The sequence below is a fragment of the Triplophysa rosa genome, linkage group LG7, assembly GCF_024868665.1.
Source record: "Triplophysa rosa linkage group LG7, Trosa_1v2, whole genome shotgun sequence".
Lineage (NCBI taxonomy): Eukaryota > Metazoa > Chordata > Actinopteri > Cypriniformes > Nemacheilidae > Triplophysa > Triplophysa rosa.
Window position 1 is genome coordinate 8170416 of NC_079896.1, and position 72089 is coordinate 8242504.

Genomic DNA, 72089 nt, shown 5'->3' on the forward strand with positions numbered 1-72089 from the left:
ACACATAAGTGACTCGCATGACACCATCTCCAGGTGGCTCTACGGCACAGATTAAGCATTCTGTCCCAGAGACGGCAAGAGATGGAGCTGAAATCGATGCTGCTGATGCATGCAGCACGTGACCCCGTGACCTCTAGCTCGGCAGTGCCCATCTGTGTTTTACGTGTAATTGAGCGTTAAAAGCTTATTCCAATGGTATTATTTTACCTGAGGTATGTTGTGACCAGTGTTGGGTAGGTTACTCTGAAAAAGTAATTAATTACTAGTTACTAATTACATATTCAATAGTGTAATTAGATTACTGTACAAATTACTCTCTCCAAAAAGTATGTAATTACGTATTACTAATTACTTTCTATATCCTATATCAACCTTGATTAGTTAAGTGATTCAAGGATAGGCATGAAACGGCTCTTTTAATTCATTCAAAGAAATAATATTAAACTACATAAAGTACTCTCATTAACTGACCAAAGTATTACAAATGTGAGAATTATACATTAAAGCACAGATTTTAAAATTAGACTTTGAATTTTGATGTCAATTCCACTATTGCACACACATATATTACACAAAGTATTTAGTTTAATTACATCAAAAGTAACTGTAATTAAATTACAGAAAAAATAAGAGTAATCCCTTACTTTACTTTTTCAAGGGGAAAGTAATTAAATTACAGTAACTAATTACTTAGTAACTAGTTACACCCAACACTGGTTGTGACAATCTGGATTATTGGGCAATCATTATTGTAATGTCATGTAAAACAAAATGTTTTTTGACCTTTTTGTTACTGCTTAGCAGGTTAATGGGTTATATCAGTTTTTGTGTACAATTTGAGAGTTGTTAAATTATAACTTCATTAGATGTCAGCTTCTACTTACTTCCTTTCTGGTGCTTTGCATTACAGCAAAATAGCAACAGTAGGTCTGTCATTCGCTGGCAGACTTTCCTTTCTGAGCGATGGATCTGATTGGCGAATGGCTCGCACCTTCTGTGCTGAATTTACTCGAAGCATTTGGTTTGTTTTATCAGAGCCTGTCATCTACTGCGTTGCATCTACATGAACATGAAAATCGGTCAGGTGATTCTTTTAAGCCATTCACACTGACCTGCTGAGCTTTCATCAGCTTGTTACACTTCCAAAACAGACTCCCACATCCATAAACTGTTTCCCCTCTTTCTCAACTGTTAGAATATATATATATTATATATATATACTGTATATTATAATGAAAAAATATAGTAATTCATATATGATCATCATTAATCTAAATTATAGGCTTTCAAATGACTTTCTATGAACAAAAATATAAAACTATGGAAAGATGAAGGGAAATGTATTTCTTTTGGTCCATCATCACATACCGAGCTCCTCCTACATAACAAGAACCAACCAGATCTACTTGTGTTAAAGGCTAGGTGGCACTGATGTGCAGTCAAGACTTATAAAGCTGCAGACCTCTTAGACGAATTCTCACAGTCTACCATTACAGGAATAGACTTCATTGCACAAGTTACAAACCGGAATCCCACTGCATCACTTTCTGTTCCGAGCAATATGTGCTGTGGTAAGTGAAATTTCTCTGCACTTGTTTTTTTTAAAAAACAACCGCAAAATCATTCTTATACAGGTACTGTCATATTTGGTTTTTAAATTGAATACAGACTAACATGATTTAATCTATATTAAGAATATTTCATGCTGTACAATTTTTTTGTAACACAGCTTGCTACCTAAATGAAACAGAATCTGTTATCACATAATAATATATTAATAATTGTACCTTTGTAATATATTGTAAAGGCACTTTAAACTATCAAGGCCAAAAGAATCTGTAAAAAAGCTCAAATACCAAATGACTCAGCATAACGTGTAAAATGTTAAGATAGACTCAAATGAAATATGATGCAATTTACTAAAATAATTTCAAACATATTATGTGGGGCTGCTAAAATGGTAAATAAACACATACTAAACCTAATGAATATTAATCGTCTAGCAGAATAGTAATAACTTAATTTTCTCCAGAGCACTTAAGTAGGCTATAATCTACAGACTCACATTTTTAATACTTTTAATACTTATAAATGTGTTTTTTAAGATAAAGACACAGGTTTAGTCATACTAAAGCACATTCAGGCATTTTCTTCACTTATTAAGCTTTTATTGCAGTATATTGCTATTTTAAAAAAACGTGTAACTTACTCAGGCTATGTGTAACTATGTGTAACTACTTCATTTAAGAATTTATTTTAAGAGCACATTCTGCTGACGAACAAATATATATTTTTAAATCTTGCAAGATACTTGTATAATGTATTTCCACTCACGCCATGATATTCTGCTTAGACAGCTGGCAACAGGCTTCAGTCTTCAATCCTCATCACACACACGCCCCTGATTCCCTCTTGTGACACAGACAGGCATCTGCATTGCCCTCAGCTCCAAGTAGTGAAAGTGAAACAGGTAATCAGAAAATAACCTACAAAAAATAGACGTTACTCATTCCTCTTTGTTAAAGTGAAATCTTCAAAAAAGCTCATTTGAAAACTCCTCAAACAAATTCAGAACTCCAGGCTCCAGGATTTGATGATAGAAAATAGGCCATTATAACAAAACACAGCAGGGAAAACATATATTTCCTGATTATATTTATGAAAATATAATGTACTTTGAGTGCATAAAAACAATACCAATTGAACATGTCATTTGTTCAGATGAAAAATAATTTAAATTAAACATTAGAGTTTGTTGATTATAATAATTATTATCTAATCTTCGAATTTTGGACGTCACTGTGCATACTGTACGTAACAATATAAACTTACAGAAAAGTTGAACAGTTCATGACCTGAGGTCTTTAGGGTGATGACATAGTAAAATGATTTGAATATCTGCTGTCTGATAATACTAGCTACTCGTCTCCGTGCTAACTTAAAGGGTGCAAGGAAATCTTGTGAGCTTTATCTCTGGTTACATCACTTGTATGCTCTTCCTTGTCAAGGAGTGATTCTTTAGAGGTGATAAACCACATGTTTACACTTGGCTGCCTGCAACACAGTGTTACCCAGCAGTCACCCCAGCAGTTATGTAAAGTCATACTAACAGGGCAGCGCTCTCCTGACCCTGAGAGGAGTGTGAACAAACAGCAGATTGCACTTAACCTAACGGAATGTATCCAGTCAGCCTGAAAAAAAGAGTAACTGTGCTGCTTGAGTGGTGGAAGGTAGTTTAGCTTTTAGTGCTTGGCAGCATCTCATATTTTTTAACATTTACTTCGTTCAAAACGTAGTGAAATGCCTACCAAGGAATATTTTAAAAGATACAGTATAGAGTGAAATGACGCACTCAGCTCATGATTCAATATACAATATGGGTTCATTATGCAATAGTATGAAATTTATGTAAAAAAAGATTTATTCACACTATAAAAAAATCCCCATTAAAGAATGGTAATATTCCAGCAGATGTGGAACCAGAAAAATTCTATAAAATATTTTTTTCTTTTTACTCTTTTAATATACTTGTAACGTAAAATTGCATGTTTTTCATCTTACTTTACCATCAACTTATTTCTGTCTTTTTACCGCATTTCAAAAATTTATGAAAATTCTGTAAAATAAAAAAGTAAAATTGCAGTGTAGATTTATTTATAAAACATTAACAGTTTTTTTTATTTACTTTTTGTTTTACATGCAACTCATTATAGAATTGACAATTCAAGGGTCAATTAAACCTTCTATATGTAAATGAATAAAAAAAGAATAGTACTGTAATTAAAAATAAAGCTTAAAGTCCCCGTGAACCGGAGTGAAAAGGAAATTCAAAGGAGAAACTTAGTGGGCGTGGCTTGCATTTTTCACTGCGAATTGATTGGATGTGTAAAAACAGGGCTGCGTTCAGCAGAACGTTTACAGTACAGAACGTTGCAAAACGTGATGCGGTTGAACACACTGTTGTGATGAAGCAAGAGTTGCAACTATGGTAGCTGAGAAGGCCATTCTTTGTGTTTTTTTAGAAGAATTTTTGGAGCCTGATGAAATCGGTATAAATACGTGTTTAAAGGGGTCATATGGCGCGTATACGTGTTTTTCTGTGTCTTTGGTGTGTTATAAGTTGCTCATGCATTTATTAGACACGTAATATTGCTAAAATTAACGTGTCGGAACTAAAGATGCATTCTAGCTAAAAGCGAATGCTCACCCAGACCTGCCTGAAACGCCTCGTGCAACCAAACCCCCACAAATCTACGTCATTTCGTGGTATGATTTGACTGAGACCGCCCCAATCTATACGCAAGTAAGGCGGGCGTACTTGTAAATCTCATTGTATCGTCACCGCCGCAGCCATGTCGTGGAGATGCTGTGTGTTTCGTTGTGAAAAGAAAGCCTCTTTGTTTGCCCTTCCAAAAGATGAGACAACTAAAAACGAATGGTTACATTTTATTAACAATACTGTTCCAGAACAGTACAATCCGAATATTCAAGTGTGTGCAGCGCATTTCACAGATGATTGCTTCATGAAGAGAGACCAACGCCGGCTGTGCACGAAAGCTTTTGTTAAAAAGTGAGGCAATTCCAACCATTACAACTTCGCAAGGACAGTCTGGCGCTTCAGATTCACAGCCTGTAAATATATTTTCATTGTGAAAGACTTTGTTACGGACTAACGCGAGTTGAGTTTGTCGTGTGTTTGTAGCGCAACGTGAAAAAAGACAACATAAGTCCCAAAAATCTGTAATTATGTTCCAACTAGAGGCAACAAATGTCGTGTTTATAATGGGGTTTATTGTCTTTGTTGAGTCTCGCGCGCGATGAGACATGGCGTAACACTGGTTGATCACTAACGGCAAATCTTTATAACGTCGTATATAAAAGGTATAACAGTTAGCTATAGTATTTAACTATTTGACATAACATTTTTTGTAATACCTTACCAATCCTTTACATCCTGCTCAAGTCGCGCTGGCAAAGTAGATGTATCGTCTTGATCATCTTCATTTTACGGATCAGATTCGGGCTCGAATTGTTAAGGAAAGTACCAATGACATTTTATCACCTGTCAGTACAATTTCTTAGGAACATGATGTTTCGACTGTGGTAAGAGGCGTTATATTTCGGTCACACGCTTGCAGTATTCGACCAATCACTGGCCAATCATAGCACACCTCGCTTTTCAGAGCAATGAGCTTTGTTAAAAATCCACATGTTTCAGAGAGGCGGGGCAAAGAGGAGATACAAACATGCACGGTATGTGGAAAATACAGCGTTTTTGAACCTTAAATCGTGTATACACCTTGCATTACATCTAAAACAAACGATAATATTTGTTTTAGCTGTCATTTGACACCTTTAAAGGGGAGATGAATTAAGACCTTAATTTTAACCGGAGCTTTTGTTATATAAGAGGGAATTGTATTCAAGCGAACATCCTGTAAGTGTCAGAACTGAAAACGCCATTGTTACTGAAATTACAACTGTTATTGACACCAGGCTCAGCGAACACCAGGTCCTGGAATGCACCTATCTGTCATTGATAGGTTGAACATTGCCTCCACAGAAAAATATCAACAACTACTTCTCTAGCCCCGCCCACTGGTTCGCGCATGACAGTACTGAAGTAACAAAAGTTGCGCGGAACCAGATAGAGCGAGCAAGCAATAAACATGCTGTTAAAGATCGCAAAATATTGTGCAGTCAGTGCCTGGTTGTGGAAGAATACAGTTGCTGCATAACCTTCCTTCGGATTCTGACATTAGGAATGCGTGGTTGAAGTTTATTTTTAAAGAGGTTCCAGCTCACGTGGGTAAAACATTACCGCGGATTCCTTCGTGAATAAGGCAGAGGTTGACGATGGATTTGCGGAGAGACTAAAATTAAAAAGCAGTGCTGTGCCGTCAATATTGGATCCGATAGGAATGGCGCAGCAATCTTATGTAAGTACAACATATTTGTACTATGCGTCACTATTGCTTTGTTAGAGATCGCTGTGATTTGGCGGGCTCATATATCATTTTTCAAGGTTTTATCCACCGTTTGCAAATAATGGAGGCTGTTTTGAAGTGTTTCGGTATTATTTCGGGTGCTGGGTCATATCCATAAGTTACCGGGAGTCTCCCGTTTGTTTATTTATCATGGAAACTCTCGTAACATTTGAGATTCACGATCTCGGTGATCTTATTGACAGGGAAGAGTCACGGAATCAGTTGCAGGCACGAGGATTGTATTGAGAACAAACTTAAAGCACAGCACAAAAACTCAAAATCCGGTTCAACTTAAGTGCAAATCCAGCACTGGACAGCAGCCGGTAGCAATCCAGTTACATGCGAAATCCTCAGGAACAATTCTGGAGACACGGGGAAAGTCGAACTCCGAGTGAGTAATAGTCCCAAACCAAAAAGAATCATCGGGTGCAGCTCTGAAGACGCCGCTGAAAGGGAGGGAGGCAACCGGCGGAACGACCGGCAGAGAGTCTCGTGGATAATAGCGGGAAGAGTGGAGCCACGGGCAGCAGCGAGGCGGAGGGAAGGCCGGGGCAGATGACGTCGGGCAACCCACTGAAAAAAAAAAAGAGAGGCAGAACAGAAATAGCAATGGAACCTTCACAAGACGTAGGACAAAACTAGAATTATACTGGACCAAACGTCGAAATGACGACGAGACTCAACAGGCTACAAGAGCGTTACCATTAACGTATGCAACTAAACAGTCCCGCACTAAACTGAGGAAAACAAGGGGAATAAATAGCAGGCTAACGAGGGGAAAAACAAGGAACAGGTGAGAGGGATAATTACGGGATAACGAGAGGGCGGGGTGCTAAAACTAATGACAGGAGAGCGTGGCCAGCTGTCAAAACAAACACTGAATTAAAACAAAACACGCAGACACACGAACACACAGACAACAGGACCGGGCCGATCAGACCGAAGTCATGACACTTATGTCCTGTTCGCGATCACGGGGCTCAATTGTTGACAGGTACGGATATCATACAACTAACGATACAACTATAGGCTATACAAACTATACGCAAAGCCTTGCCATCACATCCGGGAAATAAGTCAGTAAATTTCAGTAAAATCACAGGATTCATTTATCCTGTGCGAATGCGCCACATGACATAAAGATTTGGGGAGGTAATTTATAAATCACACGAGGTCCCCAGATAATACAAATCCTATGCTTATAGGGCGAATGTGTAACCTAACATTACGTCTCTAACCAAATTCACAGAAGGGTCCAACTAAGTTTACTACGCAAACTGCTATCCAATCATAGCAGTAGGCGTTTACTTCCAAGTCTTCATGGCGGAACGCCCATTCAAACCGATCGTTTGTCAAGCCGGCCTCAAAACCCTATTACTTTAAGCCTATTACTTATTGATGTTTTTGAATGTAAAAACCACGCGAACATCATAAGTAGACCTCATACAACAGTATAAAACAATAAACAAGCCCAGTTCATCACACCTTTAATACTGCAAAATACATGTCTTCTAATATCTTCAATTGTTGCGTATACCGAGCTGCAGCGGACACATTTGTAAACGACTTTACTTGGACCAATTGTGCGAGCTGTCTCTTTAATACCACGTTGTTTATATACATGTTGCTGCTGATTGGCTGACATTTTTGGCACACCCACCAAACAAGAGAAACCGTATCTCATATCCTGTTGCACCCCGTTTCACTACTGTTGCATTGATTTTGAAATTAAACTGGCAGCAGACTGACAGTTGAAGGGGAGGCGTTAACGGATGCTCCGTACGTCATTTGAGATGGATAGTCCTTTCAGGCCGGAAGTGCATTTTCAGATTTTAACTGAAGATTATGAGGGTACATGAATTTTAAAAAGAAAAGGACCCACATTGATAAGCTATTTACTATAAACGCTGCAATATTTCATGAAAAAATAAGAATTGTCATTTTTAATTTCACTGGGACTTTAAAGCAATAAAAGCACAAAATAATAATAATATTAAAAAACAAGAAAACGGGTCAGGTGCAGCTTAACCAATAGGATGAAACAATATGTCATATCGTAAATATCGTCATATAGCTCCACAATGCAAACCATACATTTTTTGTATTGCAACATATCATGCCACGATATATCATCACATCCCAGTAAAAACTTACATTGACTCTTATTAGTTCATTTTGGCCAACCATATTAACAAGATGTGCCACTGTCGTTACAACGAATGGCTAGGAATGCAACGCTCAATGAGTCTCGCCTTCCAATAAAACGAGCCAATCCTCAAAAAAGACTGACGATTCGCTGTGGCGGGGCTCTCGAGAGGCACTTGGCAGCCTGTGCGCATGCGCAGTAGATGAGGCGACATCGAAAGAGGTAATTTTTTGTGCAATTTAAGCTTTTTAAACCACAGTTACAATACACTTCATGTCATGTTTAATAATTGATCGGAAATATGCTGTTTAACTGTGATTTTTGCCGGCGATTTTAGAAACATCTGCCTTTCCCCGTTCAAGTAGATTGGACTGCGGATATGACGTAAATAGCTCCCCAGAGGTGTTGCAAACATGGTCGTGGATTGACACGACTTCCGTAAATGGACTTTGACACTAGTTAATCATTGCAGATAGATCAATCCCAGAATGCACTGGGCCAAACTCAATTGGAAAAAAAATCAAGATTATAAATATTCATGTACATGATTTTAAATATGTGTCATTCAATACTGTAAGTTTTGCTAAATATAAATAGTTCAGTGTAATAAAAAACAATATTTGTCTTACATATAGAGTCATTATCTAAGCAACATACTAGTCTCAGATTATTGTTCTCAATTGCAAGCCGAGTCCCTCATGAGGAGCACAACTTGTGTTTGTCATTCCAAGATGACTAAAATGTTGCCTTAGATTGTAGCTACGTACCGTATATAACTCTCTAGCTCCAGGTTTAGAAACGGAGCTAATATCTTCCCCCACACAGTTAACCTATGATCATGCACAGCAGTGTGTATTTGCATGAAATGTCAGCTGGTTGGCTTTATCACCAATATTGAAAAAGTTGGTAGAACATAAATGTTTAAAGCACAAATGTAAAAATGTTTTACATCGTGCTTTTCAATTGTCAGCACTAATGATGGTGTATACAGCCTATGAGGATGATACTTGGGCATGTTTGTTGTTCACCGGGGGAATGATGCTGACTGTAACTGGTAACCAGTGCCAACAGCAGCATCACACTAGTGTCCATGTAGACCAGAAGACTCTCTCGGCACAAGCTGTCGTTCATCAGATGTGATCAACTGATATATTTGCATTAAAGGGCAGTAGGGTGTGCAAGTTAGAATCCAGTAATTATTTGGGTCATCACCGATCTGTGCCATGACACAAAAAACGTCTTCTCTAAATGTTACTAAACCTTTCTCTCTTTTCTCTCTCAACTCTTCTGCTTCCGTCCTTCCATCCCCATTTCTTCAGCTCTAATTTATCCTCAGTCACCTCATCAGTGCTATTATAATAGGCCTGTGAGTCTCTGCGGTGTTGGGGGTCCCACATGGCACTATGGGAGTGCTTTGGCCTGTGGATTGGATTACAACTTATCCATATCAGCATCTGTAGCTTCCTAACAAAGCCTGAGGGACCCTGGGCAACATTCAAGCTGGACAGAATCACCAAGGACACTCTTGACAGGAAAAGTAGGATGGCAGACAAATATCTAGTTTTATGACCTAATGCTCCGACACGTCAACACTTGAGGTAAGACTACTGTAGGTCTGTGCAGATGTTCTGTAGCTACACAACATGAGATTAAAGTTGATTTCCATCTGTGTTTAGCCTCACTGACGGGTTGTGACAAACTCACGCAATTACCCTAAATCACACCCAAGTGAATGAGGTCATGTTAGGTCAGTAACACCAAACACGGACGGAACACATTTTTTTCATCTCTAACTCAACACAAAACTTTGAATTACTGTTTGTGAGAAATGTTCTATTATAAGGAAAGTTCTCAATATAAACATTTCACAAAAAATGTGTAAAATGTTTGACTGAATAAGGTTTAACAGGTAAACATCGCTGTAGCCCTTACAAATGATTATGACCTCTGCATGTGATTTGAAATAAAACAATCTGTCTTTGAGTTTATCATTTGATAGAAAGTCTGCAAGCGTATCAGTCTGTGGATCTAAAGGTCATTCGTTTTAGCCCGAGGTCATCCAACGCATCCACTGTGACATCACGCACACATGATGTAAGTGCGCTAAGAGCCGGTTACAGTGGGAGGGCTGTTTGTTTGAAACAGAGAAAGGTGCTTTGTTTGCTTCGCTTCCTCTTCCCTGCTACATGACTAGAACATTGTTCCTGTTATAGTATTCGATCATTTGAAGGGAAACTGAGTTGCCCTTTGTGGATCTGACCTAACAGACACATTTTAGAGAGGAGAAAGTATATTGTTCAAGTCGAGGACCAAGGACGGACTTACATAAAAACCCTTAGAAATAAAAATGAATAAACATCGTGACACTTCTTAAAAGATCTTAAAGGTGTAGTTCACCCTAAAAATGAAAATTCTGTCATCATTTACTCACCCTCTTGTCATTTCAAACATGTACGTCTTCCGCAGAACACAAAAGAAGATATTAAAAAAAATAGCACAAACAGCACCGGCACTCGTTCACTTCTATTGTATGGACACAAAACCCAATGCAAGGGAATGGGTGCCGGTTAACAACAATAATATTTTTACTATGTCAACATTCCCTGCTATTTTAACAGTGGAAATGCTCAACGTGTGCCAAATTATGTACTAAATTTGGCTTTCAAAAATAAACCAAACCTGAATAATATCCACAAGAGTAAAATGTGTAAATAACCGTCCCATATCTCATATATCACTACCGCTGTGTGATGTAGCTAAGTGGTTCTCAAACTGGGGGCCCCAAGATGGTTTCAGGGGAACCACAGATTTTGTGGTATTTTATGACATATAGAAATTTATTGCGCAATCTAACATCAGAATAATAAGACCATCAACCAAAAGAATTGATGTTCCAGCATTGTATAACTGAATATGTTTTTGGTTGAATTAAAAATGTAAGTTTAAGATTATAAGTCTTTATTTGGGGGGGGCACAAAGCAATGCACTCTACACAAAGGGGGCCTTAATACAACAACAACAAGTTTGAAAACCACTGAGCTAGAGGGTTCTCAAGTATCACCTATGGAATATTTTCTATAACTAATGAATGAACATAAAGTTTGATTACAAAGGGAGAGGGGCGGGTAATAAATACATGTATTGTTAATAAAATACTAATCATTTAAATGAAATTAGCTACATATTTGTGTGAAGTGTTAAAAAACATTTTTTCTTTCCCTTGCTTCTCTAGAAAGTTCTTTGGCATCACAGGTTTAAATAAAATGCAAAATACTGGTCCAAATTGTGTTTTAGCTGGACCAGTTACTTCTGTAAATCAAGTTCTTCAACATCGTATCAATTAACCAAATCCATCAATATAGTTTAAAGACTGCCAGTGAACACCACAAACTGCTTTCTGAACTGATTTTTGTGATAGAGTTACTTTGGGACTTAAGGACGTACCATCCTTTATGAGAATATGTAGGTACATTGGCTTTTATTTAGATATTATGATATCTTCCAAAAAACAGTGCATCCGGAAAGTATTCACAGCGCTTCACTTTTTCCACATTTTGTTATGTTGCTTATTCGAAAATGGATTTAATTAATTATTTTCCTCAAAGTTCTACAAACAAACAATACCCCATAATGACATAATGACAGATTGTGTTCTGAAATGTTTTGAGGCAGAAATAATCTCTGATTCACAACCTCCAGGAGATGGCGGTAATGCTCAATTTAGAATGCAAGCCGCCAGAAAATAGAAGTGCATGTCAGAGCACAAACCAAGCCCAAGGAATTGTCTGACATCCGAGACAGGATTGTATTGAGGCACCTGAAGGACTCTCCGACCATGGGAAACCATACAGATCTCACCCCATATTTCCTGCCATAGTAGGGAAAACAAATAGCCTACACTGTAAAACTTTGCTGTAGTTTTGCAGCAGGTTTGTCAGTAACTTACTGTAGATTTAATTACTACTTAAAACGACTTTCCGGTTGTTTTCAGTTTGATTATACTTTACTTTAATCAAAATTAAAACACTAAGCATTTTTGTCTTGTTTTCTATAAAAAATATTTTAAACTTCTTATATTATGATACCTTTACATAACAAGAAAAGTGACTTGTTTTATGAAAGAAAATATAAGAAATAGGTAAGTATATGTTTAAAACAAAATTGTAAATTAAATCTACAGTAACTTACTGGCAAACCCGCTGCAAAACTACAGCAGTGTTTTACAGTGTACTATGGGAGTCGATTGGGGATGAGATCTGTTTGGTTACTGACATTCTTCCAAATATCTTCCTTTGTGTTTAGCAGAACAAAGAAATGTATACAGGTTAGGAACAATGTGAAAATGAGTAAATGATGACAGAATTTCGCTTATATATCGCTTTAAACAGTCTTCTGCTGATCACAACCTCCAAAGGTCCCAGTGAGGATTTATCAAAACAACTCATTTCCCCAAAGACAAATAAACAGTGAAGCAGAAGTCTGCTGGCCCAGCAGCATAAGTATAACACTGCTTTAACTACTAAATCCCAGTTACATAGGTTTAGACTGCGCACACCGGATCATACAGAAGCAGTGCCAGTGAAATGATGCTTTTTGTGTATTTATTTATCATTGCCGGGGGCCAAACATGCTGTTACTGTATGTAGAACTCCCTTACATGATTTAAGTATTTTTAACATACAGGCTACAGGAATGCTGCAAACTCGGGCTCTGTCCTAACATGCATCTCTCTTCACAGGAGTTAACACATGTCAACATACAAGAGGTCTACAGTGACTAAGTCGATGGTGCATTTTGCGTAGATGTCACTTAAGGAGTAAGACTTTCTTATTCAAGCTTAAAACAACAAATCATAGACAGATTGCAGCCATTTTCCACATTTTATGGTTCTTGTTCTCTTATTCTTGTTATTGGAGAATAAAGTCATTGGATTTCTACAGTGATCAGACTCTGACTGCCACACTTGCCCAATGACTATATTTTTAATCTACATGGCTAACATGATCTAAGACGAACTAGATCCACAAAAACCGGCACTGACCAGTATAGAACAATAAAAAGCCAGACTATCAGCTCTGTCAAGGTTTTGCACAGGAATAAGGCAGGGTGATCTGTCTGTTGGGATAAAACTCATACAGCAAAAGTAAGGGGAGGGGGTAACTTTGGATAGAGGTACAAAGTGGCCACAGCAGCTAGCCTACCTTTTCTAAGGGTTTGACATCACCTAGTGGCAAGACCAATAATGTAGTTTCACAATTTATTCTGATCAACTGCCGACCCTAAGTTTTCCTACTCGGTTGATGAGGTTAACAAAAGAGTTCAGTCGAGATGCTGACCAGAGAGCATGTATCTCACTAACTGTCTTGCTTATAGGTACATTACCTTTGTAATGTGAATCCCTCCAACCCCATAAGCAAATCTCAAAGAAAGAAAGAAAGAAAGATGCAGAAACCAGGCATGTCATTCTCTGAATCAATTTCATCCTTTCAATAAAACATTAAATGTGTATCTGTGTAAATGCAGGAAACATCAAAACACTATTAATAATTCATAGACCACATGGTGTCCACAGCTGTGCTACATTCACAGTCTTTTTAAAAACGGAATGGTGTACTTAACAATATATTCAGTCCTATAAAATATCATGTACAATTTCAGTTCAGTGCAACTGGAATTTGTGATAGCCTACATTGTATTTACAGCAGAACTCTTTCATACAGAACAGGCAGCTAATTCACAGAAACAAAATATTCAATGACACTTAGTTTGAACTAATCAATAAAATGTAATGGATTGTACCAATGCCAAAACTCCATCAGCAAATTTGGATTAATAAAGACTAGACACATTTCATTTGTCTATATACAGTTCCTGCTGAAATAGCAAAGCTGTTTCAAAAAATGTTCATGTTATTACACATAGAGTAGTATAGATTACAATGCAGTATGCGTTTCAGAGTCATGTTTATATAAAAATCTTTATAACAGCAAAACAGCAAAACAGTAACCTTTACTGTAGGAGGTCTATCCTGTCTGGGTCAGAAGACTTTGAAGAAACTTAAGCTATTTGCTGCCATCTTGTGGACACTTTTGAAAACTTCATTCTGTATTCTTTGACATTAAATCTTCAGGCTGAAAGGTCTTTTTTCAATTTTTGTTCATGTGCCATTTGTTTACATGTTTACTGTAACATGTCAAAGTGCACGTCAGATATTTCCTACATGGATAAATCACTGCAAATTCCAATAAAACTTTTCGTCATTTGATTATTTTTTTATTTAACCTCAAAATTATATTTATAATTTATTTCAATAATTAATTATTTCAATTAATTCAGTTGCACATATCTATATTACTATGATGTGTCTATGTTTACAGGGAAATAGTACAGAAGAATTTTAAACTGCATAATATGTGGATGTAATAAAAATGTCTGCAGGTTCCTTTCAAGACCACTAGAGGGACTAAAGACGGCCTCTGTTTATTCTAACAGCTGTTATGTTACTGTCCTTTTGTAAATAAAAATATATCAGACTAATCAAACGAGTCAATTCTAATTAAAAAGAAACATTGCTTGCCCCGATAAAACTTAAAATAGCATTCAATAGGCCTACGTACAAGTTTAATAAAATAAGTATTAACACATTTAGCCAACCATTATATAGGCATACTAACCCAGATATTAACAGAATGAAGCATTTGCTTTAATGCTTTAATTGTTACCTTGGAAGAAGGTACAGATTCCAATGTGTAGGTATAATAATTTTAAGAAGTCTTTTATGCCTATTTCAATTAAAATGTTAAATGATGAATGAGTGTTGTTATTCATTTTATTATACTTCTTGTATTGTTTAATTTGTTGCTTATGTTTTTTAGTTTTTGTCAATGTAAACACCTTGAGTCCAATACAAATTTCCCCATTGGGGAACAATAAAGTGTATTTCAATTTCAATTCAATGCAAACAATATTGAATCGTTAGTAGATAGGCCGAAAGTAATTTCTAAAAGGTTTTGCTGCTATAATCGTGGAACATGCCTTAAAATATGGCACAAAAATGCATGGAATTGTTTAGAATTATTTTCATTAAACAAGTTATAGTCTATTTTATCAGCACAAAATAAACATGGATTAGGAACGATCACAAAGTAGGCCTATTTCATGCGAAATGCTCATTTCAAGACCATTTGCAACTTTATGAAAGGTAGAAAGCTTGTTTAAGTTTTGTAGTGTTAAGAAATAGTTAATATTTGATTAAAATTGTAATGTACTGAAATGAATGTATTTAGAGTTTATTTAGAATCTTTTCACAAATGTTTCTTGTAGGATTTCTTGTTTTTTTTTTAGCAACGTAATGGTAAGGAAGATAAAAAAGCGGGATTTCGTCTGAAAAGAGGCAATATAAAATGTAAGATAGTTGTTTTATCACTTTGCTTATATGCTAAAATAAAACACTTTTTTAAAACCATCAGGTTGGAATCTATTCCGAAAGCAGAGCAAAGGGGTGCTTAGAACACCGCCACAAAATTACACGGTTTTTAGTACATGTATTGTCATTATTTCAGCGGGACTCTGTTCCACCATGACACGGTAACGTCAAGTTAAAGTATAATGAGTCTCGATCATGTGAAATGGCGGCAGGAGGAGAGGACGGACGACGGTAACATGATACAGTACTGCGCCACTGCATCGAGCCAATGGGTGAGATAGAAATCGCGGAGCGGATTCACACACAGATCGGATACGTGTGTGCTGCACGCGCGTCACGCGACAAAATTAAAACGCTTCCATTAAAATCAACCAAGCAGTCTACAGTGCAAACACACTGCAAGCGGACAGAGTGCTTCACAAAGAGTCTTGTGAAAGCGAGCATAGGTGCCAGTCACGTCGCTCTGCTGCAGTGTTGACAGCTGTGTTGATGTTAATAAGAGCTTTCTGGTTTGTCACGTCGCTGTCGATGAGGATGAAGTCATGTAAAGATGCCATGGATGGAGTATTCTTGGTTCTTATATGCAGACTATCTAGGGTGCACAACGATAATATGCATATTAATAGCTAGGTGCTGATGGAAACAAGGCCAACAAAACGAATCGTAATCTTAATAACATAACTAAACGTGCCCCTTCAATATTCTGTTGAAAAGATTACCCCTTCTGAGCATCTTGGTATCAGAGAACATGTTATTAAACACATTCATAAATCATATCGATAACTACAAAGCTTAATAGCGAAAGAAATGACAGTACTTTGTAAAGAAATGTGTTATGCATTTTCCATAAACCAAGTCACCATTTTCGGTCTCTCTTCCTGATGAAGTAACTATTACAGAAATACAGTCTGATGTCTTTAAAACCCCTGACCCACTTGTTGATTGTGGAAGTCTATGGCTGCTTAAATATTACCCCGTCCACACTGTTTTTCATTCCTGTTCAGCAATGATTATGCCGGTCCTCAAAATAAACACTTATTCTCCAGTTAATTTTACCACTGGGGCCATGACTGTTCCCAGTTGTCCCTCCCATCCACTCTCGACTAGTCCCTGACCATACATGGTCTTGGTTGAGGAATGAGAGCTGTAGGAAGAAGTCATCTGCCACCCAAACAAAAGGGAGGGCCCTGAAACAGACTCTTGTAAGCATTGGCTGTGTAGCTGTTTCACCACAAATATGCACACTGTAATACAGTGTAGAGCTAAATATGGGCCATATATGACTAAGGGACTACCTCGCTGGAAAACAGAAACTTCAACCATACCGTAGCTAGCCTATGTGTCACTTGGGCTCCCAACTAGTAATGACTTGATTTAAATTTCATTTTAAAAAGCCACAAATAGGTGTTTCTGGGTGTGGATGTGATATATTTTTCTGTTGCTGATGACTCATTTACTACGAGATCAATGAACAAACCACCTTGTTTCTCTCTTTCAAAGTACACTGAAAATATTCTTGTCAGATAATCTGTAGTCATAAACTATTACTCAGTGTGACTAAATCGTCCAATTGTTTATGGGTCAGATCAAGTGGTGAAAGTGCCTTAAGGAAATAAATGCCTAATTTCGCCTTTTATAGTGTACTTCAAAGAGCTGTAGCTGAAGCTACGACATTTGCATGATTTAACATGCATTCGTTTGACGGCTATGTGAAGATAACTGGAGAGAAATGCAATAGAGTAGCTGTTTACTTATCTAATATTTTTCTAGCTGACTATATTGACATGAGCAATGTCACTCGAGCAAGTGTGTGACTCACTTATATTTATGGTCACACAAAGAAATGACCATAAAACGATGTGAAATCAAATGGGTTTTAACTTTGCTAGCTTTGTCAAATATATAATATGTTCCACTGTGATATATTTTCTCACTACTGTTGACCTGTGATTGAGATAGACAGCGTTACAGATGAGGCACATCGACTGCATCCCAATTTAAAAGCTGTGACGCATAGCCTACTGGCTCAATTCGAAGGCTCCTTCCAAATGATGCCTCCAAATGCGTGACTTGTTGTGGGTATAAAACTCTAAACCCATTAATTGTAAAAAAAAAGTATTTAATCGCAAGTGAAACTTTGGATACAAACCTCTACTATCCTGTTTTATTCTTGTGTGTTGAATGTCAGCGTCAAACAGAAACGATGGCTGCAATCGGGAGTATGATTGACAGGCGTCCTGACCAATCATAACGCTAACATAGCTCCCCCGTTGCTTTTCGCCATTTTGCAGCGACAGCGCTTTGGCTGATGTCGGGTTTAGCAAAAGGGGGCGGGCGTTGCAAGAACTGACAAGCAGACGCAGATGACAACGAAGTACCGCGAGAGCGATTGCTTTTGCGGTACTTTGAGGTCATCCGCCCGTTGGTTCTTGCGGCGCTGTCTTCCGAAGGATGCGGACTTCGGAGGCCAAGCCAGATGGCCACAAGGGCCGCTCAGTGTTATTCCTTAAGGGACAGTCTAGCCTTCGGAGGATTGCGTCACCAGGTTTTTCCGCCTACCGGCCCTGTCGCCTAGCAACAGTCAGCTGGTGCGCAGTGAATCTTGGGATAGCAGAGGCCGTGAAGGATTCATCGGAAGGAGCCATTTCACGGAAACAAAGGACGCGTTTGGAGGTCGCATTTGAAGGAACCTTCGAACCGGGATAGCCTTCGCCACGGTGAGGTAATTGGCCTTCGAATGTGGCCTTCGGAGGACACAGCCTTTATATTGGGATCCTGCAAGTAATTAATAACAATGCCGGGTTATTGTACGAAGAGTGAAGAACAATATCAGGTGAAATGTAAGTTCGTGTTGAAATGTCCTCATTTTTCATTTGTTTAGTCCACTGCACTGCTCATTTCTTTGTTCTTGTGAGGCAAATGTTGTGCTCACATTTGTTTTGATTTTAGGGTGCTAAGCCAACTGTTTGTTTTAACTTATTTGTTTGTTAACTGCACTCATTGTTGCTTCTGTTCAGTGTTGTGATGCAAAGTTGCGCTAACATTTCGCCTTGTTTTAGGGAGCACCCCGCAAACTGCCCAGTTCATTAAACTGAGGCAAGATCATGCCTGTATGTTCACTGGGGCCAAATATTCTGCGGCCGTGGCTTGGGGGTGAGGCAACAACCCATTTGTAATTTCCTCATTTGACCCTCACTCTATGCAAATCCAACAATTATACACAAGGCACTTTAACTTTTGTATGCAAGTTATTTTGTTGCATGTCTATATTGAAATGTTTGTTCATTGTTCCCCTTTTCTCTTGGTTTAGGACCATTTTGGAGCAAATGGGCCTGCACAGGAAGATTACTCCCATGCAGGCCAAAAAAAAGTGGGACAATTTAAAACGAAAATACAAAGTATGCACATGAAAAAGTTTTAGCTGAGATGTGGTGGTGTTGTTTTTCTTGTTGCTAACTGGCATGGTTTATTTCCTCTGCTTTAGGATTGCAAGAGTTCAGAGTCCAGCGAGGGAGTGAGTGGAAAGTCCACTGCTACAACATGGCCTTATTTTGCACTCATGGATGAGGTGTTAGGACAGATGCATTCCACCAAACCCTCTGCTGTACTCGTCTCTATCACTGAGGACACACCTGGCCCGAGTTCAGCAGTGGGTGAGGAGAAAGAGAAGGAACCCACAACACCAGAAAAAAAGAGGAAGCGGGACAGAGAGGAATTGTTAATGGAGTTCGTAAAGGAAGAAATTAGATACCAAAGAGAGGCAGATGAGAGAAGAGCACAAGAGAGCAGGGAGAGGATGAATAGACTCTTTGGTCTACTCGAAAAATTAGCAGAGAAATAATATGGATTTACTTTTTTTGTGAAATGTCATTTGATGAAGGAATAAAAGATTTAAGTTCATTGCATTGATGTTGTATTTACAGTCTGTCCTAGTACTTACAACATAAAACATAAACAAGAAGATTAAGAACAAACAAAAAGTAAATTTTACTATACTTGTTATTTTTTGGTTTGCTTGTTTGTTGTGGTGCTGCTGGAGGTGGATGGACTGCCCCAATGAAGACCGGAATTCTCTCTCACTGGGACATCATCTGGGGTGGTCTCTAGAGTGTTTGGTTTGATATTTCCACTGCCCACCTCATCGTCTGTCGACTGGTTTACATTTAGTCATTTAGCAGACGCTTTTATCCAAAGCGACTCACAGAGAGTTCAGTGAGCAATAAGCGATATGTCATACAGGAGCAATAATACAATAGGTGCTAATACAAAGTTACTAGTTTCAACAAAAGCCAGAACAATACCTGTTGAGAGAAAGAGAAAGGGTTAGTGTATTTATTTTTTTGGTTTGGAGGGCTGACTCAATGGCTGCCATGCCTGTAATAATATTGATATTAAAAATAATTCACCTCCTTTTTTTAATCTACATCACAGCATAAATTACAACATGCAAATTGTTCTACAGATTTTTTTAACTCGCTTGTTACAAGTAGTCATGGTCAGTGGGTCCCTCCTTCAGGGCAGACACCTCTGCAGACAGCTGGTCTTGTCATGGAGAGCCACTGGCTTTCTCCAAACCCCCCTCATCATCTGCCACATCCTCCTCAGGCTCATCCTCCCGGTTAATGATGTCACCAACCCAAAGGCAGATGATGTGGAGGAGGGCACAGGCTGTTATCACCTGAAATGGTCAAGTGGAAAGATAATGAAATGATACATTCTGGCAAAAAAGTTAGATTTTAATCGATTGCAGTATTTTAACGATGTCTTTGGAATTCTCTTACTTGAGGTGCAAAGGAGTGGTGCACCTCCAGCGCTTGTTGAAAGATGGTGTTACATTCCACCACTGGTTGTTTTAAAAATAAAAGCCAATATTACAGAATTATTGCTAACTACATATCAGTAACTTCACACAGTTACTACTTCTTATTAAAAATGGCCATGCTCTTAGATAAGCCTGAGATACATAACCCTGTGGCACCGAGGGTGAAGCGTCTCTGCCATCTTGTGGAGCAAAGTATAAATTGAAAAAGGCTGGATCCATATTTTACTTTCCCTTAAAAAGGAACATGTCAGGATGCCAGCTCTCCTCTCACACTGTTGCTAGGCAACAGGACCTTTAGGCAGAAACACCTGGTGACGCAATTTGGCAATTGTCCGGAGGATAGACTGTCCCATTTAGGAATTCCATTCAGTGGCCTTCAAAGGCTTGGTCTCTGAAGGCCACGTCCTTCGAATGATGCAGCCTTTGAAATGGCATGCAGCTATCTTTTCTGTTTCACATTCATACAACCCACAAGTACAAAATAGGAAATTAAAGGTCTGTATCCAAAGTTTCTCTTCTGTCCTTTATGTTTTGTAATTTATTATGTCATTAAGTATTTTTTTCAATGAACGCTATCTAGATTTGTTATACCAATAACACTAAACTAAAAGCTGTATATAAAATATTGTCTATGCCCCCATAGAATATAGTTGTTGTGTAGTTATTAGTGGTGTAATACTAATACAGTAGGGACAGGACAGGAGGATGTTACAATGTTAAATTGTTTGTTTAATACTGACAAATAGAGAAGCTCTCGTAAAGTAATTATGAATGTGATCAGCATAAACATCTTTAGTCGTGACTCGTGTCATGTAACACTACATACTTATTTGCAAAGAAATACAAAATGGGATCTGGTTGTGCAGCTAATGCATTTTGAAGTTAAAATGTACTTATTTTCCAATGCATTCTTGCCTTTTGTCACATCATGGCTTTAAAGTGTCTCACTTTCAAGTTTCTATAAGCTTTTGAAGTAAATGTACCACATGCATAACAGTGCATTAGTCTGAATTTTTTATTTTTTTGCAGTGAATAAAATGAACACGGGATGATGTTGGCCCTGCATTTACTAGTGGACCAGTTTAACTGTATAATTGACACATCACACATTCATGGCTCAGAAATAATGGAAACTAATGGATGATCAGGCAATAAACAACCACAAAAAACACAAACAATAACACTAAAATGATTCTTATCAATCCACTTCCCGCTTTGCTGTCTCTTGTTGCACTTTCTCATTATCATAAACTCAATGTCCAATAAGTCTGAAGATTTAACAGGACTCATATCACAGATTCCCAACCATATCTGTTTTCCTGACTATTATTACCAAAAGACTGACAGTTAAAAGAATAAAGAGAGTTTGGTATCATTCGAACGCACAGATTTTAGTATACAGTTGCATATACAATTAAAACAGCCTTGAGTCAGAAGGCCAACTCATATTGACACACTCATACTCACTCATAAATGCATTTTACTTCAGCCTGCACAAGCAGAGATGAGCAGAGACATAAGTACCAGTTAAACAAGAGGAACTGGATAGTTCAACAAAGTCAAACTGTGACAGTAACAACTTGGACACAATAGCTTCTCTCACTATAACAGATCTGACTGGCACCAACAATGCAAATGATATTTTCTCATGTTCAAATGACATTCTTAAGAAAACAGTAACTGTGTCACATATTTACACACACATTCTTTAAATAACCTTAGATTAGCCTAATCACTAACATTGCTTTTGTGTGTCATGCACGCCTGGCTAAGCAGTGTTGCCTACTGTATTGTAATTTAAATCAGTGGTTCCTAAATGCGTTTTCACCTTTAAGATTGTCATTGGACATGTAAGCCAAACATTCCAAAGGTTTAATCATACAATTTGTTTTTCGACAAACAAAAACGAGTTTAACTGGACATGTGGTCTTTGATATTACCAATAAAAAGATGTGGTAAACATTTGTCTCTCATTCTTAAGGTGATGAGACCTATTTATATTGTTAAACCATCTATGGCCAATTTTACATTTAGTACTGGTTTGGTTGTATTATTTTGTATTATTGCTTTTTCTCTCCTTGTTTAAAATGCATGTACGATTAAACACCTGTCTAGACTAAAGTCTATACCTGTGTTGGTTAATAAAGAATGTGAGGCTGTGTTTATGGACTAGCAAATTCTCAATTCTCTTTAAATATATTGGACGTATTTCTAAAGGATGTAATGATTTAAATGTTGTTTAAATGTGTAGCCACCCCATCTGAAAAACGTTCACCTGGAGATTTATTTAAGCAAATTACAGTCAGGGTTTTATATTAACATAATAAATATGGATAAATATAACATTTACATTCCTTGGACACATTACGACCAGATGGACATACAAAGTGCATATTTTATGATGACAGTAGCGAATAGCAAAAAATGTTCCATTACTAAGACAAAGTGCTAGTGGGAACATGGTATTTATACAAGGAAGAGTTGAGTTTGGTTAGAAGGTGTGGTTAGATTTACAGATTAGTTTCTTGGTTTTATAAACGGTTGAATCAATTAATAATTTGAAAAGGTGTGTCTTGAGACTTCAGTTTGAACTGTTTGGAAAGTTACCACATAATGCCCTTTCTGGTTTCGAGAGGGGAATGCTTTTTAGGCATATTGGTTGGATCGTGTCTTGTAACGTGGGTCCAGGCTGTCGTTGTTGTGAACTGAAAACAATGTCCTCAACCTGATTTTGGAAGCTATTTGAGAAGTCAATGAAGCAAAATCGGGCCACTGTTTCGGATGCACTAAGGGATAATGACAGCAGACCTATGTGGAATGAGTCGCAATAATCTAGTCAAGAGATTCATTTAAAAGCCGAATGTTGGGGGGCATTGAATGCAGAAAGCTACATACAGCTGGTACAAAGAGAGAGTGAACGCTGCAGGGCAAAAAGAGAGCATTAGTAATAAAAGAGGCTTTCTAGAGCAGAAATATGATCAATAATGTTTATTTATATCCAAAAAATATAAAAAATTTTTACCATAGTAATTACATCTACAGAGTCATGATTTGAAATTCCAAAAACAAAAGAATAGTATTAAAGGGGTCATATGGCGCGAATACGTGTTTTTCTGTATCTTTGGTGTGTTATAAGTTGCCCATGCATGTATTAGAAAGTTAAAATTGCAAAAATGAAAGTGTCGGAACAAAAGATGCATTCTATCTAAAAGCGAATGCTCACCCAGACCTGCCTGAAACGCCTCGTGTAACCACACCCCCACAAATCCACTTCAGTTCGTGGTATGAGTTGACTAAGACCGCCCAAATGTATACGCAAGTAAAGTGGGCGTACTGTCAGTACAATTGCTTTGGAACCTGATGTTCCGAATATGGTAAGAGGCGTTACATTTCCGTCACACGCTTGCATTCGACCAATCACTACGCACTGGTTAACTAGCCAATTATAGCCCCACTTCGCTTTTCAGAGCAATGAGCTTTGTAAAAATTCAGTGCGTTTCAGAGAGGCGGGGCAAAGAGGAGATACAGAGGAGATACAAACTTGCACGGTATGTGGAAAATACAGCGTTTTTAACCTTAAATCGTGTATACATTGCAAATTTGTAACAAACGATAATATTCGTTTTAGTCGTGTCATATGACCACTTTAAAACCCCTACCACTGAAAACCAGATGCTCCATTCATTACAACAGCAATTCATCAACACAAGCTACACAAGCTTTATTTTAGGCATACTGTTTGCCTGGAGGCACGGCTGCAGTCTTTATGAGTGACTGTACGGTTCTAAAAAACGATCAGGTTTCCTTTTCGCACAATGGATAGTGATAAGCAGATCCCTAAAAACTTGGGCTTGCAGTGCACTTTTCCCTCCACCGAAGAGCATTTTTTCCAATATATCATAGAGCCTGTCCAACCTCACATTACCCCATTAAAATTCTTTTGTTCTGACTATAACTTTGTTATGGCCACAGATATCTGTCTGCGCTGCCACACTTTCTCGAGCACAGAGCATGTGGAAATTCCCCAACAGAATTCCATTACCGGGTATAGATCATATTGAACATGGAAAAATAGCCCCTTTAAAAAAAGTGTGCAAGACTTGAGGTGTCCCAAATGATATTAAAGTTTAACCAGGACTTTAGAACCTGTATGTGGATGACTCACTGAAAGCCCGTGTAGACAAATAAACCTGAACTTGAAAAATTCACTGCAGCGAGTTGTCAGATTACTTTCTCTCAGCCAATGAAAACACTTGCATTTCATTTTCCAGAGCGTGACTAAAATAAACTTAACTGAACTAAAATTTCCTAAAAACAACATAAGTACTTTAAAAGAAAATTAGCCTTCATATGTCAAAATTTAAAATAATTATATATACTAACTAAAGGATTTATGTTTTGCACAGACACTCAAATATTGTTAATATGAACTCAGACGATGTAAAAGGTAAAGCAGAGAAGTTTTAAAAGAGAAACAGCAGAAAACGGGACGTTTGACAGACAGAGGGAGAGCGAGCGAGGGAGGAGGCGGAGAGAGCAAATGCAAACAACAAATAAATATTCATGTTCACCGACAGAAAGGTTGCAGTGTGCAAAATGTCTAGCCTTTGCAACGTGAGTGGGAAAAAGGGGGGAAGAATCAGAATATTTACAAGCCCAAAGAATGATTTCACTGATAGCTGAAGAACCAGAAACAATAAATGCCACTTGTAAAATTTAAACAGTCTGTTTGTTCAAAGTGTCACAACTATGCGACTCTTGAATAGCCAGTGTCTGCCTGCATTTTTCATTTCTGTTAGATACAAAGAGTTTTTAGTGCTGACATATTTCTACATTTTAGGGTTTTAGAAGAAACAGAAGACTGCAGATTGCATTCATGAATCCCTTATTCAGCTGAAGAATGTGTTATTAATTTCGCTTTAATGCGGAAAATGCAGCACTTTGGAGACACATCTGACAGGAATAATATGATAACTGAAAACTAAGAAAGCAATGACAATTGTGCTTTATTAAAGGAATAGTTCATCCAAAAATGAAAAGTATTCATCATCATTAAACCTGTATGACTTACTTTCTTCTGCATAATACAACAGAAGATATTTTGAGAAATGTCTTAGGGGTTTTGTGCCCATGCAGTGTAAACCAATGAGGGCAAATGTGCTTTCGCTACCAACGTTTTTTAAATGTTCTCCAGAAGAAAGAATTTTCATTTTTGGGTAAACTATACATTTAAAAGATACAGTAAGTCAGCAGATCCACGGAACATACAATACAGAGAAGGATAAATATTTTGAGACACATCTGCTGCTGTTGTATATGAGGGGACTGGCAGAAGACCTTGCACTTTTTTCTCATTGACTGAGAGATATTAGAACACCTAAACTAAAACCCTTACAAGGCCATTATAATAAACACCCAGTGTTCTTTGTTCTGGACTGATAAAGCTGTCAGATGAGATTTAGGTCTCAGACTTCTAGAGCAATGTGAGATTTATAAACATCCACAAAACTTCCCACAAATACAGAGGAATATCAAAACCAAAACCACATCTTATTAGAACAGAGTGAACACAAAATTGTGTCATATTTAAAGCTATATTTGCTATTTATTTAATAGGAAAACTAATGAAGCTAATCAACTTCTTTAAAAAGACTGAAAGCAATGAATGGTCTGTATAATGGAACATTACATAGACAGCACAGTAGCATTGTTCTTGTTTTCAGTCATATAGAGGCATTTTTCCTCCATTAGTGTGATCAAATTTACAATAAGGAACAAAAGTGTGAAGGAGAAATGCCAGTGGATAAGACTGAGTGTAAGAATGAAATTTCTTCCCTCTGAAATTTACACACAGACCGGCACACAGCACAACATACGTGTCCTGACAGCCACCTTCAATTAATTTCCTTTCATTTGTAAATATTTATATTGAACAATGAAAAACACTGCACCCAAGTCACATGTACATGTAATCTATATAAAGAATGCTCAGAGTGGATTATTTGTATAATTTGAGTGTCATTATGTCTAAAAATGGTGATTCAAAGCCTTTGTGCACCATACCGTACGCAACAGTAATGAAATGACAAGGAATTATGTAACATTTAAAAACAAAACAGGTTCTATAGATCAGTGGGATGTGAACTGGTGGTCTGTGTGGGGTTAAAAGTAGCAGTCCATTTTTTATGAAAGGGATATTTCATCCAAAAATAAAAACCGTGGCATCATTTATTCACCCCATACAGTATGTCAATCAAAACTTGCATATCACACTTTTATCACACAAAAGAAGATACTTTGAGAAATGTCTCAGTGGTTTTGTATCCATACATTGTTGTTTGGTACCAACAATCTTCAAAATATCTTTTTTTGTGTTTTGCAGAGGAAAGAAAGTCATACAGGTTTGGAACGAGATGAGGATGAGTAAATGATGAATTCATTTTCATTTTTGTGTGAACTGTTCCTTTAAGAACAAAACACCATTTCAAGACATGCTATATGTAGCATACAGTAAAAGAAAAATGTAAACTACTTAGGACAAAATAATAGTTTTAAGAATATTGTTGGCCTAGAATTTTTGTTTTAATGATAAAGTGGCCTGCCACCTGAAACAGTTTATGAACGACAGTATCAGAGAAATCATTTTAAGCAAGGACTGAAATAAAGATTAAGTTGTTCATTTAAAGTGGTGGTCCAAGTAACTTAGAAATCCTCCCTTGGGGACAATAAAGGAGGCCGTCAGAGTGAAAGGGTTGGAAATGAAGCGACTGGGTGAAAATATACCGGCTATGGTGCGGTTCACCTGAGGCACACTTCGTCACTCTCACCACAGGAAGACAGACCAAATGAAAACAGGAAACTCTCCAAGCTAAAGAATTACTGCACATAAGTGAAACTTAAAATGGCGATGTCAACTCTTGAGGCAGGTGGAGGACTTTTGTGTATTAGGGGTATTACATTTGGAGCCACATTAAATGAGAAACACATTTAATAAATGCACAAATTTGTTTTTGTAAAACATTATTGCTTTACAATTGTTGTGTTACATGTGTAATATTTAGCTGCCTGCATTCATTTCTCACTTGCTAGAATGAACCACTTACTTCAAAACAGAACTGACCAAAAAAATAATAATACAAACGGAAAATGTTGTCTTGATATGGTTTACTAATTTCTCCCACAACATTAGTTAGAGAGCGGACTGTTAGTAATATACATGGTGTAAGCAAACAACTTCTCACATAGCAAACTGTGAAAGCCTTGTTTCACGCTTTCCTTCCAGCTCTTGACCGATTTGTGTTCATTATCAGCTTCATCATTAAACAGAAGTGCTCAATTTCAGATGAAGTATGCAAGTCCTGTCTTCCACATGACGTATGTCAAACTAGGACACAATCCCCCAAAGTCACTTAGCTGTTTAATGGCTACAGAGAAGGAGAAAATGGTTAATTCATTTGCCAGGTTAAATTTATTGTTGTGTGGCATTTCCGAATGAGGCTTAAAATGACCGGGGGCCATGAAAGGTCAGTGGATTCGTGTGTAACTCTATAAATACAAATACATTGCAAGTGTATCAGAGAATGGGGCTTGCTGGCGAGCGCACACAATAATCGAAGGCGGGAGGAACAAAGTGATAGTGAAGGGGGGAGAGCTTGAAAGAGAGAAGAGATAGAAGGGGAGGAAGGGGCCCTTGTTCACATTTATCACCCGTAATGAAGATGGGTGATGGGCCTTTGCAGTACCCAACCTCTCTGTCATGAGGGACCTTCACACACCTTTAATGAGCCACAAGATACCAAACAAACATGGGCGGCACCTAAGATCTGTTCTAAAAATGGAAGCACACACACTTCAGTCAGGCGAGTGTGCCATCAAATTTCAATTCTTGTCTACAAATGTACAAGCTTCACGTAATTCAATTTGCGATATGATGCAACTGCAATTATTAGTGCAAAAGCACAATCATAGACACATTTAAAGTATTTTGTTTAGAATGAAAATTGATTTGTCTTCATTCAGATAAACAGCACTAGAGGGGGATTAGTTGACGAAGAGCGCCATCTTTAGATTAAATATGTATAGTTCATAATTTGTCATTTGTCCTTGAAAGATGTGCTTAATTCAATGACGTTAACCTCGTTTAACACAATCACTTATCAGAAGGATTTTTGGTAACACTTTACATGAAGGTACCCTTTATAAAGCATTTATTAATGTGTTCATTAATGATCAATAAGTCATTTACAAATGCATTATGAAGCAGTTATAACTGCATGAATAAAAAGAGGGATTCTAACGAAATACTTGCCAAATAGTGAGCCATTTTTAACTCATTATAATAATGTTATAAATGCTTAATAAATGTATTTATTCATTATTTATTTGACTCAAACGCAGATTCATTATTATCTTCATGTTGTTTGCAATATAGGCTGTCAGACTGGACACTGTAGGGTGTCATGCTGTTTTTCTTATACCTGTTCACTATTTGGCAGGTATTTCTTTAGAATATTCCTTTTTATTCATGCAGTTATAACTGCTTTATAATGCATTTGTAAATGACTTATTAATCATTAATGAACACATTTATAAATGCTTCATAAAAGGTACCTTAATGTAAAGTGTTACCGGATTTTTAAAGAGATTTTTGTCTCTCTGTAACAAATGAATACATTTTAAGTTCACGAGCTTATAGGTTTTGACAATTCAAAGATTGCATCATTAGACAGCAGTTGAATTAAAAAATGTTATTTGTGAATAAAAATCAGCTTTTACAAACACAGCACTAGAACAGAGAAATTTACGCAGAGCATATGAAAATGGGACATTGTAACTCCGCTGCCTGTTGGCTCTAGACATCACACAGAAATAGCTGCTGAGCCAGTAGGTGTGGTGCCATGGCAACTGGAGCTCAGGTTTGATGTCAGCAAATCGCTATAGCAACCTGTCCAGATTGCCTGTCACAGCATGAGGTCAGCGTTACCATGGAGACACACCAACTGAGCAATGGGCTTGTCTTCTTTTTTTGCAGCGTGGGTATATGGAAGGGAGGGTACCAACACGTAGTGTTAAAAATGCACAGCCGCAGCCAGCACATTCCCCGAATTAACATTCAGGCCGTTTCTCAATATGCGTTCTTCATCTGTCTTGTGTCCTCGTGTTCTCGCTCTACGTCATCAATAACCGTCAAAGTCCGGTTCCAATACTCAAGAACACAAGAACAGAGAATGCATGAAAGTACCCAGATGTGTTCTTGTCTCTTGATATCAACGGTGCATTCCAAATGGGATATATCGCCCTCTGAAGGGCCCTTCGGAGTGAAAACAATCATGGCCACCATATTGAAGGGTGGTTCCAAACCGAAGTGCTTATAACTGGCCACTTCAAAGGGCCTTTCGGAATGAAGGATTTCGAAGGGTACAACTGATGGACATTTCTCGCCATGATTATTTGCGCAGATTCTTTGCGTGGCGACGGCGCTTCATTATGGGCACGGAATGATGACGCAGAAGGGCACTTCAAGGAACAGTTGTTTGGTCCCCTACACCCTTCAACCCTTTGAAGCTCTCACTCCAGAGGGTAATCCCTTTGAAGAGCTTTGGGCATAGGGATGAGCCCTTCGAAATGGAACGCTGGGCAAGGATGCATCGAATGCAGCCTTGCGTGCGTACGGAACCCGCTTGAAGTCCCAGAAGCCACTGCGGCACGTCCATCCAAGTTGTTCTTCAGAGGCTGCCTCGCAAGACCAGTCTCCACTAGAACTCAAGTCCGTTCTTTGCTTTCTTTGAATTCTTGGAGAAACGGCCCTTAGTTTATCTGGGCAGGTGTTTCACTATTCTTGCTCAAGAGTGTGTGTCGTTTCTCTGAAAGAATAAACAAATAAAATGTTGCCATTCTAAAAAAAAACTGCATTTTCAAACTCAGACTTTCCAGACACCACTTATTCCCACCAAAAAACTTCTTCACACAGAATGCTGTGCTGCCTATGAATTATTTTTTATGTAAACAAACCTTGTATTTTTAGCGTCATGCATGTTCAAGATGCTAAGTTGAGTTTAAAAAGTTCAACTTTTAAAAACGCATTCAATTAAAAAAAAAAAACACAATGAATGAAAGGCCCCAATACACAGGATGCTTGTAAGGCCATCTACTGTATGAATAGAGCTTCGAGGGTTATGTATTTTTCTTTCGTATGAACACGCCGACATTCAGCCCACTTTTATGAATAAGCAGAAACCCCTTTAAACAGAGCTTTTCATTATTTAGAGACATTGTACAGGGGGCCATTGAGGATGAATGAATGCTTTAAATCTGAGGCAACACGTGTGTGCCGCCACCCAGCTGTATGCCACCACTTTTGTGCAGTCTTGACATAAGCCCATGCTCATTTGTAGTTTTATGAGGCACATGCTCTACACAGCTCGATTAAATAGCTTTGTAAGGCAGTATTGAGCCACGAATGCCACCTATTTTGCAAGGACCAAATAATAGTGCATTTTGTAAACATACCTTCCGATTAAAAAAATACAGTAAAAAATACAGTAAAAGAGGAAATCATTCCCCAACAATTGTAGGAAAACGGCACGCGCGTACGCGATAATTCTGTTATCAACTTTTCTACTAGCTTTAAAGTCTTCATTACACTGAAGTAAATGAGAGTTTCTGGAGAAAAATGTAGGGCGTGACTTGATTTCGTCCTTCTGGAATGGAGTGGCTCAGAGATGACGTATTTTTGTAGGCTAACTCAGAAGTAAGTGCCGTGCTGGTTCCCTCGACCGAAAGCCTATGCATTTTTCCCACAGACTTTAGGAAGATCGCAAAAAATTTGATCTGTGATGAACAAATGTTCATGTTGTTTACACGTTTTGTCTATCAAGATAATCTTAACAAATTAAGCCTAAATACAATCGGCAGAAGTAAAAAGTTAACACGAGGCTAAACAGACTACACTATGGTCGCTTGAAATCAACGTCACCTCCACCAATCCTCGACCTCCGACAACTTTCTAAAATTTGATTAAAAACATGTTCCCTGGCAAGTAATTAGAATAAATCCCCAACAATGATTTTAGACATCTGTGCCTATGTTGCATTATTTGTGAGATTTATATGCGCAATGATGTCTAACGTCCGAAGGAAGTAGTAGCTTTTAGCAATTTGTTAGCAACCGCTATTTAAAAGACACAATAAAGGTTTAAAAAATTATAACTGGTGTGATTTATGTCATAGATTATGACTTATTTCATATTTCCATAGATTGGATTGTTGTAAATTGGAAGCCTGGCTATTGGACAGTTAATATAGTCCCGCCCTGAGGCCGATACATATGTAATTCAAAGAAGAGATGTCGTTGGAGAAAGGAAGTTTCTTGTTCGGGCAGACAAATTAATAAAAGACCTGCAAAAATAAATCACTTATAATAAGCACTGCAATATTCCATAAAAACAGGAATGGCTATTTATGATTTTGTGGTAACTTTAAACATTAGAGAACGGACCCATCCCACATGTACACAAAGGGTTTATCTATATACTGAGACAGCAGAGTCATAAGAGCTTTAATTCATCCTGTGATGATCCACTGAAATATGCACAGCACACAGTCTGAGACTTTTCCATCTTATGTTTGCTTGCCAAAATCTTATAATGATGACGGTCATGCTTTGTTTAAAAAAATAAATGACCGTAATCAGTCATCACTATAGAAGTGCTAGATTTGCAAGTGCAACGTCCTTGCATTCCTTATAGTTAAAACAACAAACAAGTGTTTGGGTAGGCAGTCTGGCAACAGGTTCAACTGTGCATCTGATCTGCTCATTGAGCCTTTTCAAGAAAAGCAAATAGAAGTAGGAGGGCTAAACATGCCTGTGCACCTCACCGAGTTTTGGGGGAGGGAAGCAAGAGTTCAAAGGGTAAAGAGTTAGACTAATCTGGATTATGAGACTAGCGTAAACAGAACCAGGTGGCGGGTAATGCTTTTAAGAGTATGTCAGGCTAAAATCATACAGACCAACATGTGGTATAAAAGGAATTTAAAGAGTTTAATATATTCCAATTCAATTGTTTTAATTGTTAATCTAACACATATTAGCTATATCTTTAATAAACTTAGTAAAATTCAATGATTTCAATGAAATTCAATGATTTCACATAGTAAAGTTGGTTTTATTACACTGCAATTTTGTGTCACGCACACAATTGGACATGCCATTACATTTCAGGAAAGACATCCTGAAAGATTACTCCTAAAAGAATGGGTGGATAAAATTTAAGAGTCAAATTTGAGCATATCTGATGTTTCACTTATAGACACATCACATGTCTCCTGTTACAGCAATAATAACAATCAACAACGAAATGCAAAGCATTCAGTACATGGTTTCCTTCATCAATTATGCAGAAAATTAACAAAACTGCAGAGTTTTGACCCTTGATTAAAATTTGACCAAAGAACCAGGACTAAACCATTAGATGTTTAATAAGTCTTCTCTGGATGACATGGCCTTTCGTAACCCAATCAGGAAATGCCATCTGGTAATATATCACTTGGAATGAAATTGCATTCTGAAGGGTTACTGCTTTCCGAGTGACAATCTGCAATGCAAAAAGAGGATTTTGTGCCATTATCAGCATCGTCTCCACTGTTTTAATGTTATTCAAAATAAAAGCAAAATAAATGTGTTATAAGAAAGAAACGGAAATACAAAAATGACTTATAAATCCATTTCTTGCATTTCATACAGGAAGACCAAATGATATAAATTAAACAACAGTCAAACAAAATCTGAGCTCTTACTTGTTAAAAGAATCATCCTGTAGATTCAGAACCAAACTATCTGCACTCAGGTATACCTTGTTCTGTGAAGCTGCCACCTGGAAAACAACCTTCATCTGGTCAGGGCTTCCAGAAAGGACATCAAAAACATTTATGTTTTTCCAAAAGGACACATTTCAAGCCAAAACAAGCCATGCAAGACCAGTCCAAGCTTGGCCGGACTCCTAGTACACATCAAATATGTACATGGGCAAGGTACACATCTTTTTTTCAGACGGATGCTGTTTACAACAAGAACACCCGCTCGTTTCAAACCATGAATAAATTGCCCTAAAAAAGCAAAGAATTCATTGGAAAAACGTGTGAATAACAACGTCATACCGTTTTGGCAATATTCTGCGCTGCTCTGATTCTTCTCAGTTTAAGATATCCAGGGTTCTTTGTGATGGCTTCTCCTAACTGCGAATTAGATCAGATCACACATCAATATGTATCGTTCACCTAAACTGAGAGATACAGGCTCATGTGTGTTTAATATGCGTGTAATTGTGGGCACATAAACTGTAAAATCTACATGATGCTTTGGCCAATAAACATATTTAGGAGAAGCTCATCATACCATTTTGGCAGCCTCAGCCTCTCCCTCAGCTTGGATGATCTTATGTCTCTGTTCTTGTTTTGCTTTCTCGACATAGAACTGGGCTCTTTGCGCCTCCTGCTGGGCTGGAAGACCGCGCAAGTTTCATTACAGCAACCCTGTGCATATATCGTTCCACAGCACATTAGAAATTCATTTTACCTACCAACTTGTTTGGCCTCCACAGCTGCTGTGTACTCTTTGCTGAAGCTCAACTCTGTGATGGCCACATCATCGAGAATAATGTTAAAATCCTTAGCGCGTTCAAACAGCTCCCGTCTGATCAGCAGAGACACCTACATTCAATCACAGCAGACAGATTGAACACAAATTAGCACCAACCTTGAAAATGTGTAATTCACAAGTCACGCCTGGGGTGGAGAAAACTAACCTGGGCTCGTTGTGTGATGAGTTGGGAAGCATTGAACTTGGCTACCACACTCTTTAGAACCTCATTTACAATGGACGGGAGCACACGCTCATCGTAGTCCTTACCCAGATGCTGGTACAAAATGGGAAGGTTAGAGGCCACAGGTCGCGACAGCACACGCAACGCGATGTTCACCATCTGCAGGTCTGATCAGAAAAAATCTTTAGTCACGGTTTGGTTGGTTATATTTAAATACACTATAAACAACACAGTAAATAATGACATATTCAAATTAAAAGGCAATTTATCACCTAAATACTCTACCTTTACTTCCTGTTAAAGATGATATTTTTCTTGGTCTGGCTCTGATATCATATATGATTGGATACTGAAACCATGGTATCCTGTAAGACAAATATAGTTCACTGTTAATAATTCTTTCTCTGTTTAGTTATTGTGAGACTGGTTTAAAAAATGTTTTTCAGTGAGTCACAAAAAACCTAACCTAAAATGGAGACCTTCAGAGAGGACCGTATCCATCTGCATCCCTCCAATTCTGTTAAAGATGATCGCCCGCTGACCACCTTCCACTAAAACACACAACCATTAGTCTGCATGCTGACATCACCAATTCCCTTCAATCTTAATTTTACAAAAGACAAGCCTAAATGACAATGGACATGTTGAAAATTATACACAGATATATATTTTGAAAAGAGGGTTCCATCACTTTTCGGCACAGTTATTGACTAGACAATGTTACTGTTAGGGTGAGGAGATATTTTTGCGACCAATTGTACCCGTGTATGTGGCCTCTTTGACGCCATAAGCGAGTGCACCTGCTCCAATTAAAAATTTCAGCCCAAGTCCAGCACCCTTTGAGCCAGAGGACATGCGTCCGGCCAGATCTCTCAGATGCTGCAGCAACTTCTGCAGGGATACAGAATATCTTTTGTCATTTCAAACCCGTATTACTTTTTTTCCCGCAGAACACAACAGAAGATATTTTGAAGAAAGTTGGTAACCGAACAGCGTTGGCACCCATTCACTTCTATTGTATGGACACAAAAGCAATGCAAGTAAATGGGTGCTGCCAGTTAATAACATTTTTCAAAATATATTCTTTGGTGTTCGGAAGAAAGAAAGTCATACAGGTTTGAAATGACAAGAGGGCGAGTAAAGATGACAGCATTTTCATGTTTGGGTGAACTATCACTTTAAAAACGTAAGTGGCTTCTTTGTTTCTGTAGCTCAATAGGTAGATCATTGTGTTAGTAGCACAAAAGTCATATGCTGCGTCCGAAATCGCCTACTTCTATACTATATAGTAGGTGAAAATGAGTGTGAGTCATGAAACCTCAGTATGCAAAAAACAGTAGGCGAGAAATACCCGGATGGTCTACTACTTCCGCCGAGATTTGCGAGTGTGGATGGGATGGACACTTTTCTATCCCATGATGCCACGGGAGCTGAGCAACGGTCAAATCTCAAAAGTAAATCAAATAAATATAGCGGAAAACTTTAAGGATGACGTCCGTTTTTAATGTACGTGCCAATAAATTAATTTCTCGTGACTAAATTATGTTTTTATTAACGCTCACATATAGGTTGTTGTTAAAAAGTCATAGGTCAAAGAGCATACGGGTCACATGACCATAAATCATGGCGGACGCAGTATGTCCGTAATGTATTCATACTACACCCACTCATTTTAACGGCCGATAGGAAAGTACTTATTTAAATTCATTACGTACTGTCACAGTATTCGATTTCGGACGCAGCGATAGGTTCTGACATACCGAAACATAGCTTGAATCCAATGCAAGTGACTTTTGATAAAAGCATTCGTCAAATATATAAATGTAACGTTAGATGTAAATATAAATCTCTAGTTCTTTCAAAAGGTTAAATGAGATGACAGCGCCTCCTTTTGACAACTGTTGGGTAACGTTGTAAGTAATCATGTCTAGAATTTTCCTGACTTGTGTTACATTCTAAAGTGTTCATAATAATAACACTTAAGTATTTCTACGAAATTAAGTTTTGCTATTCATATACAAGACCATATGTAGAATTGAAAAAAAGTTTAAAAATGGACAAAAGGCCGCATAAAAGAACTAAAATGTATTATCAAACGAGGCTACATTAAGAAGCATGCATTTTGATCATTTCACGTTATACACTAAACTATTATAGGTAATATCAAATGACCTAATCGTTTATCAGATTACCCGGCATCAGGAGTTCAAGACAGGCATTGAAATAAATATATCACGTTTTATATTCTAAGTTGGTACCTTGAGGTGTAACTGTCTGGTTTTAGTGCAGATTTTTTAAATATCCAAACAGCAAATGTAATCTTAAAAACGTGTGTTACAGTATGTCCGAACCGGCTGACAGTATAACACAAAATGTACATATAATAGGCTACAGCAGCTACCAAGAATAAAATGACAATGTTTTCACAGATGCCATTTAAACTATTACGCATTTACAAAAACATTTAATTTTGTGATTTAAAAAAAAAAAAGCAAAAAGTATACTCACGTTAGGCTCTTTATTCGCCATGCTTGTGCAACCCAAGGTCGTCACGAACAACTTCCGTTTAGACGGGAAGGAATTCTGGGTAATGTAGTCTTCATGGCTAGTCGCGCTGTGTAATTGTATTCTTACGGTGTTGTGCACACTACGACATAGTTTAGACAAACGATTCTTTTTTATGTTAAAACAAACTTACTAATATGTTTGTAATCATTTAGACCACCCGTTAAAAAACTCAGTAAATCCAGGTGTAATAATTCTGTCAATAATTTTAACAAACGTTAATATTTTGTCAAATGTTTAATATTCCAATCACGCACCACGTTTAACGTCAAATGATTTTTATTCTATATAAAACATATAACTGAAAATGTATACAATATATACACGTTGGTTGTATAATGTATTACATCATCATGGTATATGTTTTTAAAATATTAACCTTTACAGACTGCTCTTGTAAAATCCTGGCACTGGAACTTTTAATGCACGGAAATACATAATGGTTATATGGTTCTACTGTATCCATAATACTTAAAGGGGCAATGCGGAGAATTTAGCCGCATTTAGCGGTGAGGTTGAGAAATTGCAACCAACAGCTCACTCCAACCCTCCCTTTCGAAGCATTACGGTGGCTGCACAGAACTAAGATGTAGTCGCGTTTTCACTTCTTTGCCTAAGTAGATAACGTGTTTACGAAACACGCTCTAGCAGTTTGTCCGTTTACGGCTACTGTAGAAACAACATGGCGAATTCCATGAAAATAGAAAATGGCTCATTCTAAGGTAATAAAAACATAACGCTTCATTATGTAAGGTCTTTATACACATCTGAAGACATAGTAGACATTATAGGCCTATTGCATTTCTGTCAATAGATCCTCCAAAAAACTACACACCTAACAAGCTAATAATGTAAAGAGCTAAATTGTTTCTAAGAATTTGTGATCTGATCTTATTTTATGTGTCATATTCCCTTAAAAGCAGAATTTGGTAAACATATTTGTTGTAAATAGTACAGCTTTAAGTTTTCAACATTATGGCCTGGTTTCACAGACAAGGCTTAGCTTAAGCGACTCTGCCTTAGTTAAATTAGGATATTTAAGTCACTTTTATTGAATATCTTAGAAAAAAATATTACTTTGTGCATCTTGAGACAAAATAATGGCACAGATTTATTTTGAGATATGTCAGGGAAAGTTATTTTCAGTTACAGTTTTTTACAATTGCTATGACAATTTTTCCAATTCTCCTAACAATTTTTTTTTTTCGCACACAAAGTTTAAGTTATTACAGTACAAATACATACTGAAAATGTCTCTTCAGGGTTATATACCTCTAATAATATTTGTAAGTTTGGAAACAATATGTTGTCTTTATACTAATATCACATTCACTATTTATCTTATACAATTGTAATGTTTCTTTACACATAAAAAATGATAGATGGATATGTATTTTAGGAAGGGGGTCCCTTACAAAAGGTTCATCTCACGGTAATGTTCTGTCGCTCACTTTACATGTGACAGAAGGCATAAATATAGACTACGACCATTTGCTTTTTATCATTAGCATTGGAATAAAATGCAGGTTTTATATTTGTGTTGTAATTCACAATATGAACAGCTGTTCACTTTGACTTTAGCCTATAAGTTAGGTTTAGAACGTGATGTTATCTGTTCTGACATACAGCGTGAAAGCATTTGTAAATTTGCCAGTAAAAATACTTTGTTTTGGTTGAGCTTGTGTGTTAAAGCATTTTGAATTTGTGTTAAATGTATGGATTTTGTGTCAAAGCAACAATAAACGTGTTAATTGTATAGCCTTCACAGCCAGATGTTGTGATAACTGTGTTAAGAGTTTAGGAAAGTTGTTAAAAGTACTGAGAAAATTGTCATAGCAATTATAAAAAACTGTAAGACAGCGCAAACATTAATTTTAGGTCTGTGAAACCGGGCAACAATCTAACATATCAGTTTCATTCTATTGAAGCATGAAAAAATAAACAATCCAGAGTTTCATCAATTTCAATATTTTAATCCATAATTACATAATGTATTTAAAACACAGCCTATCTTACAGTTATAGCTAAAAAAAGACCTTGAATACCCACACAAACCCGAAGAAAACCTTTCAAAAACAGCCAATAATGAAGCAGTGTACATTGCAGGATTACATTATAGTAGAAAAATATACAAACAGAAATTTACACAACCAGGTTGTCATGAGCATCATAGCTCTTATGTACAAGTCTTTATCTGCCATAACCGATGTGATCATTTGTCTTGAAATTGTGTTTAAATAAAATACATTCCTTCCACTGCTGTTGTTGCTGTGCCTCAGAAATACCCAGCATGTGTAGAGTGTCTCCTCTAGTTTTTAAAACTTGTTGGGTGCATCCTCCAGAGTGAGGGTTAAAAAAGGACTCCGTTCCTCAGACGTAAAAGAGTCGTACCCGGGATGTGCTGACATGAAGGTCATCATCATAAAACTTGGTCTCTATAACAACATTACCACTGCAAGAGAGGAAATGGAATGAAATCGCAAGCAAATACTATGCAAGAAATACAGTCAGCTGGTCATTATCATATAAATAAACCCTGATAGGGTGACTGAGCGATACTAATACAAAGAGGGATTATATCATCCTTAATGGGCACATGTTACCATACTGACTTGCTAATTGTAATTCTTGATAATTATGATTATTACATGGCTTAACAAATAATTAAATACAAAGACATTAAATATTGATCTGAGCTGAAATAATTTCACTAGCTTACTTGCAAAGACATGGCATCATGGCAGTTGTTATCATCTTGGGTAACATTAATAAAACGTAAAAGGAAATTGCTTAACATTTTACCTTAAAACATTTGCAGGCATCATCTGTGACTCTGGTGCAGCTTCTATCAAAGACTGCCATGTATTCGTAGAATTAGGAATTACAAAGCCAAACTCAAAGAACCACTCTGAAAAAGACAAAGGTACTGTACATATGAGCATTTCTTTGTGTTAATACAACAGCTTCATGTAGCTTCACAGTTTAATTCCACGAAACCATGATGAGGATACGCACTGTTGCATCATAAATCAGTGGTGAATTCATCATAAATTAGTTGAAAATCTACCCATTAGAACACATGGATGTTGGATGTTTTGAAGACTACCAGTACGATACGGACCGGCCTAAACTATGACAACTCACTCAGGTTTTCATGTCTAAAACCCTAGGGAAGGGTAATATTTAATATTTACGCCATCCACATTTAATCAAGGAAATAAAGGTGTCATAATAAGCCATTTCCATCTTAACATATCTATGTCAATGGAGTCAATCTTATGGAGCTCCTCGCTCGTATTTCAAAAGGATTTCTTCTTATTTTCATAATAGCTATTTCTTATCATAATATTAAAATGAAAAAGAATAGAAGAACAACCTTCTAGGCACTGTCCTTTAAAGAAAACCTTTTGCTCCAGTCTGAATTTTTCCAGTTTTTCTACTGAAGAGAAATTCAGTTCTCTGGAAACTGCTTTACATTTCAGAATCTTCTTAGGAACCCGAGCTGAAGATTAACAACAAAACATTTGTTAGTTATAAGACAAGGCACTTTCAGTGTCAAATTTGAATAAAAACGTGAAATCTTGACTGCACTGTTCTCACCACAAAAAAAAAGTTAACGGTAGCGTCAATTGAATTAGGGGTGTCACAATATACCGGTATTGTCCGTAACTGTGATATTAAAACCATGATAATTGATATACTGTTCATTTACACAGATCATATCATAAATTATTGAGCACCCATTTGAATTTTTGCCTTAATAGTCACAATAGTTACAAATTCTCTCTCTGCCTCCCTACATTTGTATTTTTACGGTGATTAATTGACTAAATAAATGACAAAACACAAAATGAAAAAAGATTAATTTGACTGAAAGCATAATTCATTTCTCTAACAGATATTGTGATAATATTTTTATCGTGAATACGTTTGGCCACAACCGTGAAGTGAAAATCTGATATCGTGACAGCCCTAGTTTGAATCTTTAAAGGGATAGTTCACCCAAACATGAACATTTTGTCACGGATTACTCAACCTCAAATTGTTCCAAACCCTGTATACATTTCTTTGTTCTGATCAACACAAAGAAAGATATTTAGAAAAGTGTTAGCAACTTAGATTTCTCAGGCACCATTGACTACCATAGAAGAAAAAAAAGGCAGTCAAAGGTGCCCCAAATCAGTTTTTTTTTCTTCAAAATATCTAATTTTGTGTTCAACAGAACAAAATATACATACAATATTTTTTCTACTATGGTAGTAAATGGTGCCTTAGAAATCTCTTCCAAATCTCTTTCTTTGTGTTGAACCAAACAAAAAAAGTATATATACAGGTTTGGAACAACTTGTGGGTGAGTAATGATGCAGAGTAATGTTAAGAACCACAAACCTTCATGTTCCACCCCAGGAAGGGAAAGATCTTCAGTTCCCTGCCAGAGAACCTTTCCTGTCTCTGCATCTCTAAGATTCATCCAGTTTCTGAAGACAAGTTAAGGCATCAACCTACAAGACAAGGGGACAACAGAAATGCCCTCCAATATCAGGGCTAACATTGTAGCTATATCTGACAGGAAACAATACATTCGAAGCATGCACATAATGCATTCAAATTGTCCAAATCAATGATATGTAGAATTTAAACATTCATGCGCACGTGTTTAAAACTCACAATTCAATACTCCAACCAACACATCCTTAAGCTCACGATCCTCTTTGGTCAGTGCTAACTAAAACAGACCACACTTAAAGTCTAAGAAAAGCCTGGTCTGTCAGCTTAACAATGGCTTGTGACAATGCATTGTACTCTGTGCCAATAACATCTGACTTCAGACCACCTGTATGAGCATTTCAGACACAGAGCACACTCACATTAGGCTGCATGTGTCATTACACGAGTACAGCACAGGCCCTAGTTACCAACCCCTTGAGATGTCAGCCAGGATTGCAACTGTGGTATATGTATCACTAATCCTAATATATCTTTAAAGCATTATTAGCATCACATAAATGCTCTTTATCGCTTGTAGATGCCTAAATTATTCATGATGGAATAAAAAGAGATTATCATAAATGTCTAAATATGGAAATGGAAACAAATTCAAATAGAGTAATACTCCTTTACCATTATTACATTTTGTAACATTTTAATTGCACAGTTTACATGTCATATGTTTAGTTGATAGACTTTATATGAAACTTTATTTAATTTAAAATAATTACAATCCTAAAATGTAAACCGAGACATATAACCAGATGCACCAGCCTGTGCACACTACACCACACACTACAAAAATACATTTTCTCAAGATTGAGTTGTTTCCTAGTCATACTAATCTTCTTATAAATTATGTAGACGGCACACAGCAGATTTATGAAAGTTCCTGGTCCCAATGCATACACCAAATAATAAGATCATAAAGTAGGACTTTCTCACATTTCAATAATTCACAACAAACTTTCTACCCTGACATCTAAATGTAAACAACTTGAGGATGCTAAAAAGGAGTAAATATTCACTTAAGTCCAAAGCTCTGTAACGGATCGACCAGGCAACTGCATCTGAGATTAGCAGTGACAGGTGTCTGTGGGATCACACCTGCTGAGCACACCAGTGACAAACCAAGAGAGTCACAGGGGAGAGACCCTTTAACTCACAAACACTGTCACAGTCGAGGTAATTAGTCCCCCCGGCGCCACTGCTTTCATGGAAGCCACATTCATGTTTCATAAGTCGTCCATTGTTGCAGAATGTTGCCATTCACAAGTTGTTGTTATTGGTGCAAAAGAGCCAGGACAAACGCGTGCAAAACATTACGGATATGAAAAATCTCATGTTTACTTTGTGAAGTGATGGTTGTGGATTTCTATCAAAGCTGTTTCACTTTTGCTGTTGTGATTTTTAAAAAATAAAGCAGGACATGAGACTGTGTCCCTGGTTCAGGGATATAAAAGCACTCTTGGATAACATGGAAAACAACATGGAAAAAATACAAAATCCATGCTGTCAAAACTCTAGGTGCACTGCTTGTAACCGTTTAAAACGTGCTTTTACTGCTTTTTCATGTAATACATTGAACACATGGAACTGTGCTATACCTTTTCATACAATATAAACTGCAATGCAATACACAACCATTGATATTTTTATATTTGAAGTTGAGTGCATATTGTAGCCACTCAAGGGGACTGTACATTGTACACGGTAGTCACCGCTGGGGCACACAAGGGTAAAATCTACACGAGACAGATGAGATAGCTCATCTTTAATCTTTTGTAACTAAACTGTGCTAAAATCACCCTCCTATAATGCTGTGCTATACTAACATTGCAAATATTTGGTGGTTTTTGGTGGTACCAGTCCATGCCTCAGTTTACCAGGTTTCTCTCAGTTTGCATGCTTATCCGTAACCTCCATAAACACATTCATAAAGTCAAGCATCCTTTCCCTTCTGACCCTTATGGCACAATATCTTTAACAAACTAATATACAGGCTTCCAAGTTTTAATCCATCATAATTCTACCAACGCTGTCCCATGCAGCACACAGTTATGTGAGAAGCATAAGGTAAATCCCTGTACTTTCAAAGCAAGGCTTTAAGAATGACCAGCCAGTTTGACACACACTAGAGAAGCCACACAGGGTAGACTTATGACGTCCTAAAGAAACTTTAAAACAACACACACTAATATCCCAACTGACAGAACATACCATACACTCAAGATAACCACTATCACCCCATGAGAAAAAATGTTCTGGTGTGTGATTATTGTTGTCAGATTTACAGAGCCTATTATAGAAACACTGGCCAGTGTTATGTAATTGTAATGGCAGGCACAAACTGTGAGGAGATTTCACCTGGATAATGCACCTGATCCCAAGAATCAGGTGCCTGTCACAGTCTCGTAGTTTCCTGAGCCTAACATGAAGACAACTTTCTGTGATACTGACATGTCCAAATATACGGAGAAGTAACATTTTAGGCAAGTAACCAAAATTAGCGCTGCAGAATTATATAGATGCATCTATTAACAAAGCAAATCAATTAATTTGGCTTGTATATTATATTAAGATCATGAGGCAACTTATTGGCTGTTAATAGATGTTTAATCAGTGAAAAAGCATTAAAACATCCGAATTCCGCCTATTTTCCGCTAACGTTACTAGCTATAGTCTGACACAATGTACACAAATGCATCGCTTTTATGATAACACCAGAATTCGCCTGGATGAAAATGAAAAATAGTAACGTATTGTAAATCACAATTTACTAACTAACGTTACAGCAGCCCTACTAACCAACCTCTCGACCAGCATCACTAATATTAGCCACCAGGCTTCAAAATGGCAAATCCTGTAACTGTTACTTAAATAAACATAAACTCGAAATTTGATCGTTTGGGGTGATGTAAAGTTGTGCGAGTTGTAGTTTTGTAGCTAGCAAGCTAATCTATCCCATCACTACTTAAGGATACAGTTTAAAACCCATCAGAATCTCCTTCGCTCTGTCTTCCTCCGAAGACATCTTTTTCAGTCTTCAGCTTCAGCAGATGAAAAAAGACGGATGAAAACCTTTCGGCGACGAACAACCAATAAAATCTGGGCAAAACCGCCGGTTTATTTTAAAAACTCCAGCTCGATAAAGCTTTTAGTTACAGTGACACCCAGTTTTAATCTGAACGGATACACTTGATCCGCTCACAACCTACTGTAAATAGATTTTTAGGGGGATTGAGAAATATTTCGACCAATTATTTTGCGAGTCTCCGAAGGCCTGGATTAAACGAACCAATCACATGGGAGAATCAAGGAGCAGGGCGGGTTTTCGTTGCGTGGGGACGCGTCACCGGTGGCAACCCCTCAAAACGTCCTTTGAGCACAGCTGAACGGAAGCGCGTAAGAGACAAAAAGGCTGTACCGTATTTGATATTTTACATAAACAGGGCGCAGATCTTTTTTTTATTTTGTCGTTTTAATGGACGAAGAGATACTTGTCTTGTGAGTATGAACATAACGTACAGCTTTCCCCATTTTGTGAAATAAAATACGGTTAACGTTAGCCTCCCAAGAAGCGTTTACTTCAGTAAGTGAAGTAATTATGAAACCTTTGCGTCTTCACATTATATGTTTAAATTAAATTATGTGGCAAAGCAGAAGCCAAAACATGGAATAATGATGGTTATTTTTGTTCAGTTTATGAACACGTCTCAAGATATTCTCCATTGAAGTAACAATGGCCATGCAAAACCAGACCTGCTTCAAGCAATACAGATTTGTATGAAATCTAATTGAAAAATCCTAAACTAAACGAAAAAACGATTAACTTTCTACGCTAAACTACCTAAAAAATCAGAGGCCTGTAATAGCATATTATTACCACAGAGCGGTGCTATGCTACAATCAAAGAAATAACATCCCATTGACAGTTTTTAATAATTTCCTTCCTATTCTTCATATTGCTTGTACTGGAAATTCATAATAAACTGAGGAGAAAGCCCTTATATAAATGGAATACATCTCTACAGTTGTCTGCAACACCCTATAAAATATGTTGGATAAAATATAAAATAAATAAATAAAAAATCATGAAAACAGCTCCAATGATATACACTGAAATGATAGTGTCTAGTGTCTAATGGACCGAGCTTTACTGTATTTAAATATGTACATGCTGTTTTGGTTATAAGCAGTGCTAAAGATTGATGTCTTCTAAAAGGCAAGAACCTAGATCCCCTATACCACAGACTCATTACTTTGAATTACTCTTTCAGACAGGAGACAAACTTAGACCTGAGCTGTTCAATTAATAATTACACCTTTCACCTCATCTTTAATGCATGGTTAGGTCTCATATCAGACATACCGTGATAATAATGCAAACAAAAAATAAGATAGGCCTACTTATGACATGTCCTCTTCTCCTGTCCATCTAAATTTCACTCAGATTGTCATTGGAGGGCCATATAAGCCTTCTCTCACCCCATCAGCTGATAATAGCTTTCACACCAACAAACAGATTGCGTTTTATAACTTTAGACTAACTGATCTATTTTTAAACATTAATTTCATTAATAACCTTCATCGTCTGCTTTTATACTTGAAAACAATGTTTCACTTTAGGTCCAGCTTTTCAACTGAGGGTCGCCTCTGGTTATTATTACTGTGATAGTTTAGAGCAGTTACATAAAAGACAGAGCTGTCCTCAGCCTCACACATGTAATGGTGTTTGATGATGTCAGAGCTGCAGCTGTTCAAATCATTTCTACAAAAGAGAACATTAAAGTAGACAAAACGACAAAAATCGCATTAGCGTTTCCAAGTATAGTGAAACATTTTGCACCTCTAGTACGATGTGGTAATCTCTAAAAATATCACATTACAAAAAAATGAAAGGAGAAATGTTTCAGAACAACATTTCAGAGCTAGAACAAAATATAGCATATTAATGATCAATGAATATGATAATGAATCTTCATTATCTTTAAATGCAACATACCATAACTGTTAACTGCTATAACTTTAAATAAAACATTTTAAGAACAAATTATCCACTCCATGGCATTCAGTGCTCTTGGCCACACGTGTGCCTTTTTGTTGGTCATCCTAACCTGAATCATTTATTTTGGAGTGAATGGAGAATAAAGACTTCATGCGGTTTGAGGGATTTCTGCAGTTGAATCCTGCTTGCTTCAGCTGACGGCCAATGTGAATCCATCCCGAATATTTCCAAGTTTTTTAAGTCACTTATCATCACAGATGAAAAATGATCAGATTGTTTTTATCATTTAGACCTCTCTTTACCAGGGAGAAATGTTACCAGAATTAGCTCTAATGTTGCCTGGAAATGGAGCTGAACGGGAAATGTAGTGTGCGAAAGGGGCTCACATTGGCTAAATGGGCGAGCACATAAAAAAGCAGGAAATTAGGTTAAGCTCATAAAAACAGAGTGTTGCAGCTGGAAGATAAGCCGACTGTGACTTGGCTATTAGACAGCTCGTTACCTGGAGTTACCGAGCAGCAAAGACCAATCATATCGCATGCTTCTATAGTCCAAAGACAGAGAAACTTCTGTTAGCTTTTTGTTTTTGCAGATTCAGGTGGCTTTCGCTTAAAAAAATGATCTCAATAATTGACTCAATAATTAAATTGTTGCCACGCAAGTTGCATATGTTGTGTCCAACCTGAAAACTTTTAGAGGAACAGATCAGCCAAAAATGAAAATTCTGTCTTCATTTACTCACCCTCAAGTTGTTCCAAATCTGTATACATTTCTTTGTTCTGATGAACACAGAGAAAGATACTTGGAAGAATGCTTGTAACCAAACAGTTCTTGGTCACCACTGACTTCCATTGAAGGAAAAATCACTTAAGGGGCCATTCACATTTCGCGTCTAAAATCACGCGGAATACGCGCGACGTGTCGCTTTCTCCTTTTTTCCAAAGCATTTGGGAGCTCACGGCTCTCCTGGCGTCTGCCGTTGCCAAGCAACCATGGGCCACGCTTGCCGTTAAGACGAGGAGGTATTAACAAAGGATATATGGATTATATACACTGAAAACACCTGGCAATAACTCTGCTACTAAAATGTATTTATGCTTTGATCATCTTGTGTCTCCATCTTCTCTGAGCTTTTCTACATTGGTCCACAAAAGGCGAGGCTGATTGGTTGGTTCTTGTCACATGACCTGCGGTGCGCTCGCGGCATTCTGAAGATTATTAAAATATTAAGAAATATTAAGATGATAAGATGGTGCAAACTGGCGCGCTCAAAAGACACAAAATATGAACGACCCCTAATCATTTTCTTTGTTTTGTTGAACACAAAAGAAGATATTTTGAAGAAAGCAAACAATTCTGGAGCACTTATGACTACCACTGTCATTTTTCCTACTATGGTAGTCAATGGTGGCCAAGAACTGTTTGGTTGCAAGCATTCTTCCAAAAATCTTTCTCTGGGTTCATCAGAACAAGGAAATGTATACACATTTGGAAGAACTCGAGGGTGAGTAAATGAATAATAACAGAATTGTCCTTTTTGGGTGAACTGTCTTTTAATATTAGTTCTTGCAGTACAAAGTTTCAAAAAGCCCTTATGACGCTGTTCAAATGGGATTAGATTTCTGAAGCATCAGTAACTCCGTATGCGAGAATATGACTTCAATTAAAAAAGAATAGTCAGTTTAATTGCTGTACAGCGGAAATGTAGCAATATTCATATTTTTATCATTACTCAAGATGTGATTTTCATATGAGAGAGCCATTATCACAAATGATCTCAAAGTGGTTTGTTGCTAATAACATATAAAACTCTGTAAATTAACACAATGTCTCACTGTGAGTTATTTTTAATGGGTGTTTGTTCTTACCACAGTTTCTTTGGTTGGGAAAACGTAAAGTGCTTTATCAGCAAAACCCATTTTATATTCGCTATATGTTAACATTTCAGCAGCTGCTAGAGCTTTATATGTTCCTGGGGGGACATCACAGACACATGCATGGTGCAGCTGTGAGTATAGCTCCGGATAAGTTCATCAGCATTCAGACGTCTTTGTTTGCATGTGTTTGTGTGGGTTTTCAGTCCTCTAAGCCTTGCAATTTAATCACCCAGATTGCTTTTGATGCCTTTATACTTCAAACGCGGCCATGGTATCAGCTGTGAATGAGAGGTAAGGTTTTGAACATTACTCTGACAGACCAGGAACATAGTCGACCAGGTCACCTCACATCTGGGTTAATTCGAGGTTATTTAAAGGACCTAATCATGCACAAGAAGAGAAATGGTATTTCCTAATCTGAGCTATTGTGAAATATGGGTGAATAGGTCGTTTAAAAATGAGCGTTTTCAAACACGTTCTACTTCAAAAGGTCAGCAGAAGTCAGTACTCGGGCATAAAGAACGACCACATTTCACATACGTCTGCAGACTCACAGCAGAAGCTTTGATAAAGGTCACTGAATAGCTTTGAATAGCTGTCAAAATGAGTATGTTCACATCATTTGTAATGAGCAGAGGAAAAAGAGGAAGTCAGCGAGTTTAAATGATGTTGTTAATGTTAATGCCACATACACAAAAGTGAAGGAAGTGTTTGTTTTAACATATCGTTTATATATATATATATATTTGTGATTTACAATGTTTATCGAAAATATTAATTCTACTACTGGGCAATTCCAAGCAAATGTCTACCTTAAGATGACAAAAATTATGTTTTAACCAAATTTTTAACCATGTTACCATTTTTTGTGTTTTTAAAGCATATGTTTCCATATGCAGGTAAGTGAATTGTCACATTCAAAACGGTGGATTATTTGCTGGGTATTATTGCTTCTGGTTTACACATTTTAATTTACAGAAGTATATCAGAAGTATCTTTTTTTCTCTTTTGAAACTCTATACTGATATTTTTCTGATGTCTGGACTCTATCGTCACGGGTTTGGTAAAATATAAACAGATTCAATATTTTGGTAATAAATACATTCTCTGAGAATTTATATGTCTAGTTTTGACTGAAAATGTCACATTCATAATGTTGGAATAGCATTTAGAAGATATATAGCATGTAGCATCCAAAACTTAGTCCGTCACTTCTACCAATAAAATTCAACAATTTTGTGATATCGTTTCGCACTTTAACTTCTCATCAGATTCCAATTAAAAGGGGGAGGGGCCACTCAATATGCCCCACCCAAATTTTCAGTTTCAATTGAAATTGCTTTGATGCTTCTAACAAAGCTGCATATTTTAGGGCACTTCAGTGGGTCGTAAAGAGACACAAAATTCAATCTCCTATTAGCCTATTTTAACCCATCGGCTAGGTTTGTCCCTTTTTGTCCCAACGCTGGGTTGAAAATAGCATTTTTGGGTAGCAAAATAGCAATTGAAGCATTTTTACAGTGTTTTCATGAGCTGGATGTGCTTGCCATGTAATAATTCAATCCGTTTTAAAGTGTCACATTGAAGTAATGTATAACCAGAAAGAAAAGCTAAGTAGCACAAATCCTTGAGATTCTGGCCATATCATACAGCAGCATGAATTTATGCATGCACATTGAACAACAGTGGAAGGCTACCCAGGTTTGAATAGAACTCAGTGGTTTCTGAATGTTTTATTTACTTGTATTTGTTGTTGCTGAATGTTATATACTATATACATGCAGATCAATTCTTACAGCTAGATTTATAATGCAGAGGTAAATGGATTTCATTTGATTGAAGCTGTAAACAGTAGCTCAGTGAAACATTCTTTCATGCAAAGCAGAAATTATTTTTCATGAGACTCTCAGCCATGACACTTTAGACTGTACATTAAAAAAGTGCCAGCGGCACTCCCATCAGAAGAGCCATTTTTGTGCACACAGATTTACAGTCCCACAAAACAAATTACCACTGCCACATATACATCAAATAAATCCGGTTTGCAAATCGTTTGTTTTCATAGACACAAGTCTGTGTTTGTTAATGTGGAGCCGATCTTAACCATAAGAGACACTGAGCATCTCTCATTGTCAGTGCAGAGGCTCATGTTAAGAGTCATTTACTCAATTATGAAACATTCTCATTCATCTTTGCCCCAGTCAGCCACCCTTGGTTTGATAAAGGTGCAATCCACTTGAAGTATGTGTAATTTTCTATAATGGAACAATAATGGAAGAAGTGCTCATTCACTTCAAAGAGTCGGTTATCATTATCACTCATGATATTACTGAGATCATGCACACATTAGGGAGGTTTTTTGAGTCATTTAGGATGGTTCGTCTGTTTGCTGTGCATGTTTTTTGTATGCGTAGAGAGGTTAAGTACTGACATTCAATTTGAAAATCAGATCACACCATAACTGCTATTATACATTTGCAGTGCTAATACTATACTGTATATTTCACATTGGGAATTTCATTTACAGTATGTAGTATAGTACTAAGTGGATTAAGTGTTTTTTTGTGTCTTGAACCTTAATATTTCATATTAAATAATACTGATTTTTTTATGAATATTATTATAATATAATATTATTATATTTATATACAAATCAAAGTTTCATGTCTAAAATGTGTAAATTAATGTACATTTATATATTATAATATAATTTTCTAAGTATATACAATGTTGCTGTACCCCATATTTTAAACATTAAAAAATATATATTTTATAATAGCAAATAAAGTAGACACACGTGTAATTCATATTATTAATTGCAAATCAAGTTATACACCAGGCATACAATTTTACTTTCTTATTTAAATTGTATTACATTAAAGTGGCTTGCCTTGTTAATCCTTTATATTTCCTTCCAGAGTCTTGCAAATTCGACTCTCACTTTAGGAGTACATCGTGCATTAATTTTACCAGGGATTTCATCCTGTTTCTTATCTAATTGGTAAGAAATATGACATTATACCTCACCCTGTAATACAACACTCCTTGGTTTCCCCTACAAAAGAATCTAATTATTGCACTAAAATACGTACAAATCATTGTAGACCAAATGTACTGCACTAAATTAGATTGTTTTACAAAGCTGTCGTAAGTTGCACAAAACATTCTGTTGTTTAATTTGTCTTGAGATCTGTTTAAGAAGTCTGTGAAAATAATTACTTTAAGAATCAGTCACTTTGCAAAATTGCTTGAACCAAAAGCATAACTCAATATTTCTAGCAATGATCTACAGCTTCAATACAGTGTAATGTTCAACAAAAATATAACTGCAGCAAAATGGGAAGCTGTAAGAATGCTAATTTAATTTGAGGAAACAATCATGTTGATTCTCCCCTCTGCTCACGTAGTGAAACAGGTATCAGTAGATATAGTGGCAGAAGTTTAATAGAATTGTTGATGACAAGACAATCTCACTGCAAAAACGTAACCAATTTACGATGTGGCTAATTTTGGCTAATCCGTATGAATTATGATTTGTTTTCACGCCAGTGACGTTAGCGGTGGGGCTTCAGTATTGCTTTTTTCAAGTAATCGTACGTTTTTGTTCAACTCACAACATACGAATTCATACGTAAAAGCCACCTCGTAAAATAGCTATGAATTCCCGTGAGATCAGGTTGTTGATGCTGCTAAATCAGTCTTCCTCTATAGACAAACATTAGCACAGAGGAATTAACTCATGATTACGTAAAAATGGGAAATTACATGCTATGCAGAACACTAATGTTGTATTGATCAGGTGCTAACAAATGAATAAGTAAAAAATATATACTGTATATTAAATAAATATTAAAAATAATGTTTTCCAATGAATGGTCACAGGTCGTGGTGGCCTTTTAATGCAATTTATGTGTTATTAATGGTTATGTTCCATCTTGTGCCAGTTTGTCTAAATAAATGAATCCTTAAAAGGTCAAAATAACTATTTTGTGCTTGTCAGTTACTGTATTTTTCCAGAACACATTGTTTGGGGAAAAAATCTCTATCTATACAATTGTTACTTCAATTTGCTTGTGATGCATAAAATTAATCCGGGAATTTGATAAAGGGTGCATTGAATGTATCAGAAAGCCAATGATCTGTTTCATTTAAACTGAATTACACACCATAATAGAAAATAAATGGCCCATTCATTTAAACAAAGTAAAGCCCTGTTTGTTTTCACTGCAGCCTTTACTGAACTGAACTATTTTTTCCACCGTTGTGTTTGCTATGTTAACATTGTGAAATGGTGATCCTACTGGATCTGTCTGCTGCCTTTGACACTGTTAACCACCACATACTCCTGTCGACCCTTAAGGCTATGGGTGTCTCTGGAGTGGTGCTACAATGGTTCAGGTCTTACCTCACAGGTAGGACATTTAGAGTATCCTGGAGAGGTGAGGTCTCTGAGTCCCAACATATCGACACAGGGGTGCCTCAGGGATCAGTGCTTGGTCCGTTGCTATTTTCTGTATACATGACATCCCTATGCTCTGTCATTCGGAAACATGGCTTTTCCTATCACTGCTATGGATGATACACAACTCCACCTGTCATTTCAGCCTGACGATCCGACTGTTTCTGCATGCATTTCAGCATGCCTAGCCGACATCTCGCTCTGGATGAACGACCATCACCTGCAGCTGAACCTTGCTAAAACAGAACTGCTTGTAATCCCGGCCGACACAAAGATTCATCACAACTTCTCCATTCAACTGGGCTCATCAACCATTACATCTTCCAGAATGGCAAGAAACCTGGGAATGGTGATCGACGATCAGCTTAACTTCACTGATCATGTTGCCAGCACCACCCGGTCCTGTAGATTCATTTTCTACAATATCAGGAAAATTAGACCTTTCTTATCCCAGCATGCTACGCAAGTCCTAGTCCAGGCTCTTGTTCTGTCCAGACTGGACTACTGCAATGCGCTACTGACTGGACTTCCAGCTTGCACAACCAAACCTCTACAAATGATCCAGAATGTGGTGGCAAGAGTGGTCTTCAATGAACCGAAGAGAGCACGTCACTCCTCTCTTCATTAAGTTACAATGGCTCCCTATAGTCACCCGAATCAAATTCAAGACTCTGCTCCTGGCCTACAAGACCACCACTGATTTGGCACCCCCTTACCTTCACTCGCTAATGCAGACGTATATACCCGCCAGATCCCTACGCTCTGCAAACGAACGACTTCTTGTGGTGCCATCCCAAAAGGGTAAAAGATCTCTCTCACGTACCTTCTCGGGATCGGTTCCACATTTATGGAATGATCTGCCCGCTGCTACAAGATCAGCAGATTCTGTAGCCATCTTTAAAAACCGTCTGAAAACACATCTCTTCCGTCAACACCTGACTGATCAGCACTGACTTCTATCGCTTTCCTACTCTTTAAAAACAAAACAAAACAAAAAAAAATGCTTAGCTCTGTATACTGTGATAGGCTATATGAGACCAATTTTCTTTTTGCACTTATGCTTTTTGTTGTCCTTATGTTGTTCCAATTGCTTCCATTGTTTCCCTCATCTGTAAGTCGCTTTGGATAAAAGCGTCTGCTAAATGACTAAATGTAATGTAAATGAAATATAGTTCATACGGTGTACAATTGCTTTACTTTAACGTTTATGTCCTTGTTCAATCTTAAGATGGTATTTTTATTTCCTCTGTGCAAACGTCCTGCCAACCCGTTCTAATGCATTTTATGAACAAAACAGCCTGGACGGAAAGCAAATAGTTTTCTTTAATCACCAACCAAACACTGAACTGGAGTGCTATCTTTTAATACTGATGGCAATGCAGTTGTGTGACCTTGTGTGTTTTTATACATTGCAATTCTGGGAAAGATGCATATGTCTTCACTGGGCTTCTAAGCCAGCCTGGAGACAGATGATACAACATTTTCGATTCTTTATTCCGATTTCCCTGTCTGCCTCTTAAAAGCCTGCTGATCGAATAACACAAGAGCACTGGGTCTGGATCACGTTTTAAATAACCAAATAATGTCACCAGCGCTGTGATCTGACAGGTTAAGCCATACTGAATCGTCACAAATCTGATGTTTCATGCTCATTTTTCGCCATTTAGTTGGTATTCCACAGCGTTGTTTCCATGGCATTGAAGAGGCAAATGATAAGGTGCAGATGTGAATAATTTCTAGCGTTAGTGTTTTCTCATTCGGTGCCTGTTGATGGTGCACTAAATGTATCCATGGAGACAAATGCAACAGGTGCAAATCCCTTGTTTGTGTGAGCTGGGAGATCTTTGTTCAGACCCTCAGCTGGTTTGTTATTGATCGAATTGTCTTGAATTTGTGTATTTAATAGTGAGCCTTTGAAAGAGCCCTTAAAGGAATAGTTACCTAAAAATGAAAATTCTGTCATCATTTACTCACCCTCTTGTCCTTTCAAACCTGAATGACTTTCATTCTTCTGCAAAACACAAAAAGATATTTGGAAGAATGCGGGTAATGAAACATTGGTAACATTGCTGGCACCCATTCACTTCTATTATATGGACACAAAACCAATGCAAGTCACTGGGTGCCGCTCAACAACATTCATCAAAATATCTTCTTTTGTGTTCGGTGACAGAAAGAAAGTCATACAGGTTTGAAATGATAAGCGGGTGAGTAAATGAAAACAGAATTGATGACAGAATTTTCATTTTTCATTTTTTTTTGGGTGAACTATCACTTTAAATATTAAATGGGCTTTCCTTTAACAAGTATGTGATTGTGGATTCTACGAAACATTCTGCTAGAAAAATACTTTTTCAGCATGCTTGCCAAATGTAATAAGCATTTAAGAGTGAAATATATTTTTGAGGAGGCACAATGGCAGTTAGAAACCATAAGAGAGGAGCTCTTTGAACCTAAAAAGGCAACACAAAGAGACATGCGTTACACAACAGTTTATGCAATGAAGCTTGCCCTGTCTCATCACTTCCCATGTAAGATTAAATAAGACCAGTTTGGTCAACGTCTCATCCCAAATGAATTTTGCACTTTGAGATCAACATCTGGTCAAAGCTTACGGTGCTCTGGGCTGCTGTAAACACCTCTCTCTGAGCTCTGCCAGAAGATTTCAAAGGAGTCCAGATGTACTGATGTATTATTTGATGTATTTCGTATTTATAATCATATCTTTGGATAACTATGATGTTCAAATCACAGCCAGCGGAGACAAACCATCATTATAGTTCCTCTGTTTTGACTAGACTAAAACATCACATCCCAGACAAATGATTTCAGGCTTGTACATGAATTTGCATTCTGAATGCGATGGTGTTGATAAATTCTCCCACCTTTGATGGCGACGGGGGCATCCAAAGATGATTAATTCACCTATATGCAAACCCGTCTGTGCTTTTCCATCTGTCAGAATGAGTGACAGTGAACTATAAAGACTGATTCGGCATCACTTTGAGATGGGATTCAAAGGCCGCCATAAGCAAGAATTTGTTCCGAAAGTTTTAATCAGATTTGGTAATGTTGTCAGGCTTAAACAGGCTTATCTTCTCCATACTGTAGTTTTCATGTGTGTCAAGAGTATGCTTAAGTAGGAGCCGCATTACAGCCTGGCATTTTTTTGCTTTGACGTCCACCTCGGCTAAAGGAAATGGGGAGTGCGACCCTGTCTGTATTTCAGGCGATTTTTAAAAATCCTCATCAGCCTTTGAAAAGTGCTGCTGTTCTGCATGACCACACCGGCCTATTCCAGAACTATTCATTGCTTTACCTCTGCCATGATGTAACCTACCAGACCTTTTCCAGCAGAGTAATGGCAGCTGATAGCCTTAATGCATTATGAAATACAGTACCAGGGTGCTAACCCCACGTTTGCCAGTTTTCAGTTTTTTAAGATTCAACTTAAAAACTTTAGTTCAAAAGATGCCTTAAAGGGATAGTTCACCCAAACATGAAAATGGAAATTCTGTCATCATGTTCTCACTCTCAGATTGTTCTAAACCTGTATAATTTGCTTTGTTCTGCTGAACACAAAGGAAGATATTTGGAAGAATGTCAGTAAACAAACAGATCTCATCCCCCATTGACTCCCATATTTATTTTCCCTACTATGGCAGTAAATTGGGGATGAGATCTGTTTGGTTACTGACATTATTCCAATTATCTTCCTCTGTGTTCAGCAGAACAAAGACATTTATACAGGTTTGGAACATGATGACAGAATCTTCATTTTTTGGGTGAACTATCCCTTTAAGGTAAGCCAAACTGGCTTTACAAGTCACTTGATTTAAGTCATATTATACGGACTGAATTCTGGTTGCATTTCTTACAACTAAAAAAATCTAGTTTAACAAATTTCAACTTCATTTTATAAGTTGCTTATAATTTAAATTCAAGTGACTTGTAAAGCAAGTTTAATTTAACTTAAAATTCCAAGACAGCTTTTGAACTAAAGTTTTTAAGTTCAATGTTTTTATGTTGTTATTTTGAGTTTTCTAATCAAATTAGAAATGAAGACATGGTGGCATGATTGCGATACATTCATTGATATGTGATATATATACATTTGACTGGCAGGGCGGCATTCTGATATTTAGTATAACGGCACTGTGACATTTTTTGTATTTTGTATGGTTTTGTTATTTAGTACAATAGCACTCTTGCTTTTGTTTTCTGTGTGGTATTATTTTAAAATTAATGACATAATTTTAATAACCATAAAGGTCCAGTGTGTAATTCTTTAGAGGATCTATTGACAGAAATGCAATATAATATACATAACTATATCTTCAGAGGTGTATAAAGACCTTACATAATGAAGCGTTATGTTTTTATTTCCTTAGAATGAGCCATTTCTATCTACATCTTATTAATAAATGCATGTTATCTCCTTTTGCCTTATTGTTTCACCACAATCACAGTGGTCACGAAGAAACTGTCACGGTCCCACCGTCTTGTTTATGAAATTCTAGTCGTGTGGTGGGATTGGGGCAGAGTCCTTAGGTTATGTGTGGAGAGAAACATATTATTGTCCGTTTGACAATAATATACGTTCTCTCCAGTGTCTTGTCATTGGCCCCATTCCTCTCGTTTCCTTGTCATCTTCCCCTGAGTGTTTAATTACCCACACCTGCCCCGTGTCATTATCCCTTGTTTGTCTTACCTATATATACCCTCATGTTTCTTTGTCCTGTGTTCGGTCATTGTGTTTGGAGTGTTTGTGCGTGTGTATGTGCTTGTGGATTTTACCAAGTCTGTACTACGTCTGTTCGGTGTTTGATTGCTTCGTGTTCCTGCCCGTGTCATTTGATCAGTTAAGTTTAGTCTGTGTAAGTGTTTGTCTAGTGTTCTAGTTAGTTCATGTGCCTGTGTAGTCTGAGTTGTTATCCCTTTGTCTTTGTTATTTTACCCCCTCGTGGGTTTTTGTTTTGTCTTGTTATTTGTATTAAAAGTATTTTGTTTAACCCCTTCACTGCTTGCCTGCATCTGGGTTCTCTCGCTCGTGGTGAGTGACAGAAACAACACAAACTAATATTAAAACATAAATCTCAAAGTGTAAAACTTGAAGGCCACATTTATTTGCTTACTTCTCATCACATGATATTTTAAGCGTACCGTTGTCAGATACAACAATCCGTGCACATCCTTGCTCCACTTTGAAATGAAATATTTCGAGCAGACTGAAGGAGGTCATTCGTATTACACGACTGATACAACACACAGTGCTGACAGCCAGGTCTTGCAAATGTGTGTATTTATATTAGTTTTCATTTTCTGCTGACACGCAGGGTTTCGCATAAAATGCTTTATGGCATTCGTGCTGTTTTTTTGGGATGAGTCATTAGGGAGTGTGAGGGAAAGGTACACTGTAAAAAGGAGATTAGGTCTCTTATCTGCGTAACACTGTGGAACATTGAGGAGCTACTATGTTTGGGTTTAAAACTGGTTTTAGCTTCAGTCTATTGTAAAAGTCTGCCTAGTTCTATGGCCTTAGTTTTTGCCCTCACTGCCTCAAGGTCTAAAAGTTTTGGATACGACATAAACGTGTGATGTTAGTGTTAAAAAAGATTGCAAACACCACTGTGGACAAGGTATATTTTAAAAAGTAAATATTTCATTTTTGTCTATATGTCCAAATGTCTAATTTATCCATGTATTTATCTAAACTTTCATGGATGAACCAAAGAAAGCTATACTGACTGTAAGTATATCAAAAAAATAAAACGTCTAGCCGATGTCTAAACCCTAGGTAACCATTTCCCCCTTTTACATAGGCTATAAGTTTAACCAACGTGAACAACTGAGAGCTAAGAAACACATAAGCACAAAAAGGCAGTGAAGCAGTCACCCTGTCACATTATAAACTCAGGGTTGACCCAGTCAAGCAGTATTACAATAAGTGGCAATATAAATGTAAATGGAAGACTTCAACTCATGGGGACTGGTAAAGATGGAAAACAATTACTCAATCCCATTACATAGGCAAATAAATAACTGGCAACACACTTGCCAATAGGATTAGTTCAGATTTACGAGTTCTATTATGACATTTTATGGCAATGAAATGCTGCGCATATTGATGTGATTATTGTTTTGTATACATAATTTGACCTCCTGACTGAATTGAATTTATTATGCACAATGATCACGAGACTGTTTCTTCCAATATAACTGTAAGTCTTTATTAGAGAGGGGAATATTTTCAGTGAGCTTTATAACTCCTCTTTCAGTTATGGCTTATTACTTTTTGATGAATTACAACACTCAAAGTTCACATACAGTACTACAGTGTCGAGAACAAAACCAATTGCAAAAAGATTTGGATAAAAACATTTAATGACATAAATATTTATGTATTCAAAATGTATAAGACATGAGTGCTTTTATGTGTGTAAAGGGGAAGTTCACCCAAAAATAAATAATCTATCATAATTTACTCACCCTCTTGTCATTTCAAACCTGTATGACTTTCTTCCTTCCACAGAACAAGATATTTTGAAGAATGTTGGTAACCAATCGGCACCGGCACCCCATTCACTTTAAGTGAATAAGTGCCGCTTAACAACATTCTTCATTATTAACTCTCAAATGTTTAAGGGATGTTCACCTGAAAATTAAACTTACCCTTATGTCATTCCAAACATATATGACTTTCTTCTGTGAAAAACAAAAGAAGATATTTTGAGAAATGTTTCAGTGGTTTTGTGTCTACAATGGAAGTCAATGGGCTCCAACATTGTTTGGTTATCAACAATCTTCAAAATATCTTCTTTTGTGTTCTGCATTCAGAAGAAAGAAAGTCAAACAGGCTTAAAAAGTAAATCTTTTCTGTTTTTAAAAGATCCCTAATTGCACAAACAAATGTAAAATAATTAAAAGAGAGCAATGAATTTGCATAACATCTGCTGCACCTTCAAATAAGACACTGATTAAAGATTCTGTGTATATGAGTTCCTTTAGTATGTTTTTCTGCCTTAAGAATTAATATTTCAAAACTTCAAACATTTCATTTAGAGATTCAAAATAGACTGTTTACGCATGCATAAATGCTTTCCGTCTGAGGGAGCTGAATGCATACAATTAGATCTGGAGAAGCATCGTATGACAAGCACCTCAAATCTGATGCGCCCTACGAGCAGAGACTGTCTGATACTTTCTGCCTGTGGAGAAATGTGATGTTGAAGAATACGTGCGAAAAACTCCTGTTTGAAAGTGTAGAAAGACAATGATTGCATTACTCCAACTAGATTCGATTTAAACAGACACTGATCCAGAAAATACACTCCGGAAACGAATTTTGGAGGCTCTGCGGAGAGCAACAAAACTGCTGGACTTTCGAACTCGAGCTATAGATTTCCCTGTGTACTCCATTAAATTATCTCCATAATAACAGTGAATTATTGCAAGATGGTTCCATCAAGAGACCTTGAAAGGCACTTTCTGTCAGACAGGGGACTTTTTGTCCTGCCTTTTAGTTAAAGTTTAAAAAGCACATGACGAACAATAACCCAGGCCACAGTCATTTCAATTTTCCATTTTAGTGCTATGTAAGTGAGCATTTGTCTGTTGTAACTGCTTGGTGGCACATCTAGAGGTCAGAACTGTGTATCAATGTGCAGTTAAACCTAGGCTTGATGGAACCGGTTTGATTCAGGAGCAGACATCTCCTATAGAAACCATTTAGCTCTTCTACAATTAAAGCTAATGAGGTCAGAGAAGTGAAATAACTTTATGGCCATGTTATGAATGATGTTACCTTCTCATCTTCTTTAACAGAAATACAGATTGTATTAAAATGATGTGAGAAAATCTGAATTGTTGCTAGTTAGAAGTAATGCACAAAATAATAGGCAACATCCAATGTGTTTATTCCTAATATACAACCCAACCTTTACAGTTTTAGATTTTAAATGTACAATCAAAATACAATCAGATTGAACGCCATATTAATATGCATCATCATGTTAATGGTTATGTTAGATACTTCTAAACCATCAGATTGTAAAGTTCAGACCGGAAAGTAAGCAATGAAGGCTACAGACTCGAGTAATTGACTCATGTTTGTTGAACATTTAATTTATATAATGTGCAATAAAAGAATCAACTGATTATGCAATAATTTCATGTATATTTGTGATGCTGAGTCACTGAAGGAGACAAATGAGAAACCAGCGTCTTACAAACTCACTGCTTATTCAATTTATGGAGGTTAAGTGGGTTAAATTTGATAGCTGGCTGTGCAGAAACTTTTAGAAATGTATAAAACTTTGTTGAATGATGTAAAACTGGTAAAGAGACACAAACTTCATGAATTATAACAAGTAAATAAAAAATAAATAACAGACGGAGTAGAGGAGAGGGTGTGACAGCACTGCTCTTATTTTAGTCCGGTAATACCAATTTGCAACCTCCAAATGACAAGATTTGTAATTATCATCCCATAAAAAGACGGTGTGATTTTTCCACTGGATTATGTAATTAGGCTGCTGTTTGTTTGACTATTTATAATTAAATGCTGTTAAAATATATATCATCAATATAAAATAAAATGTATTATAATGCCATTTTTAGATTTTGTATTTACAATTTTATGCTAGCCTCCTGCATTCATTGGCCAACAAATCACATCAATAGGCTACTATACAGAAGTGATGCAGCATTTTCAACATTTTACTCTGAGAGCATTAACTGGTAACACTTTACAATAAGGTGCTATTTCTTAACAATTAGTTAAGGCATTAGCTAACATGAACTAACCATGAACAATACTTCTACAGCATTTATTAATATTAATTCATGTTAATTTCAGCATTTACTAATACATTATTAAAAACAAACGTTGTCACTGTTAACATTAGTTAAAGCACCATGAACTAACATGAATAACTGTATTGACGTGAACTAACATTTACAAGGATTAATAAATGCTGGAAAACTAAATTGTTCATTGTTGGCTAATGTTCGCTAATGCATTTACTAATGTTAACTAATAGCACCTTATTGTAAAGTGTTACCAAAATCATTTATCATACCTGCTAAATATCAAACCATTCCTCATTAAAAAAAATACAAGTATTTGTTATGCACTTTATAGATATTAATAATTAACCGGATACTTTAGTTAGGGCAGTTTGCTATTGCATCCACATTTATTCACAGTAGTAAGTGCCCTAAAAGTAAAATATTTCTTAAACTAAAAATCTATAACTTCACATACATCTCACTGCATATATAGAGTATGTGAAGATTTTTCAGTTTGAAGCATCACAGCCATATAAAGCTACAACCAAGGGAGGTTGCAGTTGAATTATTTCAAACAAAACAGAGTCTACAGACATTTTTCTTCAATAATGACATCCTCGGGGGAAGAATAATGGACATCTACAATTGCCAATATCACAGGGAATGCTTGTTTTGTCAGAACAAGGACAATAAACTTTTAGACGTCTGAAAAGTTCAATGTGGTTTAATTTGAACCGTACCTCTTAAAGATAACATAACATTAACTGCTTGAGGGAATAAGGAGATAGTAAGGTATTGAGCTACAGTAGCATGACTGAGAGATGCTACAGGATCTGACACTGAACTAAAAAATATTTTGTTGTTAATAGGACTACACTGCAAGTACCCGTTTTCATTCTTCTGCTCAAATGCAATGCTTTCTAATAAACAGTTACTGTACATTTACTTAACGTTGATTTTTGATAAATACATAGAGACAGGAAAAATTAACAGACCACTCCAGTCAGGGCACAAATTTAAAATCACATTAGTATTTAAACTGTAATGGTTAAAGGGATAGTTCACCCAAGAATGAAAAGTCTGTAATGAATTTTTCAACCTCAAATTGTAACAAACCTGTAAAAATGTATTTGATCTGTTGAACACAAAGAAAGATATTTGCAAGAATGTTAGCAACTAAGATGTCTGGGGCGAGTAATTCACAACATAATTTTCATTTTTGGGTGGACTATCCCTTCAATGTGGCCTAATTTATTTCAATTCATTTATTAAACCATACTGGCTGTCATCTGCTGGATTTGGCAAAAATAGTAAAATGACTGGGTGGGTAATAAAGCTAACAAAAGCTTTTCATCTTGCAGGAGAGAATAATGTAGCTCAAGTCGGTCAGTGCTCAGGGTCTGATCTGCAGATTTAGACTTCTCATCAAGGATTTTACATTCCTTCACACTGCCTCACAAAAAAAGATCAAATACTCTTGGGAAGGCCAAAGCTTTTAAAACGAAGAACAAGACATTGTCACAAAACCACCCAGAGGAAAATATTTACTGCTTAGAGGTCATCCTCTCATTGCTCAAGATCTCAGTATGAACTCTGTCTCTTCAAAAGCAACATTTTTGCAAGGTTATACCACATCGAGTTAGAGTTTTAAATTAAAGGGCTGCAAGTAGCAGATAATTTGGTCCCGGAAGAATCTGAGGAAATGTTTAAATTCATATTAAAATCTCATTGCAGACTTTGGTGTCCCAGGTGGGTTTGAAACATTGCTGAGATTGCAAAAATGAAAGTCTACAGGAGACACAGGTAAAATAACAAGGCTCAGAGAAAAAAGTGAGAATCAGGAGATGTATTAAGAACATTTATGAACAAACTTTCAAATTAAACTTTCATCCAGCCTTTATCTTTACTTCGATTAGACCATTCACTTATTTTCACGTTGCATTTGTTAACATTAGTTAAGCATTAGATTACATGTCTGCATTTGTTAATCTTTATTTTCAGTATTAACTAATACTTTTAAAAACATTGAACATGCACCAAGAACTAACATGAACAATTGTATTTGGCATTAACTAACAATAAACAAGATGAATAAATGCGGACAACTGTATTGCTCATTGTTGGTTCCATGTAATGCAGGGGTTCCCAAACTTTAGATCCGAGACGTATAATCTCTCAAGATCCTCCAGAAATACAGGGAAAACACACACATTTGTTGCTTTTTAGTAGTTTTCTTATTCTGAATTAATAAGTTTAATTGTAATTTTAAAATACATTATGGTAGGGCTGTATGATTATGTCCTAAATCTATATTAGTCCCCTTGATATTGCTATGTTGATTATTAACGTTGATTGGATTTTACATTTAATTACGTTTGAAACTTCCTACACGCTATAAACGCACCACTTGTGGCTCCCACTTTCAAAACAAGTATTATAAACGTGTAAACAAGTGTCATTGTTATTCATTGGAGATAAAAAAACATTTACTAATGCTAACAAACACACGATTTTGAATAGTACGGGGGTCCCGAAAACAACTCAAGCCCAGGGGCCCCCATCCTCCTAAGTCCGGCCTTGTATACGCTGTATACCCACTAGAAAAGATCAAGGATTTCCGTATACCCAGGACATTTTTTTTAATTTTCAATTTTTTTTTGTTAATTTGTGGTTCATAATGGTATTTTAATGGAAACCACTTGAATTTATGTAATACTATTTTTTAGCAGGGTGGGTTTATGTAGAAATAGTATATCATAAATAAATGACTTTATAGCTGGGTTTTCACATGGATCACAAATGTGTATTGAAAATTGCCATCTGATAAAACCTGTGCTTTAGGGATTGTATACATATACCATCTAAGGCTAAATGTAACTCTTAGGCTGTATTGTATTTCTTAATTTTTATACACATAGGCCCTTATTTAAATCATCTGTGTACTGTATTCTATTGTGTTATGGTCTCTGTGTACTGTTGTTGCTGTTTCTGTGTACTGGATGCTCTTGTCACCAAAACAAATTCCTTGTATGTGCAAACACACTTGGAAATAAAGCTCTTTCTGAGTTAGACAGTGATTAACAAAACCAGCAATTCCCCCCAGCTGTTATTGGTTATTGATATCTTGCTTGCAATAAATCCTTCAGAATGCTCTTGATTACATATAGAAGCATACTCTATATATTCGTGTGGTGCTCAGGGGTTGTCGATCTGGGACGGGTGAGTAGGTTTGGGAGGAATCAGAATATACTCACTACAAAAACCTAGACTACACCACTGGGTGAACTATCACTTTGAGTCTACAGTGTGGTTGTGTAACACATTTTAATCTGAAGGGCTTGTACCCAAGCAGTCTAATGAAAAATGATGGATTAACACTTGTTCTTGACTTTATTTACATCGACAACACAACGGTCCAAAAACAGTTTTGTGTGTGTTTGTTTTATACGGTTTGACTTAAAGCACCTGACAGGGGAGATCACATTATTTGCACCCCCACACTAGAAAGTTCTATAACCAAACAGATGTTATTAATGTAATTAAGAAAGTTGTTGTTTACTTTAAGATTAAGAAAGCATTTCACATATCAAACCATTTACTGTATTCATTCTCAAATGCAGCCATTGTGAGTTCAGACACACTATCTGTTTCTGTTGTTCAGCTGTATTTGTATAAGCAGTGGGAAAAACCAAGCTTTACTAAACACACAACAAAATACTTCAAGAAATGCCTCTACTTTGAGGGAATTGAATGTTATTAATCAGCAATTTATTTTGGATTAGCTGAATCTCTCTGGCAGATGGTAGAGATAAAGATTTGGCTGGAGAAAGCAGCTGATCCTGTGTTTTGAAAATCAGGAGATCGCGTCCTGTCACTTCAGTCAAGTGTGGCCCCAGAGAACGGCTATTTTTTGTCACCACGTTCCGAAGGGTTCCCATGGGCCTGTTCGTCTGCCTTGACTAAAAACAGCTCTGCTTATGTTGACATAACCTCATGTTCGGAAGCAAATATCTCATCAGGGACAAAGCACACAAACGATTTACGGGAAGCAACTTTTGACGGAACTTTCAAACACACCGGTAATAAAATCGCTGAACCATCAGCTAAGCAAAAAAACGTTGTTCCCTGAGGTCTAGCCATTGCTTTGTAGTCACAACACTGTAACAGTCAACAGAAAATTCACGGAAATGAATACCACAGTTGGCAACACACCGACAGCCTCTATTTGTAATTTTATAGACTCATACACCATCTTGCATATTTAGTGCCATTTGTAACATATCTACCGTAATATCTTACTTTCATATTCCTTTCACCTGGGTTTTTGTTGCATAGTGGTAGCGGTAAAAAATGTCGTCTCGACATGATAATTCATCATCTAGATTAGGTTAAGTACATTGCGTTCCTCTGGACCTTTTTTGAGATATCTCTGTTTCACAGCTTGTGGGTACTTCATTCATGGTTGCACAAATTGCTTGCTCTGGTCTTGAAAATTTTCTTTCCTTGTGGTACCGGCCTAGAAATGTGTCACCTCGTAATTAATTGCTGGTTGCTGTGGAATAATCGTGACTAATTGCCTATCCAATTTTGCCTCTATCAGAGCAACAAGTACAGGCTTGTGGGTCTTTCGGGACAGCTGGGAAGCCTTCGGCTATCAGACTGACAGGGTTGACAGGGTTTTACTAGACTTGGAGCAACCCTTTTTGCCTAATTCAAAATCTACCAAGCATCCTAGAGGGAGTATTTTAAGGCATCATGGGTGTGTTTTCCATGTAAAGCTCGCTTCATTGTGGGAAGCAGTTATTCCCTTATAAGGGAATACACTGGAAATACTATGCTACAGTATCAAATACATTACCATATATTAGAACAAGTGCTTATTTACAATGAAAAGCTGCAATTCTTTGAATAATTCAATCTATTGTAAGATTGTAATATAGCAGCAATGTATAATTCTATGTATTTTCAAATATACTGTATATATTAAATGAATTAATATATCGCTGTTATCCTTCTCCTTTTTTGGTTATTAAATGTTTTTTTTGCCATAAACTATTACAGTTACCCTTTATGTTTGTTGTTTACAAATATATAAACAATAGAAATTATTAAAACGTGCTTGTCAACACAATATATTAATTATATTATAATATTTAATCACATCATTTTAAAAAGTACAGTGTTTTTTCCATTTTCTTGAAAAGCTGTGAATTTGGACATCCGCGGCGATATTGACACCTAATATATAAGAAAATATATTTTCTTCGCGTAAAAGAATGATGCTGCCTTCTAAGTAACCTCCTTTTGGTCAAATTCTAAGAGAGCATCGCATGTATCCTTCAGGGGGAAGCAATCCCAGAATGCATTGCGTCAAGCTTAATGAAAAATTCTTTAAATAATTAAAAACGAATCGTTTTACACAAACATTTTGTAGTATGGCACATATTTACTCATAATATCACATTGTTCCGCCCACCTTATAGAAGACACAATTTTATTGTGAAGTTGCAAAAATCTTGGGTTATTTTCACTAAAACCAAGGAACCATGGAAAATGATTTGAGTTTATGTTTTTGCTGACACTGTTAAGTTATTAATTATTGCACAATGTACTGCACTTTTATTGCATTCACCTAAACAAAAATTGGTTACATGATCTTGCAGAAAAAGTCATTCGGGTATTGAATTCTGTGATGAGGGTGAGTAAATAATAAAGAAGTTTTGAGTATTCATTTAGCCTATTAAAGCACAAAAAGTACAAAACTATTGAACTTTTCCAATATGCGAATCTACTGACTTCAGGCATAGCTCAGCGCAATGGTGTGATGAGGCCTTTGGCCGGCGTTTTTACTGCGGAGAGTTGCTTAATGAGGCTAAACATGACGGGAGTGTTGGAGCATAATGGGGACGGATGCTGCTCTGTCTGGAGAAGGTGGAGGCTGTTATTATAATTGATAGCTCTTGCCTCTCACTTCCATTTCAAAGTTCATTAGCAGCGCAGCACTCCTCGTGTCAACTCATCTCACAGCTTTCACAAGGTGTCTAACGGTACTGTCCGACGTGCGAGAGAGATTTATGTGCCCAGGATGGATCATCTTTAAAAATACACTAGGAAATGAGATCACGGGCCCTAAATCCCTCAAGTTCCACTGTTCCTTCTCAGTTCAACTTTCATTCGGTCTTAACACAGTACATTTGAGATGAGGGGAGGGTGTCATTTACCCCTTGAGAACATTCGAAATGAAAATACTTCAAACGCATTAAATGGAGCAGAGAGATGATAAAAATGTAATTTAAAAACAGTGACATTGTTAACATTGCTTTTATTAAACATGGACGGTTTAAGCCAATCTTAGGGTGTTCTGCATTCACCATACTTAAGTGTACACAGCGTATGAATGCGCAGAGGTGTGAGGTATTATCGGGTGTAGACAGCTAATTATGGTTCTGTCTGTATGCTGGTGGGGAGGTCACGGGGCCAATTCTGATTGACATCGGAAGAAGCCCATTGTGTCGTTCTCTCTGGGATAGATTTAAATGGAGTTCCCCTGTCTCTACTTAACATATCCACCCATACTTTGAGATTCAAGAAGTGTTTCACTTTCAGAAAGACTCATTATTGTCTCCAGTGTCTTAATGTTTACTGTTGTTCTGGTTCTTGGGGAATCCCTCAATGTACATAGCAGAAACAAGCTCTTAAAGCAATCCTGCTTTTGCACTTGTCATAACTATTTATTTAAAGCATCAATGGCGAATGAAATTAGCTTTAAAACTCTGGTCTGGTGGGCAGACAGTATTCATTACTGTGATAGATAGTCCGAGCCTCTCTCGTCCTCTTTTTGCTTCGTTACGTAAATTTCGACTTGTTTTGGTTTGATGCTTTCTCTGTTTGTTTTTTCCGGGATCATTAATCAATTTTATATTACATAGACTGGAAAGAGGGCAAAGATCAGTCCGAGTTAACATGCTACAGATGTTTATGGGGCCGTGTAGCTCAACTAAAGCGTGACGAAAGCAATACCAAGATCATGGGTTTGATTTTCAGGGAACACATAATGTTTCTTAAATTTACTGTAAAGTGCTTTTGCCAATTTTGTAAATATTTAATTCATACAGATACGGTTGCTAATGCATATCTTACATACATTTGTCAAAAATCGTCACCTTGCAATTAAAAGGTTTTGTCATTTGTCATTTTTGTCAAAATTGAGTTATTCACATATTCTACAGTTTCATAACTATAGCTTTAGCTGAAGTTAACTTTAGAACATTATATGTTCAAAAACGTGTTCAACTAGATAATAATTATTCATACAATAATTTGCACACTTCCTGCAGTACCTTTGCTGACCCCCTGGGGTCATGGAGGCCCTGTTGAAGACTACTGAAAAAAATGAATTGATGTTATTTCATTTCTGCTTAGTAGAGTATCAAGTTGTGTCCCAAATAATGTACTATACTATGCACTTATGCACTATGTACTCGTCTACCATCTCTACCATGACTTTAGAAAGGTAGGATCATCTCAAATGGAACATTAACTAGTTGACACTATAACTGGAAGTATAAGTGGTTGCCCAGACAAAGACAAATGACATAAAACACATTATGCCCAACATGACCTCAGTCACCATCAGATCGAAGCATAATTATCTCCATTGGTGAACTTTGATCTTGCAGCACCTGATAGCCCCCCAAATTTGCTTAGCTGATTTCAATCACAGTCCAGAAAACGTTTATGATTTGTCTTCCTCAGCACACCCAGCTGATGTCACCAATGATGTCACACAGGAGTCCCTTTTCCATTCATCCATGCAAGCCTGGAGTGTCATTAAGTGACATCAGTATTCCTGTCAAAGCCCGGAAGCCGTTTACTTGAAGCTAACCTTCTCAGCCATTCACCATATTCCTAAAACTGACATCATATGTCCTCATAACCAAACAGCAGCTTGCACAAACACAGACAGTAAACACAGTTTCCGGCTCACAAAAGCATGGCCTAGAGGATGATGCTCTCATGTTGACAGAAAACAATAAATACCTTTTAGACAGCTGTCAGGCTATATTCAAGGATTGAATACTAACCCAACCCATGAAACCTCCACAAAGACTTAAAATTATTGTTAATTCTTAACAAATATTGTAGATACGTAGAAATCTTTTTTAAATGTAATTATTTGAGGTACTGACCTACCAGAGGCCAAAAATAGAGCAAAATCTCACAATTTTAATAGCCATATTTATCATACTCAAGAGTATTATACAAAATCCTGGCACTGACAGATCATTTAAATAAATGAAGACAGCTATTCTTATCCTCTCTTATAAATATTTGATTTATCTAATCACCATTCTTTATGACTGAATAGAGGGCATATTTCTCATTGATAATGACATATTATTTTTAAAGAGTTTCAAAAGTTCCATTAGAGCAGGAGTTTTCAAACTGTGGGTCGGGACAAACTGCAGGGTCACACAAATTACCCCCCCCCAAAAAACGAAATCTTAAGTGTGGTATAGGTATTGCAATCGTGTATTTTCATTTTATTTATACAATGACAAAGAAAATAAAAAATCAACTGAATGAAAACAAATGAATTTTTTCTCCATAATTCCCTTTAAAAAGGTTTTGGTGGGTTGTGAGATTACCTGTCTAAGTGAATCCTGAATGAAAAGGTTTGGGTGTTAGAGCATCAATATACATCTGTTTTCTGTCTAAAAGAAAAACAAGACATTAAAAGCATGCAATGAGTGAGTATGACCTCTTGTGGAGTGGCTATATGATTTTATAAATAATATCTTGTATTCTTTAAAAACTACTAGTTTAGTTTACATAGCCTAACAGCTGCCTACATAAGATATCAACACTTTTTTCATTCTTCAGAGTTGTATTTCATTAACAGCTGACTGAAGCGTGCCATTCTAACAAGCAAATAATCAGAATTTACTTTTTTTAAATCAAAAACTTTAAATGTGTCCCTGTAGCTCAATTGGCAACGCATTGCATAAGCAGTGCAAAGGTCGTGTGTTCGAAACCCATGCAAAAAGACAAAGCAATGTAAATCTTGGAGCGTATCCCCAGGTGGATTGTACAGTACTAGTACAGAATACAATGTGTCATTTTATAATGTAAAAAACGAAATGTTTCACATTCTTAAATCTTAAGGCAGAATGAGAAACCACATTCACCTCATCGCATATAAACCTCGTGAAAACAAGTAGCCTATTTCCCTTCATTATCAACTAAAAATGCACTGCGTTTCACAAATCTCTGGTTAACTTGTAACGATGTCTCGTCATGCTTTCTTCATCTAACACCCACAGGAGACAGTAAGCAATTACGTAACAAATCTGTAAGAAGCGCCTCCTTGCTTGTTTTGCGGAGTTCTGAAGTGAAGAACTGTGAAATTTGCCACGAAGAAGCGCATTAATACAAGAAACACACCTGGACTGAGCATCTGTGAATGACGGAACCGGCTCCGCCTAAATCTGTTGGGCTGGGTAGAGGAGGAGTGAACGGCAAGTCGGTAAGGAGAGAGTCTATAAAGCAGGCAGGAATTGCCGAAGAATCAGACCAACTACGATAAAACCCACAGATCCGCTGTCATGACGCGAGAATGATTTTCGTGCGTTCAGCGCATCCGTTGCGCGCTGTGCAAGTTGCTGAGGAGACACGCCGGCGCGTCTGAAGCAGCTGAGCTGACGGTTCCTTGCCTATTATAAAGTACATCCATGAAGTGCACTTGATCCAAAGACAGCTCAGTGTATCGACTTACCTAGATGGACTCGATCGCAAGACCGGTTCCGTCCAGGTGTTTCAAAATACTTGAACATTCGAACTGTCGTCAGATTTCATATAACTGAGATCCACAGTCTGGGACCTTCAATCGTTTTCTCCGCTAAATATGTACCAGGGGCATTTGCAGGTAAGATACTTTTTACTGTAAATTAGACGTGTATTAGTTTCCCCTAATTGTTTGGGTTATTGTAACCTGCACTGAAATCACAGGACATGCATGTATTTATCGTCCAAGCATGTTCGGTGAAATATTAGGTACACAAAATCATGTGTCAAAGGTTACTTTTTGTTCGGCTTGATGAGAATCCTGCTTGTTTATGTTGAAAGTAGTTATGCATTTTCATTTCCTTTCTCCAAGATAACATGTATAGATGGCAAATATGGTCTTGGAATGGTATAAGGTTAAAATATTTATGCTTATGTCATGAACCTGTTAACTTGTATGGTCCATTAAGAAAAACCTACTCCTGTCATAAAACCTTAGCACATGTCTCTTTCTTTGTATTGCTGTTTTTTTTTGCCCTATTGCATACTTGGTTGTATCACTAGTGGAATACATCTTTACATTACTTCTGAAAAAGCACAAGTTAAACCCCATAAATCTCTAAGTGCAAAGCGAGTTTAATCCTGCCCTGTAGGCTACTGTACTGTACATTAGGGTGTTTCAAACCCCTATTTTTGCGTAATTTACAGACTGTAACTGTTTCCTGAAGATCACTTAATTATGTAACTGCTAAACAAAAGCAGGCAGCGTTTTACTCACTAAGTCCTACAACTTCCAAGTATTTCACCAGATTAATATTTTATGACTTTTGTTACAGCTTCTAAAGAAACTAGAGTAGCTTTTTGATACCCATGGCTTGCTACAGATGTGTCTTCAGTTACCTTTATATTACTTAGTGAT

At 37.0% G+C, this 72089-nt stretch overlaps 3 protein-coding genes across 6 annotated transcripts in view; 1 reads left to right on the forward strand and 2 right to left on the reverse strand.

Moving 5' to 3' along the window:
• Positions 1-32502: 32502 nt before the first annotated feature.
• On the reverse strand, positions 32503-36766 carry phb2b (prohibitin 2b). Its single transcript, XM_057338080.1, has 10 exons — positions 36709-36766; positions 34962-35091; positions 34667-34751; positions 34486-34565; positions 34183-34367; positions 33958-34087; positions 33774-33877; positions 33536-33613; positions 33176-33252; positions 32503-32973 (listed from the first exon to the last, which is right to left on the reverse strand). The coding sequence occupies exons 1-10, from the start codon at positions 36727-36729 to the stop codon at positions 32952-32954; spliced, it is 912 nt and encodes a 303-aa protein (XP_057194063.1). The 5' UTR covers positions 36730-36766; the 3' UTR covers positions 32503-32951.
• Positions 36767-38723: 1957 nt separating this feature from the next.
• pde6d (phosphodiesterase 6D, cGMP-specific, rod, delta) lies at positions 38724-44489 on the reverse strand. The gene is made up of 5 exons (XM_057337138.1): positions 44238-44489; positions 41155-41243; positions 40142-40267; positions 39568-39673; positions 38724-39217 (listed from the first exon to the last, which is right to left on the reverse strand). The coding sequence occupies exons 1-5, from the start codon at positions 44285-44287 to the stop codon at positions 39136-39138; spliced, it is 453 nt and encodes a 150-aa protein (XP_057193121.1). The 5' UTR covers positions 44288-44489; the 3' UTR covers positions 38724-39135.
• A 26328-nt stretch (positions 44490-70817) lies between these two features.
• The window catches only part of pex5la (peroxisomal biogenesis factor 5-like a), an 89978-nt gene continuing 88706 nt past the window's right edge, over positions 70818-72089 (forward strand). For 3 of the 4 annotated variants that reach the window (XM_057337133.1, XM_057337137.1, XM_057337135.1), the window contains exon 1: positions 70818-71312. In XM_057337133.1, the coding sequence (XP_057193116.1) occupies positions 71292-71312 (21 nt within the window). In that variant the 5' untranslated portion in view covers positions 70818-71291. The remainder of the gene's footprint in view (positions 71313-72089) is intronic. The other variant, XM_057337134.1, reaches the window with a different exon arrangement.

Bases quoted from the DNA above. Each gene is read 5' to 3' on its own strand.
- pde6d (XM_057337138.1), bottom strand. From the start codon at position 44,287: ATGTCTTCGGAGGAAGACAGAGCGAAGGAGATTCTGATGGGTTTTAAA. The intron at 39,674-40,141 runs GTTGTTCTTCTA...TGTCTTTTTCAG, and splicing joins TAAAGGACAGTGCCTAGAAG to AGTGGTTCTTTGAGTTTGGC. The intron at 39,218-39,567 runs GTAAAATGTTAA...CCTCTCTTGCAG, and splicing joins ATGCCTGCAAATGTTTTAAG to TGGTAATGTTGTTATAGAGA.
- phb2b (XM_057338080.1), bottom strand. From the start codon at position 36,729: ATGGCGAATAAAGAGCCTAAC. The intron at 34,752-34,961 runs GTACAATTGGTC...TGTGTGTTTTAG, and splicing joins CAAAGAGGCCACATACACGG to TGGAAGGTGGTCAGCGGGCG. The intron at 32,974-33,175 runs GTAAGAGCTCAG...TTTGCATTGCAG, and splicing joins CAGGATGATTCTTTTAACAA to ATTGTCACTCGGAAAGCAGT.